We start from the raw sequence: 72,089 nt of genomic DNA on the forward strand, positions 1-72,089 counted from the left end.
GCAACGCATATTCACCCAATATTTCATGCGATATTTCCCGACATTGGACCGATGCTCACCCGACATAACTGTGCTGCCTGGGTAGGAAACGTGCTCAAGTTTGAATTCCTGGACGTCTGTATCAGTTGGAATAAGCGTGCTTCATTCAGAGATCGTTCACACAGCGTGAGGGTTACACTGTCAACCTATGGACGGAACCAGTGTGCTTTGTGTGAATGCCCCAACGGAAATGTAGTCATGCAGCATGTCACCTGTCACGTCACCCGTCAATGTGCGTACCCGGATGTCAAGCCAAAGATTCCCCTTTGTAGCCGCAATGCGCCATGTACATAATGCTTCAGCGACTGACACATTCGGGACATCCACGTCCCTCTTGGGAAGGGGTAGCATATAAGGCCTTGGATTTAGGCGGCTTGGGGGAACGCAGGAAGCGATATGAGGTCCTGAACGGTATGCGGCTAAACTATCCAAACCCTATCAGACAGGATTGATGTCCGGCCCCGAAATGTGGCTTCAAAGTATATAGAAAGTAACGCGTTACTTTTAAAAGTCCTGAAGATGGTGCCTCGGTACTGCGGCGTCAAAGTAACGGCTACAAACAACTCTGGTAGCTGTAACTTGCCAGTCGCGACGGTTGGTTGCCTTCTCCCACCGCCGACGCCCCCGTTTGTCTCTTGGAACTCGGAAGACAGATACTTCATCCAATTGTCACACGTATTTATCACCGACACGAAATCCACAACACGTATTTACCATTTTGTCGCTTAAAAACGACGTAAAACACGATAAACTGACAGCGTGAAAGCGACCGATCCAGCTTGTTTACCTTTTTTGCTGGTGATGGTGGTGGTGCTGATAGGGCTTGCCGTTGTCGGCCTCACGTATGTGGGCAACGTCACGACTCACGCCCTGGGGGAATGTGCGTCCTGGGCCGACTTCTAAGGGAACTGCCGACATATGTATGAAAGCGTCTGAGGAAAACCCAGGAAAAACCCCAGACAGCACAGCCGGCACCGGGATTCGAACCCGGGTACCTCCCAGTCTCGACGTGACATGCTGCTTTTTTGCTGCTCACACGTGATGCAATGCGCTTCTCCACCAATAGGAGCACGCCACATCACCGCGCACGTCACTTTAGTCTCTCCTCCTCCTCTTGTGCGCAGAAACTCTCTTAGAAAGCGTATTGGAGGTGATGAAGAACTTTCGTTTTTCATTATGCGAACGTGCTTATCTTATTAAGTCTGTGTTGTGTGACAAACTGTGGTGTATCGCTAGAATAGCGCTTCCACCTCTGTCAGTTTGGGCATGGGTGAATTCCTTGTGTTTTTCCTTTTTTTGGAGCGATCGTACAGAGCTTGTTAATAGGGAAACTCTGCGTCGCTCTCGTGAAGAAGGTAGATGGAGCCTTCCATGTGTTCAAACTTTTTGCAACTTGTTAGCTCTGAAAAATGTATTAACAATTTTAGATAACATTGAAAGTCATCCGCGCTTATTTGTATTGCATTGATTAAATACCCAGAGCAGCGCTTTAGTTCCCAGGGGGCCTTGGAAATCTCTGTCCTGCAGCAGAAAAACCACTTCCCTTTTACGCTGATTTAGTGGCGATGCTACACAAAGTGCAAACCACTGTTCCATCAGTTAACATACAAGGCACTGCCGTATCAAGAATATGTGAGATGCTCTGTTCTTCTGAACCTAAACATAACAACTTGGAAGCGTTAAACCAGTCGTAGATTGACCTAACCTCTAGTGCTTTGCCTTATGCAGTAAGGGATTTCCAATGGTCTGCTGATTGGGGAACGAAACCTACGAGAGACGCTCTCTACTCCGTTGGGGAGTCACAAATACTAATGCCTGTCCAAACTGCAATCTTCCAGAAACAAATGAGGATGTCTTTAATACATGTATGGGAGCCCAAACCTTTTGGAGGCTTGTATCGCGACGGTTTCCCATAAGATATCGACCTAGACGACAGGTTCGAAACAAGTTTGGTAGTAGCACTTGGTCGCCACATCCTGCGGAAAAACAGGTGTGAAGCAGTGAGACAGCAGCGCAGGATGCGTTTTATGTTGCCTTTATTGTACAGCCTTATAAGCCAGACAATAACGCATCTGGAGGCAGAGTTGTTTCTTCTAGGAGAAACTGAATTCCTTCGAAGGTGGTCATAGATATCTGCATGTAACAAACGACGTGGTCAGTGTGGACACTCATTGGTAGGGATATTTCACCAGTTGATGTCATGAAGGTTCTTTTTAGGTACTGGAGTGTACGAGTTGTAAAACTTTGGTTTTTCCGTTGCCCAAGGGGTTAAATAAATTTCTTCTGAAAAGTACCAACGGCCCGTTAGGGTTTGCCGAATAGCCCCTTGGGAAAAGCTCGATCTGCCAAGGGCCTGAGACTGGTCGGTGCCGAGTACACCCTAGCCGTGTACCGCCCTTCTCAGGGCGAGCAGAGCACCACGCCGAGGACTAGGCCCTACTCAGGGCTTGGATTATTGCCCCTTGTCCAGAGCAGCCACATATCACCAGAAAGGCGCTACTAATTAGTTCGCTCGCCTCCTACCGCCCTCTTTAGTGCGATCCTGCACCTGCAGAGGGCAGTGTTGCACTAAGCTGCTTCCCATGCGGCGAGGCTCCTCGATGGCGACAGAGGCGGACCGATCTGTAGCTCCGGAGGATGGCCCCTGTAGTCCTCTACTGCTACAGCCTTGTAGCCCTCTACTGCTACAGATCTGCAGCCCTCTACACTGCGGGGGAGGCTCAGTTTCTATGCCCTTTAAGAGGACGCCGAGCCTTGGGCCAACCTCTTCCTGTGAGGCATCCAACAGCCCAGAAGCGATCGCCTATGTGAGGTCACCGGACCCTCGGTCTGCCTGCACATCACCTCATGTGCAGGCAGTATCTCTCATGGTTCTCAGGCAGTTCTCATGGCCGACGCGCAGAAGAACAGCAACTACAACGCGAGGACACTACCCTGACCGTCTTCTTTCCGGTTCCGGACCACTTTGTCTGCACTGAGGTTGGATGTACTCGTCGGTTAAAGTCACTGTCGTGGACCTCCCAGTGCGGCTCACTTAAGCGTCACATAGATGTGGAACACGGCATCCGCATCGGCACACTGATCTACCGTTGCATCGATTGTGGTATGACCCTTGGCCCTCCTCCGACGCAGCACAGGAATCAATGCCCAGGTGGGCGAACCTAGTCTTACACTGATTGCACCACCTTCCCATTCAAGTGCCCCCACTGTGCCGACAAGTTCCCTTCAAGGAGAGGGCTCCGTAACCACGTAGCTGTTCATCGCCGCCAAGAAGCATGAGCACAAAGAGCTTCGAGGGCCCGGCCAACTGAAGTCGCGATCCTGCAGCTGGAAGAAGCCGCCTCATCAAACGGTTCCGACGGGGATACCAGAAGCTGCGCTGATACCACCGGAGGACATGTCTGCCCCTCAAACACGGCTGCTCGAGAGCCCCCCAATGAAGAAATATCGCTGACATACGAAGATGCACGGCTAAATATACCGCCAGAGCAGACAACAGACTGCTCTCGAGAGCCCCCCAGTGAAGAAATGTCATACGAAGCTGCAGGGCTAACTTTACAGACAACAGAGTGCACTTCTAGCTGCGTGGAAAGCCAACGGCAACCTTTAGGGACTTCTACGGGTAGCACGATCACGGCAACACCATCTTCAGAGATCTTCCGGGACCGCCTAAGCTCGCAAGGTAGAAGTGAACCCACAGACGCTGCCAGCCACAGTAGGACCCTCCACGACAACACCGAAACTTCAGTGAGTGCCGCGGCCGGCATAAACCCTGACAATGCTTCCAACGAAGGCGTCCTAGCGCCATTCCTTCCTTCCGTTGGAGATATCTTCGAAGAAGAGTGCTCTGAGGCGAACTGGGCTGAATTCCAGCGCACGCTAGAAGAGGCAACTTGCGCTGCGACTACAGCTGTGCGCCTTTCTCCGCCACGGGACAGCCACCGCCACCCTAGAACCATCAACCCAGAGGACCCTCGACTCATCCAAACACTGTACCGGCGGAACCGACGACAGGCTGTGCGTCTGATCCGCAATGGTGCCTCTGAGATATGTCGGATACCACGTAAAATAATCGAAAACCACTTCTCTGACCTATGGAGCCCCGTGGACTACGATGCATCTATCTTCCACAGCCAACCCCGAGCAGCAACTGGTGTAGACCTCAGCTGGTTCAGTAATCACGAAGTACAGTGGAAAGCAGCCAAGGCCGAAAATACGGCACCCGGAGACGATAGACTCAGCAGCGTTCATGACTCAAGTATTTAACATCTGCCTCAAATACAAGCGGATTCCACACACACGGAGAAGGTCAAATACAGTCCTGATCAACAAAAAAGGGGACGTGAGCAACATCTCCAACTGGCGGCCAATCACCATCTCCCGTACGATAAACAAGCTGTACACGGGATGCCGTGCCGCGAGACTTCAAGTCTGGATAATCGAACAAGAAATCCTCAGCCCTTCACAAAAAGGATTTCTACCGCATGACGGCGTCTACGAGCACAATTTCATCCTACAACGACGCATGGACATCGCACGGACGACAGGAAAAGATCAATGTCCCGCATTTTTGGACTTCTCTAATGCCTTCGGATCAATACCACACCCTGCCATTATAGGAGCCGTGGACGCCGCGGCCACCGGTGATGACTTCACAACCATCGTTGCAGACCTTTACAAGGACAACACTTCGTGCGTCTTCACAAGCGACGGCCCCACTGAAGAAATCGCAGTGCGACGAGGAATCAGGCAGGGGTGTCCTATAAGCGGCCTACTCTTCAACATAGGAATAGACCCCATCCTCCGTCGCATCCAATGCAACAGCTCGGACCACGCCATACTGGCATACGCCGACGACATTACGCCGCTCGCGGAGAGCCCAGACATACTCCAGGAAAGCATTCTAACTATCCAAGACCTTGCCTCAGCCCTCAGGTTAAAGCTGAATCCAGCTAAATGCAAGACTTTTCACATCTCCGGGCGACAGCCAGCTGGGGTACGTGAGACCCAATTCCACATCGGCAACATAGCAATCCCAGTCCAGAAGGAGTGCGAGGAATTCCATTACCTTGGACGGCCAGTTGGATTTAACGTAATCCCCGACGACACCACCATCAACTCTGCCATCACAACAGGCAAGAGACTTCTATCATCAATGTTGGCCCCCTGGCCACATCGCATTGCGAAGTTCAAACGCCTTGATGGCATCAAGGCGTTTGAACTTCGCAATGCGATGTGGCACTGAACTTCGCAATGCGATGTGGCGCACTGGGGAAGGAGGACTGGAAAAGGCTTGACAACGAACTACGACCACTGCTAAAGAGAACTTTATACCTACCGAAGAATACAGCGAACCAATACCTCTATGGTAGCTTCAAAAAAGGCGGGTTCCGGATCGCCTTGGCCGCTGAAACCAGCGATGTAGCGAAACTGGACGGAGTATTTAAGCTGCTCACTTCCTGCACTGTCAGGGGTTGCCCTGGTATTGCACTACCTCCAGGTGCAGCCTCACCGTCTCAAATCAAAAGAAAGAAGAATTCCGAAACCCGCACCAATAAGCAGCCGCCATGATGACCAGAAACAGGCGAAACAAGGAAACGTAGAAACAACACCAAGCAAAGCGGGGAACATACAGCAGCATACAGCAGATATAGACACAGAACACAGTAGAGACATTCATTGGGAAAGGTCCTTTCCGGCCACTAGGGTGCACATTCATGCATTCGCTCGCTCGCTCACTCACTCACTCACTCACTCACTCATTCACTCACGCACGCACGCACGCACGCACTCACCCCCCACACCCCACACACACAGACACACACACACTAGTGTTCCGTACCCATATACCACGATGCCCAAACTGGCGACGTGCCACGCGCTGACGTAGAAGTCGAGACTGCGACAGAAGCGAAAGGGAGACGTGCAGTCTACATCTCTTCTCGGTCTTTTGGCGGATACAAGGGAGAAAGAAACACGAGTTCCGTTCACTAACATGCGCGTTTCATGCAGTCTGACTATCATTCTAGTGCTTTTTACACGCACCACATCATGTCGAATTTGGTGACGTGACACCCGCGGAGGCAGGTGCCGCGACCGTGACCAGAGCAAAAGATGGACGTGCAATATTTATCGCTGCTCGGCCTTTTGGCTAAGAGTGTGTGAAGGTGTAAGAGTGTGTCAAGAGGGTGTGAAGGTCTCAAGCTAACGCTTGTCCCATCCTACAGTTGGCGATACAAGGTCTTTTCTACGGTGTACTGCTTCCTTTCGTCTACAACTAGGCCCCGGAGTCTCTTCAGCTGGGATCTTGGGGTCATCGTGGTTCTTCCAGCTCGGAGCAACGGCTGGTAGAGCGGTTCCGCCTCCGAAGGAGTACGCTTTCAATGTAAGTGTTGCTGCAGGCACTTCCATCGATGAAATCATCGACGCTTCTGCAGATCAAGTAGGCCTAAATCAAGTCTACAGTGTACAACACTTGGGACGCACGTTTTTCCAAGTGGTAGTCAACAGTGTAGTCGCAATGAACAAGATCACAGCAAGTTGTATTCGTATCGGAAACACAAAAGTTGATGTCGAATTAGAAAGTTCGCGCCTCGTGTACGTGCCATCAGATTACCTTGAAAAGGCACTCGCGCCGTTTGGAAAGGTCATTGAGATAAACGCAGTAATGTACAAAGATCGCCCTACTGTACGGAGCGGCGACAAGATTATCAAAATGGAAATGTTCCAACTTTCTTAAGAGTCAACGGCCACAGAGTGACATTCAACTACAGAGGAATGAAGATGGTTTGCTGGCGGTGTAAACGTGAAGGCCACTTCAAGGATGCTTTTGACGTGGATTATTGTTCGCGGTGTCTTTGTTTTGGACATCCAGCTGCAACATGCCAAGACAGATGTCTTCGATGCGAAGGAGCACATGCCACGGCGGATTGCACAACGAAACGCCAATACGCAGAAGTTGTTTTGCAAAGAGATGACGATTTTCCTCCTTTACGTGGAGCTGGTGGAAATGCAGAAGCGCCTTCAGAAAAGCAACCTGACGCACCCATGGAAACGAATCACACAGTACCTACAGTAGACGTGTCACATCAGTACGCAAAAACAACTGGGGGGAACCCAGATCTGGACTCATCCTCCACGACGTCGAGTGCAGGTACAACAACTCCTACGTCTGATACCAGGACATTGATCCCCGCAATACTACAGTCTCCGGAAACGACCGCGACGGATAGTGAAGTGGAAGATTCCATCATAAAAGAACCGCTGCCACTTCCGCCATCCTTAAGTGCAATCCATCCACTTCCACAACGACTGGCATCGTCTGCTGGCCTTTCGTACGAACGCCGCGAGACTGGACATAACTTTCCGCCACAATCTACTCCAGAGCAAAAGGTACAAGTGCACGACGAAAGCATTACCTCGGGCGCAAGTACAGAACCGCAACGGGGTTTGTCTTCAAACAGCGACCAAGGTCAAAGCCCGAAAGTAGCGTCCAAAAAGAAAAAAAAAATGAGTACGGGTGATATAGGGAATAGGAATGTGTCAGACAGTGATTCTAACTCTTCGTAATGGGAACTTTTCTTTCCCTACTTTTGCGGTTGAGTCTTCTCACCCTAAATGTACCTGGTTTTCGTAGTCCCGATAAGCAAAGGGAAGTGATGCACCTCGCACAGTATAGTAAATGCGATATACGTGTAATCCAGGAAGCGAATTTTTATTGTTTGCGGGACGTGTTGGGTTTCAAAACACGCTTCTCGGTTGATTGTTACTTTTCTTATGCATCCAGTCGCTCTTTGGGTGTAGGTGTGATTATCTTTCCTCGTTCACTGATAAGTGAATGCACTTTTTGCCATGATGAGATAGGGAGAGTAGTTTGTCTGGATATTTTTGGGGGGAGTTCAAAGTGGCGTATAATTATTAACGTGTACGGCCCCACTTGCCGAAGTATGGCAAGGAATTTTTACCGAAGCTTGGAAGTTTTTCTATTGGAAGCACAGCCCTTCATTTTAACAGGCGACTTTAACTGTGTTCTGGATTCACACAGGGATGTTCGAGGCCCCGGGCTTGGAAGGGCAGAATGTGCGGGGTAAGAGTTGAAACGCATTGTTGAACAATATGATCTTGCTGATGCTTGGGTGGAAATGCACGGGAACACTTTTGCACATACTTGGTCTCGCGGTCATTCTTACAGCCGAATTGACCGACTGTATTTCCCTAAAGGTGTTGTATAATGTACTAGCTGCCAGATGTTACAGCTTCCCCAGAGTGCTGGGTATATTACAGACCATGTGCCTGTTCTTGTAGAATTGGAGTTGCCGGCTCGGTTTCTAGTACACTCTAAGAAAAAAGGAGTAAAACGGGGAGTAATTGCAGCTTCTACTCCCCTGGACTGCAATTGCTGCCCATTTTAGTCCCCTAGCCCGACATTTAGTCCCGACATTTACTCCCCAGGACTGCAAACTGTCACTGAACTTCGCGAATGGTATCCTGAATGCAACAGTCTACGTAAATATGTGCCCTTGGTCAATTTGAACGTCATAAGGCTGTATAACTCAGCCAACGTAACAATTTTCCAGCCACACAGAACAAGAAACAGTTAGCGCATCTTTCTTCGCAAATTGTGCCGTATGTATGGCGCAAGATTTTATGTCAGTCGATATATCACGGTTGACGGTTTGCTTCAACGTATTTTCATGCATGCACACGAATTATGTACCTGGTACTCTTACAACAGCGCGTGAAGTACAGTCTGTGACAGTGTGACATTCATTTACTCGCGTGCATTTACTCCCGAAAGGGACTATTTTTTGTGGCAATGCATTTAGTCCCCAAAATGAGTAAAAGTACTCTTTTTTTTCCTTAGAGTGTAATTGTTCCTTGTGGCGACTAGACGCGAACATTTTGCGTGATAGAGACACGTCAGAAACAGTAAAAAGAGAGATAACAGAGTTGACAGCGGGCTACAATCACTCTCCAGATCTTTGGGATAACCTGAAAGCTGAATGGCGGAAATGTTTGATAACGGCTAGTAGAGAGTTAAAACTAAAACGTATAGCGCTTTTGAATAATTTATGGCGTAAAATGCAGATAGTTAAGAGAGGTGGAGCGGCAACTCTAATTATTCTGGAATACTTAAAAATGTTGCGTGAAAGATATTATAGGACGTTTCGCCTGTCGTCGAGAACAGCATCTGTACTTTTAACCCGTAATCATCCAGTCTCGAATCCCGAGATACTACGTTATGTTCGAATAGAGGACGTCAGTCCAACGATGTCTAGTCGTGTAGAAAAAGTCACTTTGTTTGATGGAACGGTTTCAGATAACGCTTCAGATATCAGATTTCAGTTAGAGCAGTATTTTAGTAAACTATTTAAGTCCGAACAATCTCACATGGGATTTGAATTTGACAGAAATGATGAATTTCCTATCAGACCTGCTGCAGCTACCCGAGTCGTTGCACGAATCTCTATGCAGTCCAGTCACTTTGTCGGAAGTTCACGAAGCGGCCCGAAGTATGCGAACCGGTTCTACCCCAGGAGAAGATGGTTTATCAATAGAGTTCTATATGCATTTTTGGGACCAGCTAGGGCCTCTTTGGGTACGTTTGATCAACCATTTCTTTATAACCGGATGGCTGCCCAATTCCTTTAACAGAGGATTAGTTGATTCCAAAGAAGAACATGCCTAGTCGTAACGCGCCAGAAATGTGGAGACCGATAACCCTTCTCAATTCAGATTACAAAATCGTAGCGAGTAGGTTGGCCACACGCCTTCGAGTAGCTCTGCCTTATGTACAAACCAGTTCGGTTTTGGGAAGAACTATTTATTCGTCTCCTTTGTTGGTGCGCGACATACTAGAGTATGCAAACTGGCGTTCGTTATCCGGGTGTATAGTTTCGTTTGATCAAGAAAAAGTCTTTGATCGTATAGAACATGCTTACTGGTTTACAGCGTTGAGATGTTTTTGTTTTCCGGACGAGTTTGTTAATATACTAAAGTCATTGTATTTTGACCTTTGTAGTACGCTGGTTGTTAATGGACAGCTTTGTTCCCCTTTTGGTGTGTCGCGGGGGGTACGACAGGGCTGTCCTTTATCTCCCATGCTTTTTGTATTGTGTATTACCCCCTGTTAAGCAAATTACAGAACAATGTTCACATCCCTGGTTTTCCTGTGCCAGGTACAAAATCGTTAGTAGTTTCAGCATACGCAGACGATATTGTGCTTTTTGTACAAAGTGACTATTGCATTCGACATGCTCTAAAGACGTATGCTCTATACTCCCGGTTTTCGGGAGCACGCCTAAACGCAGCCAAATGTAAAGCGTTATCAGTTGGCGGTTTTGCCGACACCTTATCTAACGGTATTCAGTATGAACCCGTTTTGTCAATTTTGGGGGTCGTTTTCGATGCAACGGGTGTGGCAGTTTCTAACTGGGTCGATATTGTATGACACATACAACGGAAACTTGCAGTGATGAATCGTTTTCAGTTTTCGTTCCAAGAAGGAGCCTATATGATAAAATCTGTTTTATGTGCAAAATTTTGGCACATCGTGAAAATCGCTTTCCTCCGACGAGTATATGTACCAAAGTGAACAGTCTGTGCTTTTCCTTTTTTTGGAAGGGCGAACAGAATTAGTTAACAGAGAAATGCTACCACGTTCCCGAGGAGAAGGGGGTGGAGTATTCCATGTGTTGCGACCATTTGCAGACTCTTGGCGCTTCGAGGTGTTCTGTCGATTTCAGAGGACGTTGATAGTCCGTCGCGACCACTTATTTTGTATTTTCTTAGTACTAAACGAAGAGTTTTACTGCCACGGGGTCTTGGCAGTCTCTGCCCCACGGCAGAATCCCCGCTACCTTTTTACGGAAGTGTTGTTGCAATTTTTGACAAAGAAGAAACGGAAGCGCCGTCAGTCAAAGTTCGAAACACCGCAGTCTCGAGGATATGCGAGCTCCTTTGTACTCCCGCAACGAGTAGGCCTAATAACTTACTCACCTTGAACCAGTCATGGATAGATTTAACCGCCAATGACTTACCGTACGATGTTAGGGATTTTCAGTGGTCAGCGGGTTGGGGAGTTTTAGCCTTTCCCCCGTGATACCGACGTCCACCACAACGAGGGATGATCCTTCAATAAATGCAGTCCATCTTGTCCGGTTATCCGTCCAGCCGTCTTCGAGCCAATGAGCCGCCAGAGAAATCCTACCTACTAGAAATCACCTTTTTCGTTGGGGAGTGACACGTACAGATGTTTGCCCAAACCGCGGTCTTTCGGAATCGATTGAACACGTTCTCAACACTTGCGTAGTAGCTAGAGCTTTTTGGACATTAGTAAGTCACCAGTTTAGTGCACGTTACCGACCGGGCAGTCAAATCCGGAGTCGTTTTTTGAGATTGGTAGTAGCAATAGGGCGCCACGTTTTATGGAATAATAGATGTCAAGCTGCGTGACAGGGGAGACGATTGCGTTTTATGCACCCTATGTTACACCGACTCAGAACCAGGATAGCCAAACACCTAGAAATGGAGCTGGTGCTACTGGGAGAGAGAGAATTTTTGCCGAAATGGTCCACAAGGTTTGTGAGGATAGTGAATAACACGGTCGTGTTGGGTCGTCGTTAGGCTGTGGGAAGGTGGATCCTGAAGTGTTTGACACGGTTTTGTATAGTGAGTATGTATTCATTTTACTGCCACTGGATAGTTACAGTGAAAAAAAACAAAAACAAAAGAGGGTGTCGTGTAGTTAATTTTGGAGTGCTTCCGTGCAGGAAGTGAATAATGATTTTTAATCATGTTGGGTAGTCACATTCAGGAAAAATGTTATGTAGTTACATATGTATGTGTAAATATGCATTTTAAATAAGGAACGTACGCAAAGGTCAAATAAATTTTCTGTACAGTATCTGTTCTTATCAGCTTAATATCTGATACGAGCCCTATTTGGACTCACGATATTGATCTTAGTTTTGGCCCGAGACAGTGTGTCTGAAGCTCGCCTCGGCACTGTCAGGGGTTGCCCTGGTATTGCACTACCTCCAGGTGTAGCCCACCCGTCTCAAACCAAAAGAAAGAAAAAATCGGAAACAGCACCAATAAGCATCAGCCATGATGACCAGAGACAGGCAAAACAGGGAAGCGTAGAAACAACACCAAGCAAAGCAGGGAACCTACAGCACACATAGACACAGAACACACTGGAGACAACCACTGGGAAACGTCATTTCTGGCCACAAGGGTACACATTCATTCATTCTATCTATCTATCTCACTCACTATCAGCCACTCTTCACCTCGCAGGTGGCACTAAGTAGGGGCTTGCTGCCTACCGCCCTTTCAGGGCGTTGAGTGTCCGCAAAGGGAGGGCCCTGTATGGGGTTTGGACCAGTACCCCTTCCCAATGCAGGCTGCCCACGCAATGTCCAGATGATTCGACAGCAAGGCCTCAAAAAAACGGATCCACATGATTCGCCGGGAAGCTCGTCGGACCACAGTCCAGCCACCCTGCCGCTTCCGGAGTACTCGATGACGGGCGACGGACCCTGCAGGACTCTACAACCGCAGCCCCACAGCCCTATACACTGCGGGGAAGGCTTGGCTTCTATGCCCTCCATGAGGACACCAAGCCTTGGAAGGTCGTCACCGTCCCTAGTCATGCCCACACCGGAACAGCAGCAGGACCAACCTGCAGAGCGGAGGCAACCAACCCGTGACGGTACCAACCTCGCCATACACTTTCCAGTCCCGGACCACTTGTGCTGCACAGAGACAAACTGCTCGGCAACATACAGGACCGAAGCCTGGACCTCAATGTGTAGGTCCCTGAAGCGACACCTACTTCTGAAGCACAACGTAGATGTGAAGACAACGATGTACCATTGCTCGGCGTGCAGCACCACCCTCGGACCGAAGCCTACTGCGCACAGATGCCTGGCCGCCGTTTCCATTCAGCGAGGCCCACAACGACGAGAGTTCAGCCATCTTTGTCAGATCTTTGTGAAAATTACCCAAGCAAAAGAGGGCTACAGAACCACGCGAAAAAACACGAGAGAGGAAGCACGGACACGGCTACGCTCACGGTGCCGGGAACCCAACATTGACGCAGTGCCCTCGACAGAGGAAGCCAATGCTCCTGAGGAATCATCACCGCCAACACCAGCTACTGAGGAGCACGGCGAACAAAGCTCAGGGTTTGGAAACCTATCTCCACTAGAATCAGCTGCGACTCCTGCAAGACGCGAAAGCCTCGGAAGTATTACTGCACCCAGTCTGCCAATCCCCAGTGATGACACAGCTCTCCAGGACGACCCTGCTGCCCTCGTTGCTGAAGAGGAACTGCCCACGACATAGACCGATGAGGGTGCTGACCTCTGCTACGATACATCTGCTAGAGAAGAGGGCTCAACTGCACTACAAGCACCACCTGATGAACCGACAACCAACACCGTTCTAGCGGGGCTCATGAATGAGCTGGAAAAGATACTTAAAGGACCTACGTCTGAAGACCTGTGGGACAAGTTCGAGCTATCCCTTGCGGAAGTAACAGAGATCGCAGCCACGGCAGTGAAGCTTCCCCCGCCTAACGAGCACAACGTGCCAATGCGAACGCCTAATCCAAATGACCCCCGCGTCATACAGATGATCTATCGACGTAACCGGCGTAAAGCGGTGAGGTTGATCTGCGAGGGCTCATCAGAGGAATGTACCATCGAGGCGGAAGATGTAGAGGACCACTTCACCACCACCTGGAGTGAGGCCCCATGCAACCTGAGTCTGGCACGGCAGCGAAGAAAGGCAATGTCACATGTTCTTATCGATCCGTTCACCTCCTATGAAGTATACCAGGAAGCATCGAGATGTAAAAACACCGCCCCAGGGGATGACCGCCTGACATATCGCCAGTGACTGGATGTCGACACCGACTGCGAGTTCATAGCACGTGTATTCAACACATGCCTGAAGTATAGGTGTATCCCAGAGCCGTGGCGACTGACCACCACAATCCTCATCTACAACAAAGGGGACCCACAAGATCTGAAAAATTGGCGCCCTACAACCATCGCAAGGATCCCCAACAAGCTTTACACAGCTTGTCTCGCTACTCGCCTGCAGAAGTGGATCTCCGATGAGGAAATCATTAGCCCTTGCCACAAAGGATTCCTACCGCAAGATGGAGTGTACGAGCATAACTGTGTACTTCAGCAGAGGATGGACCTAGCCAGAACAACGTCAAATAAATTCTGTGCAGACTTTCTCAACTTCTCCAATGCCTTTGGGTCCATACCCCACGTCGCCATCATCGAATCCGTCCTCACCTATGGTGCTGGCGACTACTTCACTAGCATCATTATGGCCAAAGTTGCCTTTGCGCCATTAAAATCCTAATCATCATCATCATCAACTAGCATCATTCAAGACCTCTACTCAGGCAACACAACGTCAATACTCACCAATGGAACAAAGTCTGATCCCATCATGATCAACCGAGGAATCAGGCAGGGGTGCCCACTAAGCGGATTGCTGTTTCACATAACGATCGACCCAATCCTCCAAAAGATCCAAAGCAATAGGACCAAGCATGCCATATTGGCCTACGCCGACGACCTAGCACCCATAGCAGAATATCCTGGCTCACTTCAGCAGCAAATAGATCACATCAGCGACATGGCCGCTTCAATGAACCTTCAGCTCAACCCTGCAAAATGCATGACAGTCCATATTTCTGGAAAACAACCAGTCGGAGCTCGGGAAACCCAATTCCATATCAGGCCGCACCTGATCCCCTACCTCAAAGAGTTTGACTCCTTCGACTACCTCGGAAAAGCAATTGGATTCAATCTCCTGGCGAACGACACCACATCCAGAAGGTCATCGAGATGGGCACGAAGCTGCTATCATCAATTTCGGCACCATGGCAGAGGATCGATGCCATCAAGACGTTCGTGTTACCCTCGCTGAATTTTGCCATGCGGATGAATTCATGCTCAAAAGGTGATTGGCAGAAACTGGATGATGCGCTCATGCGCCTCATCAAAAGGACACTCTACCTTCCACAGAATGCATCGAACGACTACTTGTACGGTAGTACAAACAAAGGTTGCTGCGGCATACCCCTTGCAGCAGAAACAAGCGATGTGGCGAAAATAGACGGCGCATTCAAACTACTAACGTCACGTGATAGAATAGTGTCCGACATGGCCCGTGAAGATGTCACACGAACGGTATCCAAGCGTAGATATTCCAAAAGCCGGGCGTCATAACTGGAGAATGAAAAAATTGTCACCGACTTAACGCAACGGGAAATAACAATTTATTTAGACGTTTCGTCTCCTATGCGGGAGACATCATCAGTGCAAGTCTAGGGACGGGAATGAGGAACACTACAACCGGTCTTGCTATTTACGGGTTTTCCGAGGCCAGAGTACAGTCCAGGAAGTGGGCCACGGTTGGCATTACATGCTGTTGGCTCCCTTTGTATGTGCCACGATTCGAGGAATTTTCTGGGTCCCCACCGCTGTTCACGTGCCAAGGTGACGGCACCCTTGTAGTCGAACACGTGTCCCGTTGTCCAGCAATGATCCACGAGCTCAGTCTTTGACCTAATTGCGTTGGTCGCCTTTTCAACGTCTCGTCTGTGTTCTTTAATGCAGGTGTCCCGTTTCCTGCCTGTCTCACCTACGTACGTGGCATTGCACTCCAAACAACATAGCCTGTAAACAACACCGCTTTCGCTTCCAGGTGTGGTGGGATCTTTTGGCCTTGAAATGATGTGTCGAAGTTTTATATGGGGTTTGAAACAAATCTTTATCCCCAAAGGTAGTAGAATGCGCCGAATACGCTCCGAAACCCCTTTGACGTAGGGAATTGAGATGGTCCCATTATGTGTGGAAGGTTCTTTTGGCTGCCTGTCTTCTCTACGCCTGCGCGTGTCGTCGATAAACTTCTGGGGATAACCTCGTTTCCTAAGCAGTTCATTGACGGTGGTCTCTTCTGAAGATTGAAGTTGAGAGTCGGAGGCGAGACGCTCAGCACGATCCAACAAGGTTCTGACCACGGCTCACTTGTGTTCGGTAGGGTGGTGGGAATTGGGGGTGGGTGGGAAGTCCAGGAAGTTGCCAGTGTCGCAGGCCTTACGGTAGACCGTTGTTTTGATTTGTCCTACTTGGTCGTGATGTACATTTACGTCCAAAAACCTTTCCTGGACTTTAATTAATTAACTTCCTGGACTTTAATTCCCACCACCCTACCGAACACAAGCGAGCCGTCGTCAGAACCTTGTTGGATCGTGCTGAGCGTCTCGCCTCCGACTCTCAACTTCAATCTTGAGAAGAGACCACCGTCAATGAACTGCTTAGGAAACGAGGTTATCCCCAGAAGTTTATCGACGACACGCGCAGGCGTAGAGAAGACAGGCAGCCAAAAGAACCTTCCACACATAATGGGACCATCTCAATTCCCTACGTCAAAGGGGTTTCGGAGCGTATTCGGCGCATTCTACTACCTTTGGGGATAAAGACTTGTTTCAAACCCCATATGAAACTTCGACACATCATTTCAAGGCCAAAAGATCCCACCCCACCTGGAAGCGAAAGCGGTGTTGTTTACAGGCTATGTTGTTTAGAGTGCAATGCCGCGTACGTAGGTGAGACAGGCAGGAAACGGGACACCCGCATTAAAGAACACAGACGAGACGTTGAAAAGGCGACCAACGCAACTAGGTCAAAGACTGAGCTCGTGGATCATTGCTGGACAACGGGACACGTGTTCGACTACAAGGGTGCCGTCACCTTGGCACGTGAACAGCGGTGGGGACCCAGAAAATTCCTTGAATCGTGGCACATACAAACGGAGCCAACAGCATGTAATGCCAACCGTGGCCCACTTCCTGGACTGTACTCTGGCCTCGGAAAACCCGTAAATAGCAAGACCGGTTGTAGTGCTCCTCATTCGCGTCCCTAGACTTGCACTGATGATGTCTCACGCATAGGAGACGAAACGTCTAAATAAATTGTTATTTCCCGTTGCGTTAAGTCGGTGACAATTTTTTCATTCTCCAGGTATCCAAGCGTCTTCGGAGCACCCCACAACTGCCGATATCGAAGCCTACCTGCCAGGGAACAATGATGGCGCCTTTCAGACAACGACAAATGAACTGCGCAACATCTGGACCGAGGCACGGAAGACTTCATGACGACTTGGAGTCTCATGGGACCTACAAGACGACGACCCGATCATCATGCTTGGCACACAGTTCATGACGTCAAGATGGCGCACCAGGATTATGCGCACTATGTGGAAACAGAATGACGACGAGAGAGCCGAACGCCTCATTGATCTCCCCAACCAGGGAAAGGTATCAGAGTGTGTTGCATTGGACCGTTCCAGCACCCACTTCATCCAGTCCGGGTAGTACACACGATTCTGCGATTGGCGCTTTATCCACCGAGCATGCCTAAACTTGCTCCCCCATCAATGGGGCACGTGTTTGGGCTGGCGGCGATATGAGGTGTCGACGATTTGGCCACAGCAACGAGACCCTCCCTCATGTCCTATCCCACTGTATGAGGCAGAGTCGAGCGCTCACGGACCGACACAACGAGGTGGTGCAGCGACACAAACCAGATTCACTGTCATCTCTGAAAACAAGCCCGTCGGTGAGTCTGGACTACGCCCTGACCATGTCCTCGCAAAAGGCGAAGAGGCCATCATATCGACATGACATGCCCATTCGACAACCGGAGACCAGCCTTTGAAGATGCCCGGAGAGCCAAGGCAGAAAAGTAAAAGCCAGTGCAGGAACACCTCAAGCGAATATATCAGAAGGTATCGATAGGAGCAGTCGTGGTTGGTGCACTGGGAAGCTGGGATCCGGCCAATGACATGCTGCTGAAGAGATTCTGTGCAAAACGGTATCTGCGGACACTCAAAAGACTCTGTGTCAGCAGTGTCCTGGCATCATTACGAGATATATACACGACCCATATCAGCGGTAGATCGAACAGTGTCTAGATAATCCTGAGTGAACGGAACTATTGTGAAAATTGTATATTGTATAGTGAATCCAAGCCTTTAGCTCTTTCTTGTCCCTGTAATGCGATTCGTGGTTTCCCTGTTCTTTGAGCAATGTAATGTTCTATTTCCTCTTATTCTGTAAATAACGTACTAAACATCAATAAAAACCTTGTTCTTATCAGCTTAATATCTGATACGAGCCGTATTTGGACTCACGATATTAATCTCATTTTTGGCCCGAGACAGTGTGCATGAAACTCGTCTCGGCACTGTCAGGGCTTGCCCTGGTATTGCACTACCTCCAGGTGCAGCCCACCCGTCTCACATCAATAGAAAGAAAAATTCGGAAACAGCACCAATAAGCATCAGCCCTGATGATCAGAGAGAGGCAAAACAGGGAAACATAGAAACAATACCAAGCAAAGCAGGGAACATAGAGCAGACATAGACACAGAACACTCTGGAAACAACCACTGGGAAACGTCCTTTCCGACCACATACATACATATATACATTCATTCATTCATTCATTCCTTCTTTCCGTCCGTCCGTCCTTCCGTCAGTCCGTCAGTCAGTCTCTCTCGCTCTCTCTACCCATCCCGAGCTATCTACCTACCTTGCAATTTCCAATCAATCATTTTTATCTCACGGGCCGTGATGCATTAGTACTAACCCCCTAGTGTTCCGTATCCATATACCACGATGCCCAAACTGGCGACGTACCACGCGCGGACGTAGAAGGCGAGACTGCGACAGAAGCGAAAGGGAGACGTGCAGTCTATATCTCTTCTCGGTCTTTTGGCGGATACAAGGGAGAAAGACAAACGAGTTCCGTCCACTAACATGCGCATTTCATGCAGTCCGACTATCATTCTAGTATTCTAGTGCTTCTTACACGCACCACATCATGTTGAATTTGGCGACGTGACACCCGCGGAGGCAGGTGCCGCGACCGCGACCAGAGCGAAAGATGGATGTGCAATATTTATCGCTTCTCGGCCTTTTGGCTAAAATCAAAGTGTAGTACCTTCAACTGTTTAGGTCCAATGTTGATGAACTGAGTAGACTTGGATAAACAGCTTAGGGAAAATGTGACAGCAGCCGAGAAGTTTGACCTTGGTGTAGCAGAACGAGCCTTTCTTGTGAAAACGTTTTTCTCAGGCAAGCTATGGCACCTGGCCCACGTAACATGGCCCCCAAAGAGAGTTTTGAGGTGCATAAATACCTTGCTGCACAGTTTCATCTGGGCGAGGAAGACCGAGCTTGTCCCAAGAATTGCGCTACGATTGCCACAGAGGGTAGGCGGACTAGGTGTGCCAGACTTTGAGCTCATCTGTAAAATACTAAATGTCCGAACAGCTATGAAAATACTCTCTGGAGGTTCGTCACCAGAGCAGTCCTTGTTGTGGTACCTGTTGGGAACAGCTCGCAATATGTTCAATGATATCTGTCCACTTCGAGCTGGCCCCACAGTAGAAACACCCAGCCGGTTCTATAGAGCGGTAGTTTTATTCTGCAAGTATATTCAGGAGCAATGTCCTCACATTGAGGTAACCAAAACACGTCCTTCGGTGTTTACCCATAGGATAGCCGAACAAGGGCTTGACAGACAACATCTGTCAACCGCAAAAGCATCAAGTGGACGATTGTGCAGCAGAAATGCGTACCTGTCGCTTTGAGACACCTAATGTGGCGGTACGCTTGAGGTGTCTTACACGCACGGGATAGAATTTCAGCCTGGGGGATCACCACAGCAACACAATGTGCCAGGTGCACCAATCCAGAGACGAATGTCCACATACTTTTCGATTGTAGAATAAGTAAACGGTTTTGGGGAATTGTCAGGAGACAAACAAACATTGTGTGTCCACTTACTTGTAAGTCACGAATTGGGCCACGAAGCGCTCGACTCAGAACTCTGGTGACAGCAGCTGGCTTTCAGATTCTTTGGAGAGCCCGGTCTCACTGCGTAGTCTAAAAGAAAAGAACAGTCCCGATGTTAGCAATGGTTAGACACCTTCGCGTGCAAGTGCAAAGTTTGCTGTCGACTGAGCTGATATGCCATGGATTGCAACGTTTTCAAGCAAAGTGGGGTCAACACCCAGTGCTTATCATCTCGGAAGATCAGGTCTTTCTAAAAAAATATTAGCATCGTATGACGTAAACACTTTTGAGTTGCACATTTTGTCAAGTAGACCAAGAATGTAATAAACTCATTTTAAAAAGTACCTTGATCGGCAGAGGCCTGAGAGTGGTGGATCCAGTACTCCTAGCGTGTACCGCCCTCTTCAGGGTGAATACGGCGCCAGCCGAGAACAAGGCCCGCTTGCGGGTTTGGTTTCATCGCCCCTAGTTCCGAGGCAGCCTCTCTCTCACAGGTGCTGTTAAGTAGGGGGCCCTGCCACCTACCGCCCTTTTCAGGGCGTTGAACACCAGCCGAAGGAGGGCCCTCTACTGGGCTTGGTTTATCGCCCCCTCTCGAGGTCGCCTGACTTGGGGCTGGTCAGTTTCTGAACATGCCCCCACCAGCCATCTCCAGGGAGAAGCCCCGCGCGACCACGGCCAGCCACGAGGCAACCGACTTCCCGCCGTGGACCTCTGCTCCCCGTGTCGCCCAGGACGTGATCAACGACGACAACCAGCCGGACCAGGGCCAACCCCGACGCACCATGGACCGCCCAGACGCATCGCTCTCAGCCGAGCCCCACGAAGACATCAGCGCGCCCTCCCCTGAGCCCACGACACGAGCGCCTGGTCACGGTAGCAGCCTGAGTGGTCCCTGCGGACGCCTCTACACACCGTAGCCCCACAGCCCTTTACACTGTGGGCAGGGGTTGCTGTCTACGACCTCCGTGAGGTCCGCCACTCCTGGATCCCACTCTCCGACGCCAGGCACGCTTGCCACCCCAGATGCCGAGTGGACATCGGTCCCAGCGACCTCCGCCGACCAGGTAACTTCCTTCACGGAAGATGAAAGTCAGCCAACAAGGGAGAACACCACGCTGACCGTTTACTTTCCGGTTCCTGGACACTTTGTGTGCCTCGAAAGTGACTGTACGAACACATTCCGTTCCTCATCATGGACATCTCAACGGAATTCTCTAAGCCAATACCTAGAACGAGAACATGGGATCAGGATATCGGCTGTTCAGTACAAGTGCGCACCATGTGGTGCCGCCCTCGGCCTTCGCCCCTCTGTAGGCCATCAATGCCCCACTGAGAGATTGACCCGGACTACACACGCCTCCTTCCGGTACAGCTGCAATTGCTGTCCTTCTCCTCGCGCAAAGGGAAGAGCAACCATGAGCTAACGCACCGCCGCCAGGAGGCCCGCGACAGAATTACAGCTGCAGCTCGGCCCTTGGATCGTACTGTACAGCAGGTACCCGCTATACAGGTCCACCACTGTGCCACTGCCACGTCACCGGAACACCTAACTGCGCCGCCCCCACCACCACGTGAATCAGTCGATGCTTCCGACGCACCGACGTTCGAACCGGAAGTGCCCCACGAAACCGACGAAGGCGCAGCTTCCAGAACAACGAGCGACGAAACTGATACAAACACACCAGTCAGCCAACTCTCCGAGACGCTGATTCCACAAGAGCCACTGACTGATGAAGGACCTATCTGCCACAGTATCTACAAGGTCACCGAGGGTGAACCTGCAGCCACTCAGACGCAGCAGGCTACACTCCCTGACGAAGAAGAATCCATCCGTGTCCTGGAAGAATTCACCAGAACACTAAATGAAATTCTTGATCGAAGTGCATCTTCCGAGCATTGGGAAACGTTTGCAAAAAAAAAAACCCTGGAGGAAGCCACGAGCGCCACCGCCGCTGCTGCAGGTCTACCACCACCAAGGAACGCTCAACTCACCAGTAGGAAACCGAACCCGAATGACCCCCGAACCATTCAGAAGATCTACAGGAGGAATCGCCGTCAAGCTGTCAGGCTCATCTGCGAGGGCACGTCACAGCGCTGCACAATCTCACCAAACACTGTAGAAGAGCACTTCACAAACCTGTGGAGCCCTGTGACTTGCGATCCACACATCCTACGTGAGCGTCCCAAAGCAGCGACTGCCGTGCCCCTCTACCCATTTACCCCCAATGAAGTCCGTAAGAAGGCTTGAAAGTGCAAATCACATACCGACACTGGTTGAGTGTTCACCCTGAGTGCGCCTTCATAGCAGCAGTGTTCAACATCTGTCTGAAGTTCAAGAGAGTCCCGACAGCCTGGAGGAAGTCCACTACTGTGCTCATCTACAAGAAGCCAGACCCCACTGGCATTGGCTGCTGGCGTCCTATATCCATCTCCAGGACCATCAACAAGTTATATACAGCATGTCTCGCCTCGAGATTGCAAAAATGGATATGCGAAGAGGACGTCATCGGCCACTGCCAGAAAGGATTCCTCCCTCACGACGGGGTCTTCGAAAACAACTTTGTGCTCCAACAGCGAATGGACCTTGCGCGTACAACAGCAAATGAGTTCTGCACCCGGTTCTTGTGCTTCTCCAACGCCTTCGGTTTCATTCCTCACGACGCCATCCTTTAAGCCGTCAAAGCCTGCGGAGCCGGTGACGACTTCTCCTCGATCATCCAAGACCTATACAGCGAGAACACGACACAAGTCCTAACGGATGGGACAAGCATAGGCCCCATTCGTGTCGAGCGCGGGATTCAACAAGGATGCCCCCTTAGCGGACATTTTTTTTTAACATGACCATCGACACCATTGTACGGCGCGTACAAGGCGCCAACCCTCAGCGCTCCATCCTTGAGTACGCCGATGACCTTACACCAATGACCGAGGACGCAGCAACGTTGCAAGCTCGCATCAACATAATCAACGACATGGCCAAGTCTATCGGACTACAACTAAACCCCCGGAAATGCAAAACACTTCACCTCTCCGGAACAACACGCATTGGACTGCGACCGTCGCAATTCCACATCGAAGGCGCGCCCATCCTCTTTATGACCGGCTTTGAATCATTCCAGTACCTGGGGCGTCCCATCGGCTTTAACATATTCAAGGACGACGCCTCCGTAAGCACACCCATTGAGACCGGCAAGAATATCCTGAGCTCCATGCTCGCCCCATGGCAACGACTGGACGCCCTAAAGACATTCGTGCATCCATGGCTAAACTCTACCGTGCGATCAGGCAACCCCGGGAAATCTGACTGGGCCAAACTTGACGACGCGCTGAAACCACTCATAAAAAGAACACTGTACCTGCCGAAGAATGCCGCGAACGAATACCTATACAGCAAGTCATCCAAAGGAGGATGCAGCATTCCAATCGCCGCAGAGATAAGTGACGGTGCAAGAATTGACGGGGCATTCAAACTCCTGACGTCCCGGGATCCGATCATCACAAGACTTGCCAATGCGGACCTGAGTAGGACAGCCTCGAAGTGGCTACAGGCAGAATGCTCCTCTCAGGATGTGGCAGAGTACCTCTCGGGCAACAGCGAAGGAATATTCAGGTGCTCCACCAACGAGATCCGGGACGTCTGGACTGAAGCGCGTAAAGTCTCCAGGCGCCTCGGAGTCACCTGGGAAATCACCGTGGACGGGCCACTAATCTCTCGTGCTGCAACTACGATGACACCCATGTGGCGCACGAAGATTCTGCGGACTCTACGAAGCCAACTGGACGAAGAAAGACGTTTGGGAACGGGGACAGGCGCTGCAGACGATGTGGTTACCAAAGTGAAACCCTCCCCCACGTCGTTTGCCACTGTATGAGACAGAGCAGAGACTTCACCCGGCGTCACAACCAAATCGTCGAAGTGGTGAAGAAAGCCGCCAGCAACAAGTTCACCTTGATCTCCGAAAACGCACCTATTGCCGGATCCACTCTACGCCCGGACCTCGTCCTGGCGAGGGGAGAAGCGGCAGTCATCATCGACGTTACCTGCCCCTTTGAGAACCGTCGAGATGCTCTCACAGAAGCCCGTGCTGCCAAGATCCAAAAATACGCCCCGCTGAAAGGCCTCCTAGAACGAAGATACCAAAAGGTTACAATCGAGGCAATCGTCGACGGCGCCCTTGGAGCTTGGGATCCCGAGAACGACCGATTCCTCCGCCGGCCGTGCTCAAGGAGCTACCTGAAGAAATGGGAACAGCTATGCATCAGTGGAGTGATCGCGATTTCGAGGGACATCTATGCAAATCACATCGTTGGACGCTCCACATCCTGAACTCATGAAGACACAACAGGCTCGCATGGTGCTGCATACTTCCTCTGTATGTATCTTGGTGTACTTCACTTAGATTTTGACACCTTACCGCTGTATATATGCGTATGACAATCTGTAAATAATGCCTAAAACATGCAATAAATAACTCTGTTCTTATCAGCTTAATATCTGATACGAGCCCTATTGGGACTCACGATATTAATCTTATTTTTGGCCCGAGACAGTGTGTCTGAAGCTCGCCTCTGCACTGTCAAGGGTTGCCCTGGTATTGCACTACCTCCAGGTGCAGCCCACCCATCTCAAATCAGTATAAAGAAAAATTCCGAAACAGCACCAATAAGCATCAGCCATGATGACCAGAGACAGGCAACAGAGGGAAGCGTAGAAACAACACCAAGCAAAGCAAGGAACATACAGCAGACTTAGACACAGAACACACTGGAGACAACCACTGGGAAATGTCCTTTCCGGCCACAAGGGTACACCGTTCGTTCTATCTATCTATCTATCTATCTTTCTGTCTGTCTCTCTCTCTCTCTCTACCTCTCTCTCGCTCTCTCTACCCATCCCTAGCTATCTACCTACCTTGCAATTTCCAATCAATCGTTTTTATCTCACGGGCCGTGATGTATTAGTACTAACACCCTAGTGTTCCGTACCCATATACCACGATGCCCAAACTGGCGACGAGCCACGCGCGGACGTAGAAGGCGAGACTGCGACACAAGCGAAAGGGAGACGTGCAGTCTATATCTCTTCTCGGTTATTTGGCGGATACAAGGGAGAAAGAAACACGAGTTGCAGTCCGATTATCATTCTAGTGCTTCTTGCACGCACCACATCATGTCGAATTTGGCGACGTGACACCGGGTACGCTCCAGGTGTCTTGTGCGTGATGGTCTCTGGGATGTCGACGACGTATACCGGTAGGATACACAGCAGTCTTTTTTCACGGCATCGGATATGGTCAGGGATGGGGAAATAGACGGTGAGGGCTGCCCCATCTCTTGTGCGATGAGGGCCGCTGGATCTCCGCGGGGTAGCATCGTCAGGGGTTGATGATCCTGAATGGGGTCTCACAGCCTGTTGCAGTTCTCCTAGTCCCGTTGACGGGATCCCTGAAGCCATTGCCCTCACAGAGGGCATAGAGGATGACTCACCCCCGTAGTGTATAGGGCTACGGGGCTGCGGTGACTGTAAAGGTCCGCAGGGGTCCGTCAGTCGGTCGAAGAGGTCCGAGAACGGCGGCGTAGGTACAAGATGTGGCTCGTCGGTGGGGTCCACTGAGCCTCAGGAGTCGGTGGAGCGGCGGGACGTACCGCTGGCTGGAGACATAGGTCGGGGTCTGTCGGTGGTGGCCGTGGGCGAACCGTCCATCGCCGGAGAATCCAGGGAGGCAGTTCAGGCAGGGCGGTGGCAGAGGTCCACGGCGGTCCAAGAGGGCCGAAGCTGGGCAAATCCACAAGGTGACCAGCCCCAAGTCAGGCTGCCTCGGGAGGGGGCGATAAACCAAGCCCAGAAGAGGGCCCTCCTTTGACTAGTGTTCAACGCCCTGAAAAGGGCGGTAGGTGGCAGGGCCACCTACTTAACACCACCTGCGAGAGAGAGGCTGCCTCGGAACAAGGGGCGACTTCACTTTGATCTTAGCCAAAAGGCCGAGAAGCGATAAATATTGCACGTCCATCTTTCGCTCTTGTCACGGTCGCGGCACCTGCTTCCGCGAGTGTCACGTCGCCAATACTCGGATAAGCCGCATAAGGTACTTCTGCCAGGTCTGCAGCACTTACCTTAGTTCCCGGCCTATGTCACACCAATGCTGTCTGTCTACCTCAGGCAGCCCCCCTGCAGCCAGGCTCACTTTTACAGACTGTTGTCAGGACTGCAGCGACTCATTCCCTACTCGGAAAGGGCTGGATAACCACCTAGTGTGGCACGAAAGAGAACAGGCTCCTGCTGCACGCCAGAATGAACAACGAATGCCGACCACAAGCCCTACGTCTGACACCAGAAATCGTCACCACCAACCTACAGAAGAGCCAATCACAACGGACGCTTCCAACGTGACGGCGCCGATATATGAAGCGGCCATCGTTGACCCAGCCACTGAAGCTGACCAGGCAGATATCACGCGTGACGAGGAACTGGGGATAGGAGCTGCCGGTCCTGCTGCCACTAATGACTCCCCTTCCCCACCAGCGTGTGAGAGACCTGACAGACTTGAGAGCACTACCTCTACTATCCAGTCGGCTTGTGAGACTCCCGATGCGCTTGCAAGTGCTTTGACCATAGCAGAAGCTATGGAACGTACTGAAGCTCAGGCGGATACAACGCAAGCAACGCTGAAGGGTATTCCTGCAACAGACGTCAGCACCGAGGGACACGATGAACGCGACGTCCTCTACGCAGGAAACGAACAATTCAGTGAGTCTCCTCAAGGAACTTCGGATACCCACGCCATGGCATGGTTTATACTACCCCTCACCAGGATCTTCGAGGAAGAATCCTCTGACTCAAACTGGGAAGAGTTTCAGTTCCTGCGTGGAGAAGCTACAAGCGCGGCCGCAGCCACTGTGCGACTCCCCCAGGCACGAAGTTGCACCGTCCCCCCACGCACAGCCAACCCTGAGGACCCTCGGGTAATCCAAAAAATGCACCGGCGCCACAGACGTCTAGCAGTGCGTCTTATCTGCAGTGGACCATCGGAGAGGTGGCAAGTACCAAGCGAGGAAATTGAGCATCACTTCTCAACCATTTGGAGCTCGGAGGACTGCGACCCACAGGTCTTACGTAATCGACCTCGTGCCCCGGCAGGCGTCGACCTCAGCTGGTTCTCCCCACAAGAAGTTCGTAAGAAGGCCGCCAAATCTGAGAACACTGCTCCCGGCGAAGACAAGCTTACCTACAAGCATTGGCTAGACGTCGACCCGAACGGAACCTTCATGGCTCAGGTATTCAACGTCTGCCTCAAGTACAAACGGATCCCAAGCACCTGGAAAACATCTAAAACCGTCCTGATCCACAAGAAGGGGGACAAGAGGAACTTAACCGACTGGAGACCAATATCTATTGCAAGAACACTCAACATGCTGTACACCGGGTGCCTCGCCTCTAGGCTACAAGCATGGACCACCGAACATTCTGTCCTCAGCCCGTCCCAAAAAGGATTCCTTCCCCATGACGGCATCTATGAGCACAACTACATCCTACAGCATCTCATCAACAAAGCAAGAACCTCTGCGAAAGACCTGTGTGCGGCCTTTCTAGACTTCTCGAATGCTTTCGGTTTCGTACGGCACGTCGCCATCATAGAGGCAGTTGATGCCGCAGGTGTCGGACACGACTTCACAGCCATCGTTTCCGACCTCTACGCTGACAACACCACTTGTGTCCTAACCTGCAATGGCCCCACCAGCGAGAAACCAATGAAGCGGGGGATCAGACGGGGGTGCCCCCTTAGTGGGCTCCTCTTCAACATGACCATCGACCCAATAATAAGACACGTCCAAGGGTCCAATCAGGAGCATACACTGCTTGCCTGCGCCGACGACATTACGCCACTTGCCGGGACCCCAGAACTCCTAAGAGAACGTATCAACATCATCGAAGACTTAGCGTCGACCATACGGCTTGACCTGAACCCGGCATAGTGCAAGACCCTTCACATCTCTGGCCGCCGTCCTGTCGTAGTCCGGCACACCGAATTCCACATCGGAAGCTCCACCATCCCAGCGCAGAACGAATTCGAGGAATTCGATATATCGGACACGCGGTCGGTTGCAACTTACTCAAGGACGACACGACAATAGAATCCGCAATTGCTACTGGAGACAAGCTCCTCACGTCAATGCTAGCCCCATAGCAACGTCTAAGCGCCATCAAGACGTTTGTCTTCCCATCTCTGAATTTCGCAATGAGGTGCGGAACTCTTGCAAAAAAGGACTGGAAAAGACTGGACGATGAGCTTCGGCCCCCCTAATCAAGAATATACTTTACCTGCCAAGGAACGCAGCGAGCCAGTACCTCTATGGAAGCTCCAAACAAGGTGGTTGTGGAATTCTCTCTCGCTGGTGAATGCGCATCCACGATGATACTGCGATTCCCCGACTATTGAAATAGTATCCCAGTATGCGCAATTCCGTTTTAACAGGTATCCCGAATGGAGACGCACAGGAGGGAACCGATTTGATAAGGAGCGCTGCACTCTTATCCCTGTTTATACGCGCGTTCGATGCCCTACCGTAGGCATCCAGCATGGATAACACTTGACCTATCGCGTCCTCACTGCTAAGGATTAAGGATAAGACATCTGCATATGCAAACAACGGAAGTGCTACGGAATCCCGGCAGCTGTAGCATGCAAGTACGAAGCGAGGTTGCGAGAGCTACCAAGAGCGGTCTAAAGACCATGGCATACAAAGCAGGAGATAAGGGACAACTCTGTCGCACCCCTGATGTGATGGAAAAGGTATCAGACTGACCCATTGACTCCAATGCAGGCAAAGACCTGAGCATAGAGAGCTCTTATGCAAGACACCACCACACGATCAAAACCGACAGCTCCCAACACCCGGTACATGTACTCGTGGTTCACTCTGTCAAAAGGCTTGTTCGGGTCAAAAGAAACCAGCGTTGCCGACTGGTGGTGACTATGAGCCTAATAAATCGCGTCTCGCAAAGCCTGAGTGTGAAGCACAAGGGACCGCTCAGGAACGGCGCAGGCCTGTGAAGCAGGGATGACAGAACCCAGGACTGGAGAAACTTGATTTAGAATTGTGGTAGAAATGATCTTGTAATCTGTATTTAGAAGAGATACCGGTCTGTAGGCATTAGGGTCACGACTCCGTGTGGGATCTTTGCCAAGCATAGACACTATACTGTGCCCAAGGGAAATGCAGAGAAGGCCACCAGCCAAGCAGCTGTTAAACAACTCGGTCAGGGGGCGTCGAAGTACCCCCCAGAAACACTTCTAGAATTCAGCAGGGACACCATCGGAGCCGGGAGACCTACCAGCTCGCAAAGGCTTAACAGCTACCGTATACTCATCCTGAGTAATACTGGCTGTGCTCAGAACGTAGTATTTAGGCTCTGGCAAAAAGGTCTGGTGTCCTGCATCAGGAGGTACCACCAACTCGTCCAGGGCGGAAAAGTGGTCACGAAAAAGTGACCGCACGGAGTCAGTTTCCGTCAATACTGACCCATCAGTCGCCAGTAGCTCCTCGACAGTGTTTCGAGGCGGCGAAAGTAACGGCCAAGAAGAAGACGAAAGCAATATGCTTCTCGTGACCAGCGTTCGACCGACTGCGAAGCAGCCAACTGGTCCCAGGCACGTAACTTCAAAGAGGTGATCCTCCAGAGTACTTCCTGAATAGCGTCGTCGTTTCCAGAGCCCCTCGAACCCGGCTGACGCAAGATAGAGAGTACTTGCCGGAGATGCTGTATCTCCTCCCGGCTCTCAGGAGCACGTCTTGCCTGCCAGTGGCCAAAAAGTCTCGCGGCTCCGAGCTTCGTCTGTTCCCACCATTCTGGCGAAACAATAGAAACACCGCACTCACTCTCGAGCCACAGTTTGACATTATTGCGTACCTCCGAACAGGGAAGCAGCCAGCCTCCAACAGCCTGATCCAGCGCGGTAACGCCGAAAGCCACCAAGAACAAAAATAACCCCTTCATGGTCTCATAAGTCCCCAGAAGGGCAGATAACACACTCGCGCATGTGCGAGACGATGCCAAAAGAAACATGAAAACGATCTATACGGCTATGTGCACCACGAGAGTTCGACCAAGTGGACTGATACTGCCCATTGTTGAGGTGCAGAAAGGCATCTACAAGTCCAAGCTCGTTAACTAAGCGAGAAAGCTCCACGTTAACTGGTCTACGGCTACTCACATGCCGGTCAATAACGCAGTTGAAATCTCCCGCAACCACAACATTAGAGTTTCCTAAAAAAAACAATCAAGGCTCCGAAAAAAGTCTGCACGCTCTCAGCGACGCGCAGGCGCGTACAAATTAATAAGTCGCAACAAAGTTCATCCCACGTCTAATTCTAGGGCGAGAACCCGACCGTCATTGTCACGGTCGTACCACCTTACTCCACCAGGAAAACAGGGAATAGAATCGATGCCACACCTGACCAATGCGGGGAACCATGGCTAAAAAACGCCCTAACTGTGTGGTCCGCTTCCAACGCTGTAATAGCACTGGCAGATAAGAGTCGACTCTCCTGCAGGAGTAGAATATCAACGCGAAAGTTATTGGCCCACTGAATAACTGAAAACTGTTTCGGACTCCTGCTAAATCCCCTACAATTTAGCGTCATGACTTTTAGACACATGAGTAAAAGTGAATGTAGCATGTCTATTCCTTCTTTGTCCACATGGGAGAGGATAGTGCAGAATCCGAAGCTTGAGACCCAGGCACGTAACCCCACACATATCTTCCGGACCACTATGGCTACTGTTTACACTCTCCAGCGAAGAATCGCTAGGGAAAAAAAACGCACAACTTGTCCTGCAGCATCCTCGTTCGCCTGAAGCTCTACAGGTTCCACCTCTATTCCCGAAGCAGACTGCTCCACTACTCAAGATGTAGACTCCTCCACACCCCCGGAAGCACACTGCACCTCTACTCCGGATGCAGACTGCTCCTGCACCTCAGTTGCAGACTGCTCCCGCACAGGAAGTACGAGGGCTTCCTGCCCCAAACCAACCCCATTGTCCGTAGCAACAATATTTGCCGGTGCCTCCGTTTCCTGCAGGACAGTGACATTGTCGCGGCATTCTGAACCAGCGAAATCGGTCTCCGAACCATTAGTAACGGTCGCTACACGATTCGCCCATGTCTTCCGCGAGCACGTGATGGATGAATGATCCCCACCACATTTTGGGCAAGGCCTTGCACATGTGTTATGTCCCACTTCGCCGCATCGAGAGCATACAGGTACCGGGCACGCCTTCTTAAACTGCCCAGCCTCTCCACATCGAAAACAAACACGTCGCATCCCGGGGTAGCGAATAATAATTCGATTACCCCTGACACAAGGTAAATATAAATGGTAGCGAAGGCGAGAAAAAATACGACATCTGTGTTAGCAACCCTGCGCCCTTCATTTCATCGTAGGCGCGTATAATGTGTGTACTAATGCAATATGCATGTTTTTAATACAGCAATTCGCGCGGTCTGCCAGTAAAACGTAAGATTATAGACAGCGCCGAGTACGCTTCCGGTTCCTGTCCCTCTCCATGTTGTTAGCTACGAGTTTGCTGTACGTTGACTGCGCATTCTGTGACTGTTCATAGCCGTTTTCTTCATCGTCGTCTTTTCAATTTCAAACCACCAAGCCCAACATGGGACATTCCTCGGAGGAATGCCACATTTCAGGACAGTAGCCAACTATTGCTTTATTTGAGTATCAAGAATGTGGACAGTGCTGACTTTGGAGCTGTCCGTTCCTCTTCCTGCCTTTACGAAATTTGTGGGTGCGTGCGAGGAAGCCTTCAAAGCAAACGTCAAGACATTCTTCACCTCCCAAGGGGTCAGGTCCAAGCTGTGTCAAGTGTTGGACACACTTTTGCCAAAGACATTGACTTTGTGTTCTTCATCGGTGTATGATGATTTATTTCACTTTTTTCTCTGGGTGCGACTGTTCTGGTGTGCACGACATAGGAATGAGGAAGTACGAAATAGCACGTTACGTCAAAAGGCACGAAGCAGGCAGTGAGACTAAGTTCATAATCTGTGCACGTTGTTTTGATGTAACCAGAAGTTATTTTCTTTCCATGCAAAAGCATATGCGTGGTTCTGTTGTCTATCCCGTGCTTTCAGTTGTAACCTGGATTGCACATGATCTCTTGAGATTATTTCGTTCCTGTGTAGCGTACGATTGTCATAGTGCAGTTTTACACATAGCTCGTTACTGTGTTGTTTGTATTTTGACAGCCATGCAGAGTTCAGTAGTTTGTGCCTATTTATATGTTTAGTGTATGTACACCTGTGTACATAGATACCTAGCATACATTTTCTATTTTGAATCTTCAGCAGTTAGCTATTCTTTGATTAGTATTATGTGTATCCCTGTGGAAGCCCCAGCCATCATCCCATAATAAAGTTGTTGTTGTTTGCTTCCCCTTGTATATTCCTATATATAGATTCCTTGTATATAGATTCCTAGTATGGATTTTATATTTTGGATCATCAGCAGTTTGCCCTCTCTTTGATATGAATTTAGTGTATACCTGTCTACATAGATCCCTATTACGTCATTTTATATTTTGGATCCTGCGCTGAGTTCAATAGTATGTACGCCAGTATGTACGTGCAGTTACGTGCAGGGCTAAGCACTTTGTGCAGCTTTAAAACCTACACCACGTGGAAAAATGTGCACAAAGCAGAGCAGAGCAGCAGCAGTAGCAGAAGCTGAGAACACTGTCAATGCTTTGACATGCCTTTAATACAAAAATGCTGTTATAATCAATGTAGTAGTCATGAACAGCGTGTGTACGCTCTGAACAAGGTTGTCATTGCTGATATTGTTTTGGGCTGTTGTGCAAGATAAAGTATCACAGACTTCTAAACTGAGCTAATGAACTTGTGCCTTCTAATTCCTCCATGGCATTCATTACGAATGCCAAACATTGTGGGGAGACACAGCACCACACAGCATGCAAGTATCATATAATGTGATCCAAAAGTGCAAATATGTTCACTTCCACCCCTTAGTACGAGGGATATGTGGAAAGCTCCAGATGTGCATGGGGACAACAATAGCAGCATGCATTGGACATTAAAGTCCTGGGCACTATCTGTGTTTGCTGGAATTTGTACATTATCCTTTTGTGCTTATTCCCTGCATAGACTGTCATACTGGTTACTGCACATTATTCTGTCGTGGGTATTTATACTGGAGTTGGACGGACTAAAATAATACTGTTTATACTGTATTTATACGGTATTTATACTGTTTACAACGCCATGCCGAATTTTCCTGTGATAAAAGAAAGCTGCCGCCAGCTGGTCTCCTGTATCCTTTGTTGCACGCATGTCTCTAGTGTTAATTCATCTCAAGTTGTTCATGAGCTTTTGCTCTTGGATTTGCTTTCAACAGCGATTGTCACATTCTGGGGCTCGGCATCGCGGTGGCAGGAGCGTGCAGTGTGAGCGTCCGGCCCGCTCCGTGCTATACGTAACGGTAACGTATCATGTGACCTCATTATGATGGAATTTGTAGTATGTCCCGTAGCGGATGGATGGCGCTGACGGTCTTTATCATGGCTGCCCTTGAAGACGTGGTGGCCAATGCAAGGTTCGCTTCCATTTATATGTACCTTGTTGCCGGTCTCAATGGAACACAACTACAGGTGCACATATTTTTCACGATGGATCTTAGCCGAAAGGCCGAGAAGCGATAAATATTGCAAGTCCATCTTTCGCTCCTGTCACGGTCACGGCACCTGCCTCCGCGGGTGTCACGTCGCCAAATTCGACATGATGTGGTGTGTGCAAGAAGCACTAGAATGATAATCGGACTGCATGAAATGCGCATGTTAGTGAACGGAACTCGTGTTTCTTTCTCCCTTGTATCCACCAAAAGACCGAGAAGAGATATAGACTGCACGTCTCCCTTTCGCTTCTGTCGCAGTATTGCCTTCTACGTCCGCGCGTGGCACGTCGCCAGTTTGGGCACCGTGGTATATGGGTACGGAACACTAGGGTGTTAGTACTAATGCATCACGGCCCGTGAGATAAAAATGATTGGTTTAGATATATATATATATATATATATATAGAGAGAGAGAGAGAGAGATGGAGGGATGGATGGATGGAATCCATCCATTAAGAAGACCTGGTACCTGCCGAAGAGCGCCTCAAGTGACTGTACCTGCGCAAGTTCCCGCGCTGGAGCCTGCGGAATACTACGTGCTGCAGAACTTAGTGACGTCTGTGGAATTGACACGGCTTATAAACTTCTCATGTCGTCAGATAGTGCGGTTGCTAATCTAGCAAGAGCTGCACTCGACATGAGAGCGATCCGACGTGCCCAGAACAAAAGTGACGCTCCAGACATCGCAGCATACTTATCTGGCGAAAAGGAAAACTTCGACGGACCATCAACAGGCATAAGAAACGTCTGGACCAGAGCTCGGCATATTGACTCACGATAACTCACGATCACAATCATCTGATATAGTGTGCGCCCGTTTGAGTCGCACGCGTAAGCAGTGGTAGCTCCAATGGCGTCCGTCATCCCGTGCTCACAGCGAAACTATTTGCAGCGGCGGTGCAATACTGTACTCACTCAGCCGAGGATCGCTGGTTATCGCGGGCTACAACGTTACGAGAACAAACAGTGATTTGAAGGCCATTGCCGTCACACGTTCTCGATATTATAAAGCGTGATCATGGGGCATTACTAGTGCACTGGTACGATAGCGATAACAACACACGTGCCACCCCGCAGCGCCAGCGGCTGACGCTGTATCATCGCTGATATGATACAGGAGCGGTCTGTCAGAGAAAACAGCTATTTCATTTTTGGGGGAGAGAGTGTATGTTATCATAAATAGCGACAGTCTGTTGGTTGTAAATTCTGGCGTGGAGGGGTTACAATAACAGCGGTTTTCCAGTCCTGGGCACAGGAACAAAAAAAAAAGAACGCAAATAATAACCAGAATAATAATAATTGGTGGGTCTTTTATTATTATTAATAATACGGGTTTACGTCGCGAGGCAGCTGAGATCATGAGCGGTGCCACAGCGGTCGATCTTTTTTTTATTCCGTGTTAGCGCCGCGAAGCAACTGTGGCTATGAGCGGCGTACAGACGTGGACAGATGGAGAGAGGATAGCAGGAAGGAGTCCTGGGTCGACTTCAGGGGAACTGTGCCGACATTCGTCTGGAAAGTCTTCGGAAAACCCAGGGAAAACCTCAGACAGCACAGCAGGTGACAGGATTCGAAACCGTGTCACCTCCCAGTCTCGGCGTGGAAAGCGATCATCCTAACCACTATGCCACGGAAGCTGGTGCGGTCGGTCGGTCTGAAGATTGCTTTTGCCCACCTGAGGGTCACCTGTGATGAAGGCTCACCACACGGCACTCCGTCTGTAACGCCCCTCGCGGAAGACTGCGTTGTTAACCAACTTGTGCACAACTACAAAGTTCCTCGGCTGGATTCGAACCCGCGATCTTGTGATCATAAGGCGAACACGCTACACCGATGAGCCGCTGGGGCCGGTAACGACCAAAACGTGTGCAATGCAGAACAACGTTTCATGTAGCAAACTACAAAGACATCTCTTACAGAGACATTAGTGCATCATACGCTATCGGCCTTGCGTATGTAAGGGATACCGTTGCCGGTTTTGCGCACGCGTAATACATAAAGAAAGTTTCGCGGAGTGCACAGAACCATCACGCTGTCCCTTACGTACGCAAAGGCGATAGCGTGCGATGCACTGAAACTCACTAGTGTGCCACGGCTTTGTCGCCGGCTCCGGAAATGCTGTGCTCCAAGCGCTTAATAGCGATTTCCATTCCTCAGGGGACATGCAGGGGAGTTTATGCACTCCCAAACTAGTGTTCTTGGAACAGGACAAATTGTGAATTTCTTGAAGGCCTGGTGGAAGCCGTTATAAAAACATGAGGCTACATAACAATGTAGATCTAACGAAGAACCAATTGTCCTCGCAGTACAACAAATGCGCATCGGCATCCATCAATACGGGATACAATACAAAAAAATCGTCCATGCCACAAAAAACACACAATAATATTAAAGAAAAAGTAAGCGCGAGCTGTTTCAATTTCAAGCAAAGAGCACCGGCCTTCAAAGCATCGCAGCTTGTGATGGCGCACTCACGAATCATTACATGAAGCGCTCCATCACGTAGTCCGGTTGTATTGAGATTGCTGTTTCGCACCGCCGTGGGGCGCCACAGTGTGATCGCACTACTCGGACTAGCGAGATAAGATGACAGCTGGGCGCAACCGTAAGAACTTCCCACCTCATTCATGTTCCATCAGCCTTGTTTAAGATAATCGCAAGCCCCTTGTCAAAATGATTGCAATTGCGTCAGACTCTTCGCTTTGGTGATTGTGATTGTGCATATCGCGATTTATCGCACTCACGAGTATTTTTGGAGAGGTCTGGTCTGTACCGAGGCACGAAAGGCGTCCCAATGGATAGATGTCATATGGGATTTTCAGAGTGACAGACCATACCTGACAAGATCATTTAACCTTCACAACGGAACAAGGCCGTCTCGACGCTGCGCCAAGAGCTCACAGGCGCCCGGGATGAACAACTAAAGGCTCTGCCCAACCAGGGAAAAGTCATGGAGTGTGTTACCTTTGACCGGTTCAGTACACACTTCATTCGACCGGGTATGTTTACTCCCTTCGCAGACTGGCGATTTATCCATCGTGCACGTCTCAATCAACTGCCCCTGAATGAAGCCCGACCATGGGACAATGGCAACAAGCAGTGCAGAAGGTGCGGCGCAGAACAAGAAACACTACCTGATGTAACAAACCACTGTATGCGTTACTCCACTGCATATACTGCTTGGCACAACAAAATCGTTCAACGAGTGAAGGATGCAGCAAAGGCGCGGTACAACGTAATTGCAGAAAACCAAGTTGTCGGAGACACTGGACTCAAGCCCGACCTTGTGATCGCAAAACGGGAAGAAGCGATTGTGTATGACGTCACAGTTGTGTTCGACAATCGACAAGAGGCGTTCGCAACAGCAAGAGCACAAAAGGAAGAGAAATACCAAGTTGTTCGCGATCATCTGCGGCGAAGGTTTCAGAAGGTGAAAGTAGAAGCAGTGGTCATTAGCGGCCTGGGACCCGAAGAATGACAAGGCCCCGATTTGTTCAAAGTCGTACCTTCGCCTCACGAAGAAACTGTGCGTCAGCGAAGTGATCTCTGCCACCAGAGACATTTATTACACGCATGTGACAGACCTGTAAATATTTTTCTTGGACGTTTTTCCCTGTTTAGTGTTCATATGCCAGCCTACACATAAATAATGTTAAAAATACAGACAATAAACAAATTCTGTTCTTATCAGCTTAGCTCTGGAGGGAGGAATCTACCGCAACACAGTGTGGAATGCCCAGCCCCTGCAGTTCCGTCTACAACCTGCAGCCCCGCAGCTCTACACTGTGGAGAAGGTTCTACGAATATACCCTCTGTGAGGGTCCAGAGCCTTGGGAGGACGCTGGACGGAAACGACGGCGAGGCGAGCCCACCGCCCAACGAAGAGTGGCCTGCTGGAAGAAAGCAGCCATCAAGAAACGAAGACACACTAACAGTATATTTCCCACTGCCGGATTTCTTCACATGCTGTGAACAAGAATGCTCCCACTCGTTCCGAGCGTCAGTTTCGACCAGCCAGCGGCAATCATTAACTAGATACCTAGAGCGGTCGTGCAACTGCAGAATTCGGCATCATTCGGCATCATTCCGTCATGCTTGGGACGCGTGCAACAACACGTTTCCTAGTCGAAAAGGGTTGCAGAAGCACATGGTCTGGCACCGACGTGAGGCAGCGAGAGCAACTACACACGATGAAAATCGATCGATCAACGCCATTCAAAAACTCGAGACACCTGATGAAGGATCAACTGAGGATCTGGGCCCTGCGTTTCGCGAGGACAGCGAAGAAGGCAGAAACTACGTCAACTCTCCAAGGCTAGTCAGAACGACCATATCGCCCGGGTCCGCCAGCTGACTCTCTTCTTCCTACATATGAGCCATCCCTGGAACGGCCTTTGCCAGAAGAGACCCCTACAACTCCTGTCGAGGCCACAACGCATGAGCCATACAGAGGACCGCACGTGCGTCATCAAGAGAACGAAGCCCAGCAACACGAAACTCCAGCGAACGAAGATGGAAGTGAAGACGAGACCTGTAGCGAAACGCCTGACCAGGACAATGTTCTAAAGCAGGAGGACGGATGCGTGCGTGGGGACAATGAGCCTGCAGAGGTACCTCACAGCAACGCGATATCCGACCCCCAACAAAGCGACCGTGAAGACAGCCTAGAGGGCGCTGAGACAGCATATCCAGGATATCTACTCCTCACCAAAATCTAGTAGGAACTGGTCGCAATTCGAGATTATACTCGAAACGGCCGTGCAGTCGGTTACGAGGGCCGCAAAGATATCTCCACCGCGTGATCCAGGGCTCCCACGACGTACCACAAACCCCGATGACCTGCGTGCCATTCAATGGCTGTACAAAAGGAACCGAAGACGGGCGATTCGGCTCATTGTCAATGGCAGTAGTGAGGAATGTCCAGTAGCCCCCGATAACGCAGCTGAGTACTTCAGAGACATCTGGCAAAGAAGGGACTGCGACACCACATCCATTGAAGGCCGCTCTGCTGTTAGCACTGAGGTCTGTCCACCCATTCACGCCCGAAGAAGTACCTACAAACACTGGCGCGAAGCAGACCCTCACTGTCATTTCCTGGCTTCTGTTTTTAATGTGTGCCTAAAGTACCGAAAAATCCCTGCATCGTGAAAAAAGACAAGGACAATCCTAATCCACAAGGAAGGAGACAAGTATGACCTGAGCAACAGGAGACCAATACCTTTGATGTGCACCATCAACACGCTGTATACTGGCGCCTGGCGAACCGCCTGCGAGATTGGATGCTCGACGAAGAGGTTCTCAGCCGCTGCCAGAAATGTTTCATGCCCTATGACGGAGTATTTGAGCATAAATACATCCTCCAAAGTCGGATGGATGCAGCTCGGTCCGGAGCGAAAGAGTTATGTGCAGCCCTCCTTGACTTAAGCAATGCCTTCGGGTCAGTGCCCCACAAAGCAATTATCCAAGCAGCCAGATTCAGCAGTGCTGGCACTGCATTTACAGAACTAATATCTGACCTCTTTGATGGGAACACTACTATTACACTACACTACTACCGCAATCGACGTGGAAGCTGGGATCCGGCAGGGTTGCCCCCTCAGCGGTCTCTTCTTCAACCCAGTGATAGACAGCATCGTCCGGGCAATACAAGGCAGCCAGAGTCAACACAACGTCCTGGCATACGCTCACGACTTGGCTCCAATAGCACAGGACCTAGATACACTGCAGAACCGCATTGACACCATCACCACAATGGCGGTAGCGCTTGGAATGAATATGAACGCCATGAAATGCCACAGCATTCACCTCTCAGGACATCAGCCAGTAGGCCTTCTCAACACCAAATTCACTCTCGGCAATGAAGAAATATCGGCTCTTCGTGACTTGGAGAGCACGAATTACATTGGGCGTCCCATTGGGTTCAACGTTTTGCAGGACGGGAAGGGCATACACCATACGATAGAATGGGCAAGCAAGATATACTGGGCTTCGCACTTGCGCCCTAGCAACGTCTCGACGCTGTCCGCACCTTCGTCTTCCCAGCCCTTAAACAACAACAACTTTATTTTCGACCTTGGGGAGTGGGGAGTTTCATCGCCACAGGCGATACTCTACCCCATTGCTGGATGGAATGGGGGGAATAAAATAACGAGCCCCTTCACAATAACGATCGAAGTCCGATGGTGTCCAGAAATGTCAGAAGAGCTTTGACCGCAGAGCGTTGCTGGGCTGGATTGGGCCAGGGACCAAGCAATTTCGAGAGGGAGAAAGGGCGAGACTTAGCCCTTAACTTTACCCCCAGCCCTTAACTTTACAATGAGATGCGGAAACCTGGGAAAGTCAGACTGGACAAGGCTCGACACAGCATAAAGACCTCTCCTGAAGGAAACATTCAACCTACCCCAGTCTGCCGCCAACGAATACCTCTACGGCAGCAGGAAGGCTGCCGCCTGTGGTATACCCAACTCGGCAGAACTCAGCGACATCTGCCGAGTGGACAACGCCTTCAAACTAAGGAGGACGACTAAGGAGGTTGGAAGTCTCCCCTTGCTGAGCTCCAGTCAACAGTGTCCAGACGCCTACGAGGCAGCGCAACAGTGGTGGACAGTGAAGCCTTCCTAAACGGCAATAACGAGGGCGAGTTGCGTGACGATAGCAACCCCCTCAAAAGTGTGGTGACCGAGGCATCCCGTCGCAGAAAAGCATCCCGTCGCCTCAGGCTCACATGGGAACTCAGCAATGAAGCTGAACCGGCGAATAGCCGTGGGATAACCACAATCACCAGCTCAATACGGACGAACCTCCTTGCCAAGCTCCCCGCTGATCTAGGCAGCGAAAGAGACCGCCAGCTCCAGGCTCTCCCCAACCAGGGCAAGGTTATGGAGGTGGTCGGTGCTGAACCAGCAAGCAGCCACTTCCTGACAAGCGAAGACACCACATTCGCGTCCTGGTGCTTCATCCACAAGGCAAGGCTAAACCAATTACCCCTCAACGGAGCCAAACCCTGGATCAGAAGTGGCGACAAAAGGTGCCGAAGATGCGGCCACCACAGCGAGACGCTACCGCACGTCCTGGACCACTGCATGCGGATATTGTTAGCGCGAAGGAAGCAGATACGTGTTCACGGGTCAGTGACTAGTTTATTCTGCGGCAAGGGGCAGGCGCGCGGGGCGCGTTGCTCATCATCTTCCGTAGCTCCTCATCATTTTCACAACATCACCCCCTCCTTCGGAAGGGGTGGGTAAGGGAGTGGGTGGTCGAACAAACGGTTTCATGCGGAGTACGTGCACGACTTCCGTTCCCCGGAAGCGGCGGTCCGGCGGTGGGACGAGAGGCGACACTTCATAATTTAGAGCGGAGAGCCTGCGTGTTACCCGGTAGGGTCCAATGTATCTCCTGAGGAGTTTCGTAGAGCGGCCGGGGACACGGGTGGGGGTCCAGATGAGGACTTCGTCACCGACATGGTATTCGACAGCTCGGTGGCGGTCATCGTAACGAGAACGCTCGTCCTCTTGGGCCGCGAAGGTTCTCAGACGTGCCAACTGTCGAGCCTCCTCGGCATCAGCGACGGCGTCGGAGACCAGAGTGGGCTGGCCCTCGGGTGGGGGACAAGGTAGCAGAGTGTCCAGGACTGTGGTGGGTTCCCGGGAGTGTAGGAGGTAGTACGGGCTGTAACCAGTCGTGCGTTGGCACGCGGTGTTATAGGCATACGTCACGTACGGTAGCACGACGTCCCAGTTGGTGTGGTCGGCGGAGACATACATTGAGATCATGTCCGCGAGAGTGCGGTTGAATCGTTCGGTCATGCCATTAGTTTGGGGATGGTAAGACGTAGTAAGAGTGTGGACAGTGCTGCAGGCGTCTAGGAGTGCGCGCACGACGGTGGAGACGAATGGGGTTCCGCGGTCACTGAGGAGGGTCCGTGGCGCACCATGGCGAAGCACAACGTTGTGAAGGAAGAAAAGAGAGACCTGTTCTGCGGTGTCCACGGGGACAGCTTTGGTCTCAACGTAGCGCGTGAGATGGTCGATGGCAACTATAATCCAGCGGTTGCCGCTGGCTGATGGTGAGAAGGGACCTAGGAAGTCGATGCCGAGGCGATCGAACGGCCGGCTTGGGGGAGTGAGGGGTTGGAGGAGGCCGGCAGGAAGTCCCGGTGGGCGCTTGCGCTGTTGGCACAAAAGGCAGGCACGAACATGCTTCCATACAGACCGGTACATGCCTTGCCAAAAGAAACGATGGGCCAAGCGAGAGTATGTTTTGAGGAACCCAAGGTGGCCGGCGGAGGGGTCGTCATGACAGGTCCGGATGACGTCGTTGCGTAAGGATGATGGCACGACGAGTAGCCAGCGGTTCCCATCGGGATGGTAGTTCTTTCGGTAGAGGACACCGTTGTGCAAAGAGTACAACTTGGCTTTTCGTTGAAGGCGCCGGGGGGCTGGTCGTTGGGGGTTTTGCAAATGTTGTATGAGAGGGACAAGATTGTGGTCCTGGCTTTGTGCGGCTGCGACATCGACCGTAGACAAAGGGCAGACGGTGAACTGGGCAGAAGCCGTCACGTCGTCCGCAGAGGAGGGATGGAGGCGGGAGAGAGCGTCAGCGTCGGAATGGTGGCGTCCGGACTTGTACGCGATGGTGATGTCGTACTCTTGTAGTTTGAGCATCCAACGTCCAAGACGGCCACCGGGGTCTTTCAGATTGCACAGCCAGCAAAGGGAGTGGTGGTCTGTCACGACAGTAAAAGCGCTGCCGTAAACGTAGGGGCGAAATTTGGAGATGGCCCAGACAATCGCTAAGCACTCTTTTTCAGTTGTGGAGTAGTTGCGTTCGGGGCTGGATAAGGTACGGCTGGCGTAGCCGATGACTCGTTCCACGCCGTTAACTTTTTGGACAAGAACTGCGCCTAAACCAGTGCCACTAGCATCGGTGTGCAGTTCGGTCAAGGCGTCCTGAACGAAGAATCCCAGGACGGGCTCCGTGGTGAGGCGTTGTTTGAGTTCCTCAAAAGCAGAGCTCGCAGCGGCTGACCAAGTATAGGGGGCATCGCGTTTGAGGAGGAGATATAACGGTTCGGCAATGTCGGCGAAGCGTGGTATAAAATGCCGAAAGTAGGAGCAAAGGCCAAGGAACGCTCGTAGTTGCTTGAGTGAGGAGGGCGGAGGGAAATCCTGAACCGCTTGCACCTTTTTAGGGTCGGGATGGATGCCGTCGCGGTCAACGACATGGCCCAAGACTGTGACACGGCGAGCACCGAAAGTGCATTTCTTCGAGTTCAGCTGAAGCCGAGCAGAACGCAACCGGGAGAGGACCTCCGATAGCCTGTCGATATGGTCTTGAAACGTGGAAGAAGATACTACTACATCGTCCAGGTAACAGAGACACGTTTGCCACTTCAGCCCTCGCAGGATGGTATCCATCATCCGCTCAAATGTAGCGGGGGCATTGCATAGACCAAATGGCATTACGGTGAACTCGTATAAGCCATCCGGGGTAACAAAAGCAGTTTTTTCACGGTCGGCATCGGCGACGGGGATCTGCCAGTAACCGCTGCGGAGGTCCAGGGAGGAGAAGTATTCGGACCCATTGAGGCAGTCAAGGAGGTCGTCAATCCTGGGTAGCGGATACACGTCTTTCTTCGTGATCTTGTTTAATTTCCTGAAGTCAATACAGAAACGCCAAGTACCGTCCTTTTTCTTAACGAGGACGACAGGGGAAGACCACGGGCTGGATGATGGCTGAACCACGCCGCGTTTGACCATGTCGGCGACGTGCGATTGGATGACATCGCGCTCCGAGGAGGAGACCCGATAGGGGCGGCAGTGAACCGGAGGGGAGCTGCCGGTATTAATAGGGTGCTCTACCATGTTCGTAACCGGTAAGTGAGGACTGGAGGGATCGCAATCGAAGATGTCATGAAATTTTCCCAGGGTAGGCAATAGTTGCTGCTGTTCATCTGGCGGCAAGTCATCGGCGATTGCCTTACGGAGCCACGGGAGAGCCGAGGGTGGAGTCTCCTGCAAAGCGGTGCTGGCAGAGGCGTCGTGTGAAGCACGAAATATTGCGTCGGGGGCGACGGCTGTAAGAGTGGCGACACACATGTCTTGCGGGATGAAATGCTTTTCTGTCGTGGGGTTGAGGACCCAGCCAACTGTTGTACATGACGTCAGGCATACCAAACTGGCAGGGAGCAGCAGGCCTTTGGAGAGCAATGCCGGCGCACAAGACACTAAACCGGGCCCGTTAGGACAAGATGTAGAGGCGCGGAGACGTACGGGGGACAGCGCGTGAGGGAATAGAACGACATCTTCTCCGGCACACAATCTGACGGTGCTGTGCTGATTTTGGTCAAGCAAGGTCTCGTTCGGTAAGATATCCCAACTAATGGTACCAGTACCACAGTCTATCACGGCCCGAGTGTCGTACAGGAAGTCGGTGCCCAGTATCACATCACAGATGCACTGTGGCAGGACCAGAAAGGAGACAGCATGCGTTGATCCCGAAGCAGACACCCTAGCGGCGCAGGTTGCTATCGGGCCGACCAGAGAGACGTCTCCCATACGCACGAACTGTCCGACCGGCGGCGGCATGCAAACTTTCCGGATACGGCGGCAGAACTCCCTGGACACACATGATCTCGTGGCACCGGTATCGACTAGGGCAAGCACAGGGTGACTGTCCAGGAGGATTGAGATATGGTTGGGGCGTTGTGGGCGTAGAGCGACAGCGTGGGCGGAGCTTGGACCGAAAGAATATACGGCGGAATATAGCGGCGGATTCAGAGCTGCAGCCTGCGCTTCCAGGGTACCGCAGGCTGCACGAATTAGTTTGGGACCGATGTAACCATGGGCGACGACGTCCGCCGACGACGGGGGTACGGCGACGGCGACCGTGAGCGCCGTTCGCCACCTGCGTGGTCAGCGTCGTTAGCAGAGTCCCGCGCCAGTTGGCGTGAATAGTAAACCGGGCCAGACGGGGGAGTGTCAGGTCGGCGGCGACGACAGTATCGCAGGATATGGCCAGGTGAGTGGCAGTAATAGCAGATGGGACGTCCGTCGGCCGTGCGCCACGTGTTGGTGCGTGAAAAGCGGTCGAATGCTGGCTGGTAGTCCGCAGGCGGCTGCGTGGGCCGATATGGGCGAACTCCGGGCCAATGTGGGACAGGAGGTTGCCACGGGCGGGAAGCACACACGTCTGCGTATGTCGGCCTTGCGGCGTACGTTGGCTCAGTAGGTAAGCCCATGTCGTCAAGTTGGGCGCCAGAGGCCGCGGCGGTAGCGACCTTGTCGTGGTGGGGGCCACAAGGTGTGGAATAAGCAGGTAGAGTAAAAGGAGCCGACAGCATAATGGACCTGATCTCTTCGGCGACAACACGACGGACAAGGTCAAGGAGAGACCGTGTGTCGCAAGGGGTCGAGGTTGCAAGTGTTTCCGGGAGGCGATGGAACCCAGGAGAAAGTCTGCGATTCCGCATTTCTTCGAACTCGCTGCACTCCTCGATAAGTTCCGACACGGTTTTTGGCGACTTGGGCGCGAGGAAGCCGAAGAGATCGTCAGCGATGCCCTTCAAAATGTGATTGACTTTATCTACCTCGGGCATGGCCGGATCGACGCGACGACATAAGAAGAGGACATCCTCCACATAGCAGGTGCAGGTCTCGCCAGGGAGTTGCGCTCTAGTGGACAGGCGCTGGAGAGCATAATGCTTCCGCTGGGACGGTCGGCCAAATACCTTGGTAATCGAGTCTGCGAAGGTGGGCCAAGATGTAAGGCTGGTCTCGTTGTTCTCGAACCACTGTAAGGCCGTGCCCTTCAGGAAGAAGACCACATTAGCGAGTTTGGCGGTCTCGTCCCAGCTGTTATGAGAGCCCACTCTATTGTACTGTGCAAGCCAGTCGTTCACGTCGTCATCCGCTGTGCCGCTGAAGGGCGGCGGGTCCCGTTGACGCATTTGGCAAACTCGAGTCGGAGACGGCGCAGCCGTCGTCGGTTGACTCCCGCTTCCGTTGCCTGCCTCCGGTGCCTGTTGCTGTTGCCCAGGGGGTGTCATCGGGGGTATTTTTCTTCCACTTCGGAGCTCCAGGTAGGAACGTGTGAGGCCGGGGGCGGGAGAAAGCTCTCGCACCTCCACCAATTATGTTAGCGCGAAGGAAGCAGATACGTGTTCACGGGTCAGTGACTAGTTTATTCTGCGGCAAGGGGCAGGCGCGCGGGGCGCGTTGCTCATCATCTTCCGTAGCTCCTCATCATCTTCACAACAATATGCACTTCATACACAGAGCGCCACAACAAGATCGTGGAACGCGTGAAGAAAGCCGCCGAAGGTCGATATACCGTGATTAGCGAAAACGCGCCAATCGGCGGTACGAGCCTGCGTCCTGATCTAGTCCTCACAATGGGCGGAGAGGCAATCATACTTGACGTCACGGTGCCGTTTGAAAACAGGCTACAAGCATTCCATGCGGCACGGGAGGAAAAAGTAAGAAAAATGAGCCAGTCCGACAGGCCCTCTTGCGAAGGTTCAACCGTGTGTCCACTGAGGCTGAGGCAAAGAACGATCCCGTGCTCAAGAAGCTCTGCACAAGAGCATGCCTGAAGAAAATGAAAAAAAAAAAACTGGCAGTAGGCGATCAACTCTGCCATCACAACAGGGAAGAGACTTCTATCATCAATGTTGGCCCCCTGGCAACGCCTTGATGCCATCAAGACGTTTGCCTTTCCGGCGCTGAACTTCGCAATGCGATGTGGCGCACTGGGGAAGGAGGACTGGAAAAGGCTTGACAACGAACTACGACCACTGCTAAAGAGAACTTTATACCTACCGAAGAATGCAGCGAACCAATACCTCTGTGGTAGCTCCAGAAAGGCGGGTGGGGGATCGCCTTGGCCGTTGAAACTAGCGATGTAGCAAAAGTGGACGGAGCATTCAAGCTGCTCACTTCCCGAGATCACATCATCAGTGAAGCTGCAAGAGAAGCTCTCCAGGACACTGTCTCAAAGAGGTTGCGGGCCACGTGCACACCAGGGGACATGGAAGCCTACCTGTCTGGCGAGAACGAAGGCGTCTTCAGTAACACTACTAACGAACTTCGGAATGTATGGACCGACGCGCGCAAGGCTTCTGGAAGACTTCACGTCACGTCGTCTGTCGCAGACGACATCCGCATCTCCCGAAAGGACGCCACTCTGACAAGCCGCGGGAGGACAAAGGTAATGTCCACCATCAGAAGCCAGCTCGACGAAGAGCGCATCAAGGACCTTTGGGGTCTTCCCAGCCAGGGAGAAGCGATAGAATGTTCAGCACTTGACCACTCCAGTTCCCACTTCATAAGATCAGGATTTTACACTCGCTTCGCTGACTGGAGATTCATTTACCGTGCCCGCCTGAACCTCCTGCCCTTAAATGGATCACGCAACTGGAACAAGCAGGACAAGTGATGCCGTAGGTGCAGGTATGAAAATGTAGCAGACGTGAAAATGTAGCAGACGAAAAACAGTAGCACACGTGATATGCCACTGTATGTGGCAAAGCAGGGCCATGCCGGGGCGCCATAACCAGATCGTAGACCGTGTGAAGGCAGCCGGTGCACAGAAGTTCACCATCACGCACGAAAACCGCCCTGTTGGTGACACACAACTACGACCAGACATCGTACTTGCACGTGGTGAGGAGGCTGTCATCATTGACATTACATGCCCGTTTGATAATCGCCCCCCCCCCCCACGCATTCGACGATGTGTTGCACAACGAAACGGGAAAAATACCAACCAGTGAAACAGTTCCTGCAACGAAGGTACCACCGTGCTTCAGTGGAGCTTATAGTGATTGGCGCCTTAGGGGCTGGAACCGCAAAAATGACAAGTTCTTGCGCCGGCTGTGCTCACGAAGGTACCTGAAGAAGATGAAGGAACTGTGTGTGAGCGCATTAATATCTTCGAGCAGGGACATCTACGCCACTCACATTCAAAACCGCTGAGTATTTTTGGAGGGTATTCCTACGCATATAAGTGAGATGCTCTGAAGAAGCTAATAATTCCTTTATGTAACAAATCGCTAACATGTGTCAATAAAATCTGTTCTGATCACCTTATCTGATACGAGCCCTATTTGGACTCACGATGTTAATCCTATTTTGGGCCAGACACAGTGTGTTTGAAGCTCGCCTCGGCACTGTCAAGGGTTGCCCTGGTATTGCACTACCTCCAGGTGCAGCCCACCCGTCTCAAATCAAAAGAAAGAAGAATTCGGAAACTGCATCAATAAGCAGCAGCCATGATGAGCAGAGACAGGCAAAACAGGGAAACGTAGAAACACCACCAAGCAAAACAGGGAACATACAGCAGATATAGACACAGAACACATTGGAGACAACCACTGCGAAACGTCCGTTCCGGCCACTAGGGTACACATACATACATACATACATACATACGTACGTACGTACGTACGTACATACATACATACATACATACATACATACATACATACATACTACCTCCAGGTGCAGCCCACCCGTCTCAAATCAAAAGAAAGAAGAATTCGGAAACTGCATCAATAAGCAGCAGCCATGATGAGCAGAGACAGGCAAAACAGGGAAACGTAGAAACACCACCAAGCAAAACAGGGAACATACAGCAGATATAGACACAGAACACATTGGAGACAACCACTGCGAAACGTCCGTTCCGGCCACTAGGGTACACATACATACGTACGTACGTACGTACGTACGTACGTACGTACGTACGTACGTACGTACATACATACATACATACATACATACATACATACATACATACATACATACATACATACATACATACATACATACATACATACATACATACATACATACATACATACATACATACATACATACATACATACATACATACATACATACATACATACATACATACATACATACATACATACATACATACATACATACATACATACATACATACATACATACATACATACATACATACATACATACATACATACATACATACATACATACATACATACATACATACATACATACATACATACATACATACATACATACATACATACATACATACATACATACATACATACATACATACATACATACATACATACATACATACATACATACATACATACATACATACATACATACATACATACATACATACATACATACATACATACATACATACATACATACATACATACATACATACATACTACCTCCAGGTGCAGCCCACCCGTCTCAAATCAAAAGAAAGAAGAATTCGGAAACTGCATCAATAAGCAGCAGCCATGATGAGCAGAGACAGGGAAACGTAGAAACACCACCAAGCAAAACAGGGAACATACAGCAGATATAGACACAGAACACATTGGAGACAACCACTGCGAAACGTCCGTTCCGGCCACTAGGGTACACATACATACATACATACATACATACATACATACATACGTACGTACGTACGTACGTACGTACGTACATACATACATACATACATACATAATTCATTAATGATCCATATTTCATTCAATAGCTCATTCAATCAATCAATCTCTCCCTCTATCTCTATCTCTCCCCCATCCCTAGCTGTCTACCTACCTTGCTATTTCCAATCATTCATTTTTATCTCACGGGCCGTGATGCATTAGTACTAACACCCTAGTGTTCCGTACCCATATACCACGATGCCCAAACTAGCGACGTGCCACGCGCAGACGTAGAAGCCGAGACTGCGACAGAAGCGAAAGGGAGACGAGCAGTCTATATCTCTTCTCGGTCTTTTGGCGGATACACGGGAGAAAGGAACACGAGTTCCGTCCACTAACATGCGCATTTCATGCAGTCCGATTATCATTCTAGTGCTTCTTACACGCACCACATCATGTCGAATTTGGCGACGTGACACCCGCGGAGACAGGTGCTGCGACCGTGACCGGAGCGAAAGATGCACATGCAATATTTATCGCTTCTCGGCCTTATGGCTAAGGTCGAAGTGCTACCTGCCGTCGTCGGGGCAACATCGCTTGCGGTGTTGTTTCCGGGAAGATTTTTTCTAAAGACCTGCCGTCCTTTTCAGGGCGTTGAGTACAGGCAGAGGGAGAGCCCAAGTCGTCTTCCCAATGCAACCTGCCAACGGGGTGCCGCTCGGCAACACTACCATCGTCCAGCAGCGGGAGACATGCCGAGGCCACCGCGGGAGTTCCCAGGACAACGAGACCGGAGTATCCACCGCACCGCACCCAGGGCAGGACCCCTGCGGCCCCTTACAGCCGCAGTTGACAGCCGCGACTTCTATGTCCTGTATGAGGACACCGGTCCTTGGAACCCTGTCAACCTCTGCACCACTAGCCATGGGATACACCCTCTGCGAAGAGGCACCGGACCCAGGGACACAGCCTGGAGCATTCTCGGGACCAGGCAGAGAAGCCTCACAGCCAGAGGGAATGGACTAACTCACCATCTTTTTCCCAGTCCCGGACCACTTCATTTGTACAGAAGCCGAATGCACAAGACGTTTCAAGGCCGCTTCATGGACATCGCAATGTGCGTCACTGAAGCGCCACCAGGAAGGTGAACACAGCGTCCACATCCGTACCGTAAAGCACAGCTGCTGGTTTTGTGGCACAGTGCTTGGCTCCCGTCCGACCCAACACAAGAGCCAGTGTACGGCTCACCAAGACCCAAGTCCAGAGAATGCGCCCTGTTCGCGTTCAAATGACACCAGTGCCCCGAGACCTTCCCTTCTAAAAAGGGGCTACACAATCATCTAATGTGGCACAGGAGAAGTACAGAGGGCGCACGGCTACGCACACTCCAGCGCCCTCCGCACGAGCCACCTGATTCGCTAACAACAAGGACAACACCCATGTACAGAGCCTTCATTCACGGCGAGCCCTCTCGCCATCACCACCACCACCACAGAGCTTATTCGACCAAATCCAGCATGATAAACGCGACCACCGAGGCCGACTGTGCCGATGTGTCATGCAATACTGCCCCCGCCGACGAATCCGTAGCGCCATCCTGGCATGACCGCCCGCCATCACGTTCGGACCCACTGAACACCGAGATGCCTGGCTCCGCTGCATTAAATGAGCCCTGAAATGACCCAGAGTCTACCCAAGCAACTGCTACAGAAGAACGTGTAGCGGCCGGTGGACAACGACGAGGATGGACACGCGCCTGGAGCACCGGCTTTCGTTCCACCGGCGCGGCCATGGAGACAGGCCACAGTCATCGCCTCTCCGTGGCATACCATCATCGCCGGTTGGGGCTCATGTATAGGAAGTCCATCGTCCTCTACATTTGGTGACCCGAAGTACGAACACCTCAGTTCGGTAAACAATTAGGCCTTTTACCATCCCAAGTTTTGCAACAGCTTCACCGGCATGGTGCTGAGCATCCCATCCTGGAAGCCTCCCCGCCCAACGACACCCTGCGTTCTGGTAACAGCCGACCATTCAACGACGACTCGTCTCCTTCGAACCGTCTGATCCACACGCCACGAACTAGTCACATTTCCAAAGGCTTCCTCTGCTCGCTAAGACCACAGGTGTACTGCAGACGCCATGTTCCTCTGGCATACACGCGCTTCACAGATGGAGCCGCCTTCATTCCTGCCGCATCTCGGCACTCTTCACCGCACCCAGCGCTTTTCACTGCCTGCCGCGACACTCGAGCCTTGCGCTCACCTGCCGGTCGCGGCAGCCGACGCCATGGCACATTTCAGCCGGCGTCTCGGCGTCTCACCACGGCTCGCATAGCCTCGCCTCACTCACTTAACCTGGGACTCTCGAGCTTCGGCTCCCGTGCCGGTCGCGGCACCCCAGGACCACGACACCGAGCGCCTCACTCTTTCCCGCTCGTCTCTAACTGACGGATTGTTGTTCCCGTCCTCACCATCTGTGACATGTCGCCAACGTGTGCCGTGCCATGCACCTGTTCAACCATGCACGTCTACCACGGCCGCCCTCGCCTGCCCTCCTCTAGTGACGTCGTGCACATCATCCGCTTTATCGCCGCTCCACGTCTGAGGGGGGAGTGATGTAGCGGCCGGTGGACAACGACGAGGATGGATACGCGCCTGGAGCACCGGCTTCTGTTCCACCGGCGCGGCCATGGAGATAGGCCACCGTCATCACCTCTCTGTGGCATACCATCATCGCCGGTCGGGGCTCATGTAGAGGAAGACCATCGTCCTCTACATACGCAACGAAGCCTGCAGAGTGGCACAGGCCCAACCTAACGACCTTGTACTATCCCCGGACAGCGAAATCAGTAGCACGCCTGCGCCAACCGGAACCAGGATGGCACCCACGAATACGCAAGGTTTATCACCACCGTTATCAGTCCCATCACTCTTCTTGGGAGGAGGAGCATGTGATACCCTACGCCATAGACATCAAAGTCCTCTCCACCACTCAGAGGATGTGTGTGAAGCAGAGACCAGTCACCTAGCAGGAGAACTAGCTCCCACATCAGCTGTAGAGCATGATCCAAGCTAAATCAGACAGCCTGTGGGAAGTGGAGACCAGTGTCTCAGTTGGAAGCATATGCCGAGCGTCTGCCATAGAACAAGAACATCTACTACGAAACGGCGACATCTATGCCCTGTCTACACATCTAACAGTACTGCGCAGCTTGGAGCAGCTACCGGTAGACAATGCAACATGGAGGCAGATAGAGGAAGCATTTGAGGGCGCGACTAACGCAGTGGCTGACGTCGTGAGACTGCCACCAGCCAGGGAGGGCATACATCGCCAGGTGAATCGCAGCAATCCGAAAGAAATGCAAGCCCTCTACAGTAGAAATCGTCGGCAAGCAGTGCGACTCATTACCGATGGCCCCCTTCCCTATGCGAGGTTGGGGTGGCAGACATAACACGATTCTTCCAGGACGTGTGGGGCCCAAAAGAATCTAAGAATCTGACTAGGACGCAGGAACTGAAAGATTGAAAGACCCAGAGCTGAAGTGGGTCTGAGCCGGTTCACCCCGTAGGAAGTCAACAGACGCCTGAAAAAATGGGAGAACGCGGCACCAGGTGACAACTGTCTCATATACAAGCACTAGCGCTGCGCGGACCCCGACTGCCGCTTCTTAGCTGCTGTCTTGAACCCCTGCCTAAAACACCGCAGGATTCCCACGAACTGGAAGACAACCCGCACTATCCTGATACACAACAAAGGTGACCGCCAAAATCTCTCCAATTGGACGCCCATATCCCTCGGGCGGACTGTGGGAAAACTGTAGACTGGGTGCTTGGCCACACGCTTGCAAGCCTGGATACTAGACAATGATGTCTTACCGCCATGTCAGAAGGGGCTTCTTCCTACGATGGCGTACTCGAACACAACTTTGTGTTGCAAGAACGACTTGACCTCGCCAGAACAACACGACAAGTGTGCCTCGGCTTTCTGGATTTCGCGAACGCATTCGGGTCTGTACCGCATGGAAGCCTGATCCAAGCGGCACAAGCGTCAGGAGTAGGGCCGACGTTCTGCGAAATCCTTGAGGATCTATACAAGGAGGACCAAGCAACAGTGATGTGCAGCGACGGAGTGACACCGCTAATACCCGTTAGTGCAGGAACTCGTCAAGGTTGCCCATTAAATGGACTATTATTCAACTTGGTCATCGACGCCCTGGTGCGACAGATCCAAGGAACTGACGAAAGGCACCGCATACTGGCGTATGCAGACGATATTACACCAATGGCAAGCACCCCTGAGGACCTTCAACAACTGGATCTGATCAATCGGCTTCCCAGAAGAATGGAACTAACATCCCTAATGAAAATCTGTCTGAAAGGCCCCTCAGGATTTTTTGATGGGTTTCAGAGGAACTCTGAAGGATTTGTAAGAGGTCTATGAGGACCTCTCACATCCATCTGATAGGTCTATGAGAACCTTTTACATCCATATGAAAGGCCTATGAGGACCTTTTACATCAACCTGAGAGGACTTCAAGGACCTTTTAGACCGCTGCAAGAGGCCATCATAGGCTTCCCAAGTGATGTCTAGCAGGCCTTTAACAACCTTCTAGGCCACCTTGAGAGGTGAACCTTGGAGGACCTTTCACATGCTCGCTATGTCTGAGGACCTTTTACGTCTGGGAGGGCCTTCCCAAGGTGCTATAAAAGGTCAGAAAGGCCAGCTGTGAGCCGTCCACGTAGCCAAGTTTCAAACACGGCAGCTGTACGACTTTCCAAACAGCTCCAAGAAGTGCCCGTCGGGGTCTTTGTGACACACGTGAATCGTCGAAGTCTGAGACGTGCGACGCCAAAAAGTAGCTTCCTGCTGCACATGTTGGTACCATGCGTTCGCTGCACTTCGGTTCGTGAAATGTCAGAAGTGAGAATTAAAGTTTCCGTATTTACTGAAAGTTTTGCGCTACACATACAACTGAAGGAATGTATTGATCAATTTTGTCGTACATCTAGCATCCGCACACACGCACGCTCGTCAGTCTGGTGTGTTGTCCTTTGTTTTTCGTCTCATTCTGCGCTTCACTTTATGGATCATGTTACACGAACTAGCCCAGTTGCAAGTCTAGTCTTGTATATGCCACGCGACATACACGAAATGAACAAAAGTAAATGAAATTCAAGGCGGTCTTTTTAGTTGCCATACGTATACCGTCGCGCGCCCGTGTCTGTTTATGATCAAGGTGCAACCGAACAATCTAGAAATTAGACGTTTGAATGAGAACTACCTGAAATCAGTCTAAAATTGATATTCTATGCAACATGAAAATTTGCAGTCAACGACCTGTCGATGACGGAATGTTTTACCACGCGTTACAGGTAATCTTACTTCATTTCAATCCGTGGAAATTCATTTTTCTAAATTGAACTTCCTAAATTTTCTAAAGCACTTGGCTCCGCCTATTTTTATCGCCCTTTTCTTAGCGCAAAAAAAAAAAGAGAGAAAAACGACGAAAGGCTGTCACGCCCAGCTGGAGGAACAGGATCGGAAACCAGCGTCCGTAAAGCTACATGTATCACTGCTGCCGAATGGTGACGTGCTTTTTCCAAAATCCTCTCCTCCTGGCTAGTCGTGGTGGCCTTTCCTCCTTTCGTTGGGTTTTCCGTGCTTAAGAATGTGCAACAGAGGTAGGCGGAGCCAAGTGCTCAGTTTCGCTCAATTACGTCACTAATTTTCGCTGTGGTAGGTACTGTACATCGTTGCAGAATCAGGACAATTGGGAACAGACATTCTATTTCCATGAAAAAAAGAAAAGGTAGGTTAACCAGGCAAATTTCGAAGTTAGAAAACTGAATTTCCACGAATTGAATTGAAATAAAGCTACCTGTAATGCGTGGCAAAACTTTCGGTCACCGACAGGCCATTGACTGCATACTTTTACGTTGCATAGAATATTAATTAGACTTACTTTACGGTTACTGGGGCACCCTACATGTAATATGACTAGGCAGGGGCATACATAAGACGATACAAAAGGAACAGCTGACACACCTTCGCATGTAACGATGCAATATTGAAGAAAACATGCTAGTGAGAATGCAGCATAAACACAAAAGGCAATAACACCATCTCACTGTATATGCACTAATACGTTGAGTAACATAACTGCTCCCAGGTGCAAACCTGACCTCCGGGGGAAAAAAAAAAGTCTTTCTTCATACTTTATACAGGATACTCAGCAAAAGAAAAGGAAGCTTTAGTTGATGAGCACCTACTGAAAAAATAACTTGGCTACAGCACTAAATGGGGTCATGAACATTCACAAACCACTCACAGTTTTGTTCACAAGCCGGATGACTGATGCTCTGGGCTTTGTCACACCCAGCTTAAACCACTGGTGTTCGATATACGTGAGGACGTTGAAAACTTTTGCATCATACATGGCCTGAAAGAGCCAGTAGGCAGCAAATATTGCGGCCACGGCCACGGTCTTCTGCATTGATGATTCGAAAAAGTTCCTAGGTTTCAACTAGCAGGTGCATGTGTTGTGCCTCCTCTAGAGATGCTCCTGTGTACCGCACACAAGGTGTCGAAGGGAAGTCTTCAAGCTGAAACACAAATTACGAGAAGTTGAGTATTGTAGTAAAGAATATCCAACACAGCATTTCTTTTTGTTTGTTTTTTATTGGAAACACAGCACTTCACACTTTTTCTGCTACTTCAGTTAAAAACTGGTGCTCTATAGCAAGTACCACCTGTCTCTAACTCAACTAGCAGGAAGACAGTCTCAAGTTTTCTTTTATTGCTCTCTTTGTGACATGCTGTCTCCAATAAAAAAAGAGACACTGCATAACCAAAGAGCAACATAATGAGCTCAAGGGATGTTATCGTACCTGAGAGGCTCATTAGTATACAGAGCAGCATATGATAGTAATGTGGAAGATAAAGAAGAACAAATGACAAGTGGCAGCAGAGGCTGATGAAACTTTGTGGCATACACAGCATCAAAATGACCACTGTCACTGCATGCAGTTGTTAGCACAATGCCGCTGGAAACGACTAGTCAATTAACTCGACGGCAGGTAATGCAGAAACACGGTGGATAACAAAACAAATGGCCTCCCAAAGCAAGAAATACGGCGTGTCTGGTTTTACTGGAAACAACACTTCATGAGCAGGGCTGTAAAAATATTTTTGTGGCATTTTTGTTGTAAACAGGTGCTGTAGCGCCTCCTTGTAAAGCAAGTACATACCTCAAAGATGTCATCCAGTTTTCGTTTGTTGCTCTGCTAGTGAGGTGTTCTGCTTTCAATTAAAGCAGACATCCTGTACAATACAGGTAAGATTACCATCGAAAGCTGATACAGTAGAAGCTGGCTAATTAGAACTTCATGGGGACGCAAAAGAAGTTTGAATTAAATGGCGCTTGTATTAACAAAGGTTAAAGGAAATAGAGCCATATCCAGCGCTGGTAAAACTGGAATCGCCCAAAGTTTCTTTTGTAAAGAAGTCCGTCAAAATTATGAGGATATCGCGGAACTTCGTGGATTCCGGTACGCTGCATGGAGATAGACGCTTGCCACATAATTTTGCGGAATTGTGCAATTCTGTTCTATTCCTAAGGCGGACCTCATCCCACACACACAAGCACTGTGGGAAGCCCACTCCACAGACCTGTATTGCATGCAACAGTCCAGCTCTAATTTTTTACATCAGTGGTGGTAGTTTTGAGATGGCAAAAATCACTTTGGCAGGCTCCCATTTTACATGGGAGGTGGCACTCAGTTCTAATTATCCTTAGTAGGAGAGATCTGCATGCGAATTAATGAGGGGCATTATAGATAGATGTCTATGGGAAGCTGGCGGGACCATGAATGTTCGAATTATCTGGAAATTCGAATTCGCAAGTGGCAAATTAACGGGCTTTTACTGTACCCTTCTCACACACTGTATTAATGCACAGTCTCATGTAAACCGAGGACTAAGCAGCAACCTAAGCTCTGTGACAAAGGTGTGCACAAGTAAAAAAACTTACATCTACGTCTTCATGAATGAAAAGCTGCGAGATGCCATCCGGCTCACGTAGGCAACGGCACATGATGCGCACTGCAGCAACAGCAAAAAGGTCTGTGACAGAACAAATGTAATTACCAAATGGCTGTCGTATGCAAACATACACTACAACAAGTAGTGTCTTACGCTTTTTTCGTGCTGAGCAGACATCGTCCAAGTGGGGGATTTGTTGTACAATCTGAAGAAGTGAACTGCTGGTGGAAATTGTGCCTTTGAGTGTAAGATTGACCACCTCTTGAATGCCATCTTGGACCGCAGAGAGAGCCAGCCGCTGCGTGATACATTCGAAGTCTCTGAAAAACTGACAGCCAAACAAGCCATTATAATATGCATCAAGGACAATTGCTGGTCATCTTACCCGCTCTGCAATCATTATGTAGGGGTATCTTTCTAATGACGCTTGCACAGGCATTACCGCCAGCTTTGCGCACCTTCCTTTGTAAGTTGCTGCCATGCGTATCTTGATTTGCTCTTCATTGGGGCTCCTCTTCTTGTGCTCAGTCTTCAGCCATTCTTCGTGTGCTTTAAGGCTTGCATCATCCTCATGATCTGTCCCAAGTGGAATATTCTAAAAAAAGGAATGTTGAAGACACTTGATGTGGAGCGTCCTCTGATCAATGTCCCATCAGTGTCCCATCAATGATGTGCTCCAAACGACGTTGCACAAGCCCTAAGGTGTTTGTCATTTCTAAGAAAAATTAATGTGAAGTGAAATATAATTAGGGCCTGACTTAAGGAGTTGGTTTTGGAATGGCTTTTTGGGTAAATTTGGGTTAAACTCAATTTTTTCTAATTTCGTTGTGGGGGGTGCAGCGAGGCTGGCTAGAGCCACCTTGAAACGCTTCCCACTTTTCGGTGTCGTAAGCCGCTTACCCGATGTCCGATTTAGTCGAACTTTTGTGTGCGCGTGCTCTATTCCCTGCTCTACAACTTTCCGATTGAGACCAGCCGTCGGTTTCCAGTGGTTAAGACATCATTCTCGAAATTCCTGACACCGACCCCCGTTCACCGACTTTTGTCCCTGTCTTCAGGTTTGAAGCCCACAGCGGATCCGACTGTCGAGCGGGCACACGCACTCGACATGGGCAACGCGTAGAAACTTGCCGCATCTTTCTAACCCTCTCAGTTCTCGTGTTAGAACACCGTGGCAACGGCGGCTCTCTGATACATGGGCCCGAGGCATTTTTTCGATATCGGGTTCTTGCTGGCGTAGAAAGGTGATTAAGATTTGTTTTTGAAGAGGAAAACGTCCTCTTTCCGATAGGCTTGGTCCCGTCTTCGCACGACTTTCCGTTCCCTTGCTACATTCCGAGGAGCGCCTAGGCCATGGCCTGGGCAGGTGTCCTTCCTGCCGTTTCTGCGCCTGGGCGGCGTCCATTTCGCTTGCACTTCGTTCCACTTCGTTGCGTTCGCACGCCTTTTTCTGGCTCCTGTTGTCTCGCGTTCCGTCGTTGCTCTGGTGCCCTGGACTGCTGTGAATGTGCTTTTATGCCCTACTAGTGTTGGCTGGGGGTGCTTTTATGTGTGCAACCTGGAAGATAGGTCCAGAAGCCTTGCGATTTCTTAAATTAAAGGTTAGTTCTGTGTTTGTACGATTCGTGTAACTTTTGTTTGGTATCATTCCTAGCGTGTTGGTTCTATTACTTCATGCTAGCAGTGTGATTATTACCCTTTTGATTTCTATTACTATTCACTTTATCTTTCAGCATAAGTGTACTCGTGACCCTACCAGCACTTTTCAAGGTGAAGATGCAACATCGTCAGTGGCCCCGTTACTAATGTCTAATCTATGAATTTCAGATACTTTCGACGTATTCATTGCGGTGAACAACGCGGTTGGGACAGCACACTCACGACGTGGGAAGGTCACAGAAATGTTGAAAGATATCAGGTAAGTTACGCTAAAGTGCGTTTCAGAGCTCTTCAGTGACTTGTGTTTACTGCGGAACAGATGGGGCATACGCTTCACCTGTGGAACTTCGTCATGTGCTCCACGGAAGCACGGCTGTGCCACTGAATGTAAAAAATGCTGAGTGATTTTAATAAAGAATTTGCAGGGAAGTACAATGTGTCGCACCATGTTGACTCTTTTACAGATGTGTGGAAACGTCGTAGCGGATGAATGTGAATTATGGATCTCCAACAAGTGGCGTCACACGGCGTCATTTTCAAGATTTTACCCGTTTTGGAGGTACGTAGTCAATGTGCGAGACATTCACGTTCCTACTACGTGGTTAGCCATGCTTTTTCCGTCTTCGCAGGCAATAGGGCTGTTGATAGGGAGAATACTAGGATACTGCGAGACTGCAACCATAGGCGCTGTGTTTAAAGGTATGCGTATACGTCGATGCGTACTTCACAGTGACATTTTGCTGTAGCAGTGTTTTTGAAATTACATTTCTTGCAGGTTAAGCTCACATGACGCGGCAGGCAAGGGAGTCCATGGCGAAAAGTGAATATAGCCGACGTTGGATAGCGTTAATTTTTGCGCACGAAAGGCAAGCTGGACACATCGCAAATCTCCAGTTGTACGAAACACAGTGCAGCATGGTCGTCGGTTGTGCCAGTGCTTCAACATATGTTTCAGCGTCGCACCTCGGACATTGCGAGCATATACCTTTAAGTTTACCCCTTGTGGACCGATGCCGTGTGTGTTCATGGACATCGTTTTCAAACACATGTAAGTGCTCAATAATAATTCGAAAAAAGTGCCTGTCATGTTACGCTGTGATATAATACCTGGTGAGGTAATACGATGCTATGACGCTCAGTTTCATACGAAATAAAGTGTTTGATCTAATGTTGCTTCTTTGTGCCACTCATACGCACTGTTGTGCGGTGTTGATGTAATGTTCAGAGAACGCCAGTAAGCCTGGCTAAGGCACGGGGAAAAGGTCCACTAGAGGTCCGTCAAAGGTCGTTATTGACGTACTACGGACTTCCTTGGGACGTGCGCGGATATTATTTTGGCACTTCTGAGTACATCCCAAGTATGTCAAAATGATGTTTTAGGATGTCCTCAGGATGTCTTCATCGTTCTAAGGGTAACATTATGTAGACGTCCTTGGGACATCGGTGGTTTACTGCAGAAAGCTTGTTATTTCAAAGGTTGAGTTACAACTGCATTGTTAAAGGCTCTTCTGTTATCTTTTCCTGCGGTTCCTTTTATATTTTTTTTGCTTAGGCTATAAGTATTACCTGCAGCATTTCTAAATAAGTAAACACAAAATGTGCAAAAAACATTGTCGGTCAGTTGCCTCGATTCATCCTTTTAGAACTGTTTTACAGTCAGTATAAGTGAGAACTAATGAACGATGCATCTGTTCAAGCTTCTGTTACAGTTTTGGAGCTGCAGTCAGTAGTGTCGGCAATATGGTAGCAGCCTGCAGCTTTAATCAAATTGGTGACCAGACATTGTTGGTTGGAGCTTGGTAATCGTTATTTTTGCAAAGTGCTATGCATTTGTATTGATTTTTAGCAACTTTTTACCTAATTTGGCTGTGTCTACTAATACAGCAGTGGCAGCACAGGCCAGTTTGCTCTTTCCCAATGTATACAGCGTTCTAGATCTCAGATTCCATAAGACTTCTGTATTTGGATAGGCACCACTCCAAGATAAAACGGGGCTGTTTTGCATTTTTTGTTATATGCCTAATGCAGTACAGCAACAGGAAGTTATGGATTTGTGATTCTTGGGCACTAACCTTTCTAATGACTAAAGCTGTCGCTCACTCCCATTCCTCATTTATTACGTACTATGCAGCCCTTAGTGTATTACCACATTAAGTTATGCATTACACTGTGTTACTCCTTTTATTCTACAACGAATGCTTTACACTAGCTGTTCGTAAGTGTTGAGTTTGAATGTGATTGCTTTAATGGTGTACTACATATCTCTTCGCTAATTTGTTACAGGGGCCTTTCGACGATTCCTCGTGGAAGAGAAGAACGTCCCAGAAGACAGCCTTCAGAAAAGACTGAAAATGATGAGAGTATACCTGTCGCAAAATATGAGCGACCTTCGTCGACCTCCACGGCGAGCCTTGCACTTGTAAATATTTTAAGGTTCTCAAATACAACGCGTATCTTTGTTAAAATATCTCCTCTCTAACGCGCGACGTCATTGCCTCCCATGAACACACCCACGACGGCACCATTATCCCGGAAAGGAACAAATCACAGCTAGGAGACTCTTTACACATGTGTATTGTACAAGGACAGCTCTCCATATGTCATATGATTTGGCAATATTAGTTTGTGGCGAGAAAGAGGAAGTGAGCTCAAGGCTCGCGGCCGAATTAAAATCACGATCAGTTCCGTAGCTGATCTCGTCACATCTAGACGTCTTTGTTCTGTCCTCCATAGTGGTGACCCGGACGTTCTTCACCATGGACGACAATGCAGCAGCCCCTCTTCTGTCGCACTTCGCGATAAAGTTACCACAATTCATCAGCCCTCGGCCTGATCTGTGGTTCAGCCAGGCAGAATGCCACTTCACATTGGGCCACATCACATCATCAACAACAAAGTTTCATCACGTGATGTCAGTGCTACCCGAGGACGTACTGATTGAGGTCGCAGACATCCTAAGCTCCCCTCCTTCCGACGACCCCTACGATGCCTTGAAAAACGCTATTATTAGCATAGCCTCTCCGTCGGACCGGGAACGTCTGCGCGAGCTGACATCGAATGAGCCGTTAGGGGACCGCAAACACTCCCAACTACTCCGCCGACTGCGGTACCTGCTCAGTGGCCCCCCGCCGCTCCTCGACACCAGGATTCTTCGCGAAATGTTTCTGTCGAAGCTTCCACCTTCGGTCCAGATGGTCCTCTCCGCCTCGGAAGATACCACCCTTGAGGCGTTGGTGGGGCGTGCGGACAAACTCATGGAGCTAGGCCGAAGCAATGATTTTGCAACTAGTATCTCTGCGCTGTTTTCTTACTTACTTACATAATCACATCTTGTCACCTCTGGCAGGGGCAGGCAGTAATAATCAAGATTTTTATTATAGTACAAGTACGTAACAGTTCCAGAAAAGTACTAATGTCAGAGATATGCAATAGCTATGACTGAGGTGTAACTAACGCGCAAGTTCAAAATCAATACCTCAATTTCGAGCATTATACAGTGAATGCTCTTTCAGTCAAACGTCACCTTAGCTGAAACTTATGGTCAACTCAAACACACCATGGTGCACAGGGATATTCACTCTGTTGTAGAGTGCAGTCCACTAGTCGAATTACTGCTTTGCTCAAACAAGAAGTGCTGGATACTGGCTGTTGCAGGTACTAAATGTTTACTGTAGCACACAGTAAAGTGCACCTAAGAAATAGGTATTACAATGAATAAGCAAATACTGAAAACTGTGTAGTCGTACTGTGGTACAAAAGCTTTACTATTAATGCTTGGCTCCACACCCTGGCGATACCTTCTTCTGAAGGTGATGAAGCGCTTTCACCTGTTTGCGAGGCACGGTGCCACATTCATGTCATTCCAGAGCAGATGACTGCAGTGTCCACAGCCTGTCAAATTAGGATTTAAAAAAATTGTGAAAATGAGAGAGCGCAAGCAACAGATTTGAAAACACAGTCTCTACATGCATATACGTGCGGTGGAATTCCTTCAAGTCAAAATGAATTGAGCAGAACTCTGTTTTAGTTAATCACATTGTCATGAACAATGTAGCATAACTCCACCATAAAGTCCACTACGTAAATCAGGAACATCTATTGGACCACTACAGCTCTGAGCCCGAGCATATCATCTCACTGGGGAAAGTGATCATGAAGCGGTTCCTGCTGTTAAGGCTGCACGAGCTGTCCCGCAAGATAACAGAGAAATCCCAGAAGGCATACATCATGAGCAAGCTGACAAAACAAGTGCTCTTCACGAACCAGTGAGGCGGAGGTCACGACAAGACCAATAAACGAGTTCAACCAGTCATGTTCGTTACATGTGCAAATTATCCTTTAATATTTTGGCGCCAAGCGTCCTACGTTTACTCAAAATTTATGCTACAACTATGACAGCACCTATCACCTTTAAAGCCTCCCATATTCCTGTGTCTGTGTGTCTGCTTAGTGAAGAACGCCGAGCTCAATGGAGGTCACATATCAACCCAGATCACCGTTCATGCATTTTTCAATATGACAGGGTAGCTTACAATATCTAAACTTCTTTCACAGCCCAAGTTATATCGGTAACACGCTCTGACAATTTGAAGATTGACGTTCCATCCCCGTAAGAAATTACGCAGCCTACGTGTTTACAGACATTATTTGTCATGCTAGCCCAACCTGCGGTTGAAACAGGTATCACTCTAAGAAATTTTGTTGAAAAACAGACATATTTACGTGAACCGTTTATGTAAAATTTTACAGAACCATTTGTAGACCTGCTTTAACAGGGCTGCTCGGTCAAACGAAACAAAAATGGTCGCTGAGGCGGTCTCCGTTGCGGAGAGTCGGAGTATGTTTTGCAGCAGTCAGGTAGCCCCGCAGAAGAACCTAGATACAGAAGTTGGAAGCAGGGCTCGTCCAACTTGACTGTTCGCCCACATCATTATTGCTTTGAAGCAGGAACAGCGCAAGAACGTTTCAAAGTGTCGACGGACGCCGTGGCAACCGTAATTCTCCTTTCTCTTCGCCTACCCTGCGGTCCTGTTGAAGCGTTGGTATATACACTGCAGTTTCTCTTCTCGTAGTGCTGTAAGTCTGTTGCAGCTAATACTCCGGTAATGGAGTGATAGTTTGGGCTTCTTCGCATACATTGCTTAGAATAGGGAAATCGTGTTTGCTACTTGTCACCCCGCCGGAGAAAAGCAGACGCTATGGTGTTCCTAATGTCGGTTACTACAACGACTACAACGATTCAGTTGGTACGTCAGGCACGGCAGCAAAAGCAATGTTGCGTTCATGCAGTTGGTATTGTGTTGTGCTCGTGATTCTTGTTATTGTTGTTGTTGTTGTGTGCGGAATATGATATTCACGCCTTTTATTGACGGTACCATAATTCTTCATGTCGGTAGGTGTATGTTACACGTTCCTGTTTTGTTCCTTTTTCACAGATGATGAACAAATGTAAGCTGCAACATCGATGTCTTCACGTACGAGTTACTTTAGATATTAATGGGGGGGGGGGGGAAACACCTTAATGTCAGCAAGTATAAGTTTCCATGTTTTGCGTCTGAATGCAATGCGAAAGGTTTTCTTCACATTCCGTTTTCTATTCTCAGTGCGTAAGAAATCCTGCTCATAAAAAGCAACAACTGCCAGCTCCAACGATTTCCATGATGGAAGATAACGGAATCATTCCTTCTTGAAGAACTGCAGGTACCGACAGAATAACGGAGCATACAAGAGCTGATTTTCTCTTGTAGGTAAGCTTTGTGCTGAGATTGCATGAATGAAGCCACGTGTGCTTGCAGCATTATAAAGCACATTATAGCAGTGAACGTTGGTCTCCAGGAAGCACAACTAATCCAGGATTTCTCTGTTCCATCCACGCTAGTCATATATTAGAAATTGGTAAGTTATGTGCTGAGATCGTGTTGTTGCAGCCAAGAGTGCTTTGCTGCATTCTGGAGCACATTGTAGTAGTGCACTTTGTGTTTCAGGCAGGAGAACCACTGCAGGGTGTCGCTCTTCCATCCACGCCAGCCATATTGGTAAGTTTCCCATGCAAAAACTTCTGGGAAAAGCATAAGAAAGATCATGAACGTGCTGAGGAACATTCATACCAATAGTATCCTCCAATGTGTAACCTGCGCAGACATTTTCTTTTTACTCCTAACTGTAACGGACAGAATACAAAACTGTTCCAAATGGCAAATTGCACATATGGTTCGAGTACCCTAGACTATACAGCGCCCAAACATATGCTGACAGAACAATGTCCATCTTATGTACGTAATTCCCAAATTACAGTTGTACGGTTGCGCTGTCACTTGTGCCACTTGCTCTTGCTAATAGTGTACTTTGGATGGGGTATACATTTCAGATGCTTCCTTGAGATCTATCAACCGGTGGGAGCTACATGAAGGCACAAGAAGCATTGTTCGAGCACTGAGAAGGTTCTCTTGTTGGGGGTATCAAGCAGCATCAAACAAATCATTGGATGCTTGAATAGACCCTCAGAGTAGCCCCTCTGCACATGAGAAGAGTTAATGTATGATTGCAAGTGTATGAAACTACAGGAAGATCCTCAATAAAGACGAGCAGTTCTAGGACTGACGGTTTTGTCATGGACTTCACCACATTTCTTGTAGTTTCTTACCTGTAGAGAGAAATCCTTCCAAGGCAGTGGACAGAGTGCTGTAATTTTGATATCGCTACAGAACTAGCATGTAATATGTAACTGGGGCCTTGTAAAATTTACACCAACCTGTCCTAATACAACAACAGGAAAGCCTGTTGCTACAACAGACAATACCGGTTATATCAACAGTCCCTGTAAAATTATTGAAACAGGCCTATGTAAGTATTAACAGGACTCCTGGACTATTTTTTTCCAGCACTTTCCTGTTAAAACAACAGAGAAATTTTTCTCAGTGTACGAGACCTGACATAAAAGGCTAGCATGACGTTGCAGCGTACAATATTTGGAGAGGCACATTCGAGAAGCAGAAAAACGAATACGTACCTGCACCAGCTGCCTTTTTTTTTTTTTTTTTTTGTTGATTGGCTTGGTTATCTGGCGCTCATGCACTTCCGGTCGGCTTCGGCTACTACAATATGGCGAAGCCCGCGCTTTGCCGTTGAGGAGGAAAGTCCCTCCGTTCAACTTCTTTGCTCTCTCCCATTTTCCTCCTCATGCCTTTGCTTCTTGTCTCTCTTAATGATATCTAAGGTGCGATGAGGACTGCACCTCCGCGATTCACCAGAGCCCCTGCAGTCAGGAAACGCAAGGCGATATTCAGGAGACGAATGAAGATGACCACAACCTACGGGAGAATTGCACCGTAGAATCAACATGTGCATGGGAGCACAAATCTTTCGAATGTTGCCACGGTTCAGTCGCGGAAGCAAATAGCATGGATTCTAGGGAGGGCATTTCCTATAGGGACCAATGTGAGAATGACAACCTACCTGAGCCATCTCGAGAAAGCCCCCGCTTTGCAGTGACACTCGAGATAGGTGCAGACGGCAGCCACGCAAATGGACCATACGAACAGGATAGAGAAACGGAGCAGTCGCATACAAGCACGAGGGCAACTGCTGATATAGATAAGTCACTGCCGGCTTCATGAGATCATGCCGCCCAGATCAGACGTTGGACATGCGTGGCGAAAACTCAGGAGACATGGAGTGTTTTTTGAGGAATTGCTGGACGCCGCGACATGTGAAGTGGCAGCGTTCGTCAAACCTCCTGAACAGCCGAGTAGGGGACAGGGAAGAGTCATAAACCCAGAAAAACATAGGCATATTCAAAAAAATTATAGGCGAAACCGTCGCCAAGCCATTAATCAAGGGACTAGGTTAATAAGGGATTACCCAAACGCTGTCACATCACCGTAGAGGAGTTAGAGGAGCATTTCCCGCGTGTCTGGGGATGTCAAAGCCCAGCACTTCTAGACTGCTGCTCGAGATCAACTTCAGAGGAGCCAGTAGACCTCAGCGTGTTTACCGCGGAAGAGATGAGAAAACGTGCAGTCACCTGTGAGAACACAGCCCCCCGCGATGACCGCATCATGTACCGCCACTGGCTCTCCGCCGACCCGGACCGTGCATTCTTGTGCGCTGTGTTCAACATGTGTTTGCAGTACAGACGCATACCATACACATGGCGATCCTCATGGGTTGTTCTGATCCACCAGAAAGGAGACGAGAACGACCCGGGGAACTGGCAACCTATCTCACTTTGTCGCACCATTAACAAACTCTACACAAAATGCGTAGCGGCACGCGTGCAACAGTGGCTCATGGAGCAGAATGTTTTGAGTCACTGTTACAAGGGCTTTTTGCCACGAGACGGCGTCTTCAAGCACCAGTATATTCTACAACACACAATGGATGTCGCAAGAACGGGGCGCTAGGACTTCTGCGCAGCTCTGCTGGATCTGACGAATGCTTTCGGATCAGTGCTACATGCCGTGGCACTGGAGGCCGTCAAGCGAAGTGGAGCAGGTGACACACTAACGGAAATCATCAAAGACGTGTATTCGGGAGGCATGGCACCCGAAAACCTTGGTCTTAAGATAAACCCCTCCAAATCCGTGGCTTTGCATCTCTCAGGCCAGGGACCCGTAGGCCTGCGCGAGACAGAATTCCTCGTCAATGGACAGCGCATTCGATCATTGGCGGACTTCGAGTGCACATCGTTCCTCGGCAGACCAGTGGGATTCTCGCTTCTGAAAGATAACACCAAGATAGACAAGATGACACAGCTCGGCACGAAGATCCTATCATCCATGCTGGCGCCCGGGCAGAGGTTAGATGCGGTCAAAACATTTTTGTACCCGTCACTTAATTTCGACATGCGAGTGGGGATCATCTCTAAGTCCCAGTGGGAGATGCTAGACAAACAGCTGAGGCCACTGCTTAAGAAAACTTTGTACCTTCCCGGCAATGCAGCAAACGAATATTTATACGGAAGCAGGAAAAGCGGTGCGTGTGGGGTGCCGATAGCGGGACAGATGAGTGACATTAACAAAGACGACAATGGCTTCAAACTCCTGACGTCAAGGGACCCCATGATTGCACGCCTTGCTCGAGATGATGTGACTCAAATCACAAGAAAAGGCTACGTCGACCGGCTACGTTCGAGGATGCGGAGACTTTCCCGTCAGGAGAGACAGAGGGTCAATTCAGAGTCCCTCCCACCCAGATCATTAGAGGCCAGTTGTCAGCAGAACGAGACCAGCGACTGCAGAGCCTTCCCAACCAGGGAAAGACAATGGCTTATGTTGCGCAAGACAGATCGTGCTCGCACTTTTCCGAACCGGATCCTACACTCGTTTCACTGACTGGAGGTTCATTCGCAAAGCCAGGCTAAACCTTCTACCGGTGGACGGTGCAAGGCCCTGGGACTACACGAACGACAAAACCTGCAGAAGGTGCGGATATCAGATAAAAACACTCCATCATGTGCTCAATCTCTGCATGCCCCACAGCCGCACCTACACGGAAAGGCACAACCACATTCTAGAGCACGTCAAGACAGCAGCTATAGCCAAGTACACATGCCCACGAAAACAAAGACGTTGGTGGTCTTGGCCTCTGGCCAGACCTCATAATAGTTCGTGGTGAAGAGCCCATCATTCTAGATGTCACATGCCTCTTTGACAACAGACTGGAGCTCTTCACAGCTGCCAGAGAAGAGAAGCTGAGAAAATACCAACCTGTGGTCGAATACCTCAGGAGGGGGTACCAGAACGTAACCGTGGACGCCATCGTGGTTGGCTCGCTTGGATCCTGTGTGTTCCAGAAATCACCTGCGTCCCTTGAAGCTTCTAGTGGTTAGCGGCGTCATCGCCGCTTCCCGTGAAGTCTACGCCAAACACATAGCTGGAATTAGTGCCTAAGAGTGACACTCTTACTTTACTTACACTTACACCTTACACTCATTACCTTACACTCTTACCTTACACTCTTACTTAAGTTCTCTTGAGCTCAAACATTTTCATGAACACTCTTTCCCACCTTAACACCACAATCTTTAATCCAATTATACAAACCTTTGAGTATCATGCATTTTCGTGTAAATAATGTCCCAAACACGTAATAAAAATTACTCTCTGTTCTTATCAGCCTAATATATGATACGTGCCCTATTTGAACTGGTGATATTAATCTTATTTTTGGCCCGAGACACTCTGTCTGAAGCAAAGTGTATTACTATCCTTTTATCGCAATAGGCCTGACAGTGGTGGCACCAAGTACTCCTAGTGTGCACCGCCCTTTTCAGGGCGATTAGGGTGCCGAGCCAAGGTCAAGGCCAGGCTGCGGGATTGGTTTATCGCTCCTCGCATCGAAGCAGCCACTCTCGCAGGTGGTGCTAAGTGAGTGGCCTGCCACCCACCGCCCTTCTCAGGGCGTTGAGCGCCAGCCGAAGGAGGGCCCCTTTTTGGGCGTGGCTTATTGCCCCCTCCCTAGGCAGCCTGATTCCGGGCTGGTCACATTATGGCGTTGCCTCCGCCGCCCATACCCTGGGAGAGCAGCCACGGCATGATTGGCTTCATCGTTGTGCAGGATTGCGAAGACCTCAGGGCCACAAAGGAAGCAGCCACGAAGATCTTAAGCTCAGCACTGGCTCCCTGGCAGCGCATCGACGCAATCCGCACCTTCATCTTTCCTGCACTCAACTTTGCCATGGGGTCCGGGACGATTGGAAAGACGGACGGATTCGACGCCCACCTCAGACCACTCCTGAAGAAGACGTTATATCTGCCCCAATCAGCATCCACAATCTACATGTACGGGAGCAGAAAATCAGGCGCCTGTGGAATCCCTATCGCAGCAGAACTCAGCGATGTCTGTCGCATTGATAACGCCTATAAGCTCCTCACTTCTCGGGACCCAACAGTGTCTGACCTTGCGAGCAGTGAACTCCGTGAAACCACTGCGAAACGACTTCATCGCTAAGTTGGACCAGACGACATCTAGGCCTTTCTAAATGGCGTAAACGAAGGCGAGTTCCGCGAAGCAAGCAACCCCCTACGAAGCGTGTGGACTGAGGCAAGAAAAGGCTGGCAAAGACGGCTGGCATTTAAATGGGAGCCAAGTGGAGAGGCTGGACCCGCAGTCACCCGTGCAGATACGACAATAACAAAGAAACACTGCGCAAGACTGATGTCACGTTTCCGAGCTCAGCTGTCAGAAGAAAGAGATACCCAGCTCCAACGCCTCCCCAACCAGGGTAAAGCCATGGAAGCCGTCGCACTAGACCGTGCAAGTGCCCACTTTCTAACGACTGGCAGCTACACTAGGTTCGCAGTCTGGCGGGTTCTCCACAAAGCGCGCCTAAACCTCCTCCCACTCAAGCCATGCGCACGACAAACGTTGCAGGCGATGTGGCCACGACTCAGAGACGCTACCCCACCTCATTGGCCACTGCATGCGCATGAGCGCGCTCTACACCGCCAGGCCAAGGGCCCGAAACTCGCCAGTTCCTTTGCGGGATAAAGTGAGGCGCTTCATGCGTTTCACGTCATCGGACGTCAGAAAACGTCACAAATTGAACGTCATGGAGACATCCGGTGGCTAGTGATTACTGATTGGTTCCCATGAGGATGAATTCGTTTTCTGAGCGATGATTGGCTGTTTTCAAATTTGTTCGCGAGCGCTCGAACAGGCGACAGCGCGACGGCTGTGCAGGTTGGAACCGGCGTCCACGGAGTCGCCGGCGTCCGTTTCGGACGGCTCGTGTTGTGTAGCAGTTGTGTTGGACTATGAGTTCTCATTTTTCCTGTTTAAAAACGCCAGCTGTATCATGTGAGCGTCCTCGAACAGTCACAGCTGCCAGGGAACATGCCTGCGCAACATTTGTGCTCTGCTTCTTGGTGTAGAAACTATTCGAGCGTCCGAACGCCTCGTACCCGATACCTGGTCAACGACTGCCGAGAGGTAAGTCATTTGTCGTTGCTTGTTGCCTTACAACACCGCATTCACTTCGTGTATTGTGAATAAGTTGCTTAACAGTTACCGGAATACGCGGTGACCGAGACAGACAACGTAGCTTTGCAGATACGATGGTAGACTATATTTCTTTTCGTGAAACAATATCATGTAAATGGTATGATTAAATACCCGTTCACGTCGTACTGTATAAAGGTATGACGGTACTGTAAGTCTGATTCTTGGTGATTTCGCTCGACAAGTTTCGTCAGACGCGTTGACCTAGTCCCGGTTTCACAAACGCTGGTTAACTTTGAACCAAGATCAAGCGTTGCTAAAACTTGCAGTTAACGCTCAGTTCTTTTTTGCAGACACTAGTTGGTGACGTGATGAATGTTTCAGTAATAATAACTGCCCTTTGTGAAGCACAGTTAAGCGTTAAATTCAAGTTAAGGGACCGTTGATCTCGGTTCAAGTGTTAATCGGCGTTGGTGAAACCGGGCCTTAGTAGCTGTTCTGTACGTAGCGCCAAAGCCAAGATTGTCAGGCTAATCGGTCTGAATATATAATTGTGAAGTAGCGCAATAAAAGGTATTTTTCGTACTAAGGTCGCTCATCACACCCAATGACTGCGAGCTTCTCACAACCCTACCACCGTTCTTATTTTTCGCGTTCAGTAGCACCTTTATTCTTTCTATTTACATTGCAACTTTCACATGCATAACCGTATATCTGATACCAATTGTTTTCATCTTGCAGCCACTGAGCTCCAGTTCCCAGTAGCAGTCCTTGCCAGAGGCAGTCCGACATCATCAGGCTTCTTCAAGCAAATTCTGGAGCAATATTAATGTCATCCTGTGTACGTCTTGCATGCATAACCGTATGTCGCACAATAAAATACTTCATGTGACAAAAACAACCAAGGCTCAGTCGTATTCCTGTAACTCCCACTGCATTCCGACAAACGCGAACAAAAAAAAAACCAGTGCATGGAAGAAAAAAAGGAACAACAAAAGAGGACGGGAAGCAGAGCAGAAAGGAGGAAAGTAGTAAGAGAGAAACGGATGACACGTCATTTACGTCATTCGCGACATAATAAAAAAAATAAAAAATAGGGTGGCTAGTCCTCAGTCATTGGTCGAGCTCCGGAGGTCACGTGAGTTTTCTGCTACAATAGATTTCTACTACAGCTTCGCGCCCCTGGCCAGGCACAGCAATGTACGTCGAGAGGGTAAAGCAAGCAGCAAAGGGACGCTTCGCTATCATCAGCGAAAACCAGAACATCGGCGACACAGGCCTTCGTCCAGACATCGTGCTTGCAAGAGGAGAGGAGGCACTAATCATAGACGTGACCATCCCATTTGAAAACAGACGGGAA

At 49.9% G+C, this 72,089-nt stretch overlaps 1 non-coding gene and 3 pseudogenes across 1 annotated transcript; all 4 read left to right on the forward strand.

The window, feature by feature from the left end:
- Positions 1–11,925: 11,925 nt before the first annotated feature.
- On the forward strand, positions 11,926–12,097 carry LOC135372986 (U2 spliceosomal RNA; annotated as a pseudogene).
- A 6,080-nt stretch (positions 12,098–18,177) lies between these two features.
- Positions 18,178–18,372, forward strand: LOC135372926 (U2 spliceosomal RNA). Its single transcript, XR_010416179.1, has one exon. It is a non-coding gene; the product is annotated as a U2 spliceosomal RNA (small nuclear RNA).
- Positions 18,373–24,351: 5,979 nt separating this feature from the next.
- On the forward strand, positions 24,352–24,564 carry LOC135372872 (U2 spliceosomal RNA; annotated as a pseudogene).
- Positions 24,565–47,688: 23,124 nt separating this feature from the next.
- Positions 47,689–47,861, forward strand: LOC135372938 (U2 spliceosomal RNA; annotated as a pseudogene).
- Positions 47,862–72,089: the final 24,228 nt, after the last annotated feature.

Source organism: Ornithodoros turicata, unplaced genomic scaffold, assembly GCF_037126465.1.
Source record: "Ornithodoros turicata isolate Travis unplaced genomic scaffold, ASM3712646v1 Chromosome17, whole genome shotgun sequence".
NCBI classification, from domain to species: domain Eukaryota; kingdom Metazoa; phylum Arthropoda; class Arachnida; order Ixodida; family Argasidae; genus Ornithodoros; species Ornithodoros turicata.